Source organism: Castanea sativa, chromosome 3, assembly GCF_040712315.1.
Source record: "Castanea sativa cultivar Marrone di Chiusa Pesio chromosome 3, ASM4071231v1".
In the NCBI taxonomy this organism is placed as follows: domain Eukaryota; kingdom Viridiplantae; phylum Streptophyta; class Magnoliopsida; order Fagales; family Fagaceae; genus Castanea; species Castanea sativa.
Window position 1 is genome coordinate 21,007,973 of NC_134015.1, and position 72,089 is coordinate 21,080,061.

The following is a 72,089-nucleotide window of genomic DNA, read 5'->3' on the forward strand; positions in this document are numbered from 1 at the left end:
GAAACTCTAAAATCTAAACAACCCCTTATTTAGCTAAAATTGAAAACTTTTTACTGAAAGTACTATAGATAAAACTAAAAGGTAATTGAAATAGTACGGTAGAGCCTATAAATAGTACAAAAAAGTACAATGAGACTCATGAATAGTAGCAAAAATAAGTTAAATAAAAAAATAAAAAAACTGGCTTCTTAAGCCAATGGCAAATGCAACCATAGTATGTGAATATGTACAATATAAAATAAAAGGAAAGGGAAGGAAAAATGTCACCTTTTAGCAAATTTATCCTGCATTTTCTCATTCTCATGCACAACATAATGACCCAAAACATTAGTGCCAAAGGGAGGGGAAAATATGTCAAATTGATTGGTGTCTATTGGTTCAATGAAAATGAACCATAGACACAAACCTCAAAAGAATGCATTTCCAAAGATTCAAAATAGTGCAATTGTATGACAACCTTAAATTTTTACCTTTTGAAAGATGAGCAATTTGTTTTTATGAAAACACTTGAATTTTGGGAAAGTTTTATTTTGAAACTAAGATCCACACATTTTTTGGAAAAAGACCAAAAAAGGAGATTTTCTTGATTTTTTTTGAAAAGGGTTTTTCTTTGATGTAAAAATCATAAATAATGTGTTAATTTTAAGGAAAATGAATTTGGGAAGCAAAAGCTTGTTTTTTTTTTTTTTGGTGAAAGTGGGTTGTTTTTTAGAAAATGGATTCCATGGCTTTATTACAAACCAAGTTTTTCTTCATTTTTTTTATAGAAAGAACTTGATGAAAGGTTTAAACAATAAAAACCATGTTATTTTAAGAAAAGGGTTTCCATGATTTTATTGAAAACCATGGTTTTTATCCAACTTTCAAAAGAAACTTAACTTTGTACTTTTTTTGTTTATAAAAAGATGAGCAAAAAGTTTAAGTTAGAAAATCATTTGTAAAGAAGATTAAAGCAAAGGAAGCAGCAATTTGTTTGGAAAAAGGTTTTTGAAACCCTAATTGAAGCATGTGAAAATGATTGAGTTAAAGAAGATGGTTTCCGTGGGTTCTCTTTTGAAAAAGGGAGTTTTCGGTTTAAAAATCCATGGTTTTTAATCATTTTGAAGAAAATAATGCAAGAAGGTTGTTTAAGAAAAATCTTTTTAGGGAAATTTGTCTTAAATAAGTCTTAAACCTTATCACATCCAAGCTTAAGTATTCTTTTCCATGTTGGTAAATGGGAGTCTTGGAGACTTCTTCTATTTCCTGAAACATATTCATATTGTGCTTAGGGACAAGTTTAATATCTATTTAAAAGAAACTAAAAAAAAATGGGTTTCCATACTTTTGTGAAAGAAGATGCCAAAATCTTTTTTAGGTTTAAAATCATTTTGGAAGAAAGAGGGTTTTGAGAAAAAGGTTTGAAAAGTGACATTTTGGAAGGCTTTTATGGATTTAAAAGGAAACTTTCTTTTGAAAATATGGATTTTTAGAAAGGGGGTGGAAATTGGAACTATTTTTCATCTTTTGGTCAAAAAAAAAATTTAGAGGTTTTTTTATCCAAGATTTTCACTATATGCTAATGTAGGATTTATGGTGCTAGCTAGAAAGCTAGCACCCATAAACCATATTACACATGATAAAGGGGATGGAAGTATAAAACAAGCTTAAAGTGCATAAATTAAAAGAGCAAAATATTTAAAGAGTTGAATGTAAAGGAATTTTAAGAAAAAAGTAAAAGCTTGAATTTAGAGGAATTTAAAGACAAGATAATAATGTAAATGGGTTTATTTGAAATTCTTTTTAAAAAAATTTCTCCTAAAAAAGCTATTCTTGTCACATCTAAGCTTATGAGTTGTTTTCCATGTTGGGAAATGGGAGTCTTGGAGACTTCTACCAATTTTCAGAAACATACTCATATTTTGCTTAGGAACAAAATTTAGAACCCATTTAAGAGAAACCTACCTATGGTAAATAGTGTAGGGAAAGTTTTAAATATAGAGCATAAGCAATAAAAAAAAAAAAAAAAAAGAGATATAGAAAAATATGTAAAGAGCAAAAGAGTAGATGAACAATATAAAAAAGAAGAGCATTTCATATATAATGATATATTTACAAGGAAAGAGAGAGAGGATGGTGTAGCTATGAACAAAGCTACCCATCTCTAAATTCATGGCTTACCAAGTTTACCTAAGAGCTTTGGAGGTGTAAAAATGGTGGAAAAGAGGGCTACAGTTGTTGTTTGGAGAGGGGATTTCTAAATAAAAAGAGAGAAAAACTATTTTTGGACTATGTAGTTAACTAATTATATGCTTTAAGCATTTTATATCATTTAGGGATTTCAATGTATATGTGCTTAGGGATGTATATAGATATGCCATAACAACATTCATTAAGCACATATTCAACTTTTCTATAACTACCAAGTTAATTAAAAATCTAAATGTAGTTACATCCATTATAGGAGCATATATTTCTTCATGATCAATACTAGGTTTCTGCAAGAAACCTTATGTTATAAGTCATGCTTTGCACTTCATAATTTCAATTTGTTTTTGTACAAATAAAAATTTTGAATTTATTTGTCCTAGTCCAAATGAGAAAAATTAAGGTATTTTTTTCTCCATTCTATTTTATTTGAAATCAAGTCAAATTCATTTTTTGTCAAAAAAAAAAAAAGGTTTTTATTTTATTTTATTTTTTGCAAAAAATGCTATTTCAAAATCATACTTAGTTTATGGATAGTTTTACTTTATTTCATATTTCATGTGTAACATTTATAGAAAAGTTTTCCCCCTTCTTTTGTGAATTTATTAAACTAGTACACTATTAGAATCTTTTATGCGACTATAAATTTATAGATTTATATATTATTTAACTTTTATCCTTTAAGTGTTTTCTTTAAAAAAAAAAAATTCAAGAAAAGATGTTCCAAAGTATGTTACTTTCTTCATGACTTGTCAAAGAATAAGAGTCATTCCAAGTTGACCTAACTTGTCAAAGACCATATTAAAATCATGGAAATAACAAACTCTTTTAGTCCAATATATAAATTTTTGTCCCATACTTGACCGAATTTGTTGCCAAGCTTTCAGTTTCTATTTTACACTCTATCCCACGAGAAGGGGTGAATTATTAGCATCGTTGGTAGAATTCCTCTCTCGAGGTAGGACGCCGACACAATGCCCACCCCTCACGTGACTGTGGAGAGAGTTTTTATTTTATTATCTAACTTTCTTATTCCAACTATAATTGAAATCCACCCATAACTTAGACTTTATACATAATTGGAATCTAAATGTAAAATTTCATCTTTCTTTGAAAAGAAAAAAAAAAAAAAAAAAAAATTCCAAGATAGGTCCCATAGTCTATCGCCCCTTATCGCGTACTTGAAGTTGAGAAAACCTTGAGAGTGGGAATTTTGATTATCCACACAAAGAGTCATTCTTAATTGTCGGGCATACATGAAGTGATGTTCAGCATGGTCATAACATGTTAGTCCATTATTGGTTTTTATTATAAGCTTTTTAAATTTGAAGATTTAATTTGAAATTGTCTTAAACTATAATGGAATTGTGCCATTTATTTAATTATTTAATAAATGATAGCCACTTAAAGTAAAATGAGTGTAGGTGTAGCCACTTAAAGTAAGTTCTCAAAAAAAAGTACGTTATATTAATAGTCAGAATGTATTATAACTAATCACGTGACGTAATTTCATATGAGCTCATGAAGTAGCTGTTAGGTTTTTTTGCTTTTTGTTTTTGGATATATTGATAATTAAGGTGGAAAATTTGAACCATGTTTACTGAAAATACTATAAAATACTAACCAATTAAGTTATAAAGTCATGGGCTTTGTACGGACTAATTTCATAACTTCATTTTATGATGCTACTATGCTATATATATATATATATATATATATATATATATATATATATATATTTTTTTTTTTTTTTGGGACAAACTGGCCAATAGTGATAAAAAGAAGGAGTTAAGGACGATTTAACTTGAGAGTATACGGTTCCAAAAAAAAAAAAAAAAGAAGTGACAGCGGACGTGTTGACCAAGTCAAAACATACCTTTATTTTTTATTTTTAAGAAATAATATCCAGTCAGTTGAAGAGAGATTTTTTGAACACCCTTTCCAAATAACGTTACTGTGCTAATGATTTCGTTAGTTGGCCAGTTTTGAAAATATGTGGGAAACTAACATCTCGAGTTTTAGAAACTCGAGATTTAATTAAAACTCGAGTTTTTAAAACTCGAGTTGTCATGTTTGTTCTTCGATTACGTGGACAAAGTTTCCACCTGGAGGAATTTAGCCACGTAGAAATCAAGTTTATAAGACTCGAAATTTGCATTAAAAATCGAGATTTTAAAACTCGAGTTACCGGGTTTGTCACTTTCGTTACGTGGACAAATTTTCCACTGGAGGAATTTAGCCACGTAGAAATTGAGTTTATAAGACTCGAAATCTGCACAATATTCCCCCACTTTACCTTTCAAACGCCTAACTGAAACACTCTCAATCTCTCAACTCTCAGTCTCTCAAACGCTCTCTCTCAATCTATCAAACACTTTCAAACACCGAAACCAGTCACCCTCACCCTCTAACGCTCTCCTCTTTCAGAACCCTCTCTCTCTCGCTTCTTAGCTGCTGCTACACCGACTGCCGGTCCGCCGTAACACCGCCGTAACACCGCCGGTAAGCCTCTCTCTCTTCTCTAATTCCACGGGTGCTTACACCTTTTGGTCCTGTTACTCTGTTTTGATTGTAAATAAGAGAGAGGAGGGCTATGAAGAGTTGGGTTTGTTGTTTATGATATAGCCTTTCACAAAAATGGGTTTGGTGTCATTTGTTTGAACATGGCTTTTTCTGAAATGGGTTCTTCTAGATTAATTCACAGAGGCATGAATTTAGGAATTTAATTTTGTTTTGTTTTGTTTATATGATGTTACTGATATAGTAAGACCATTTTTTTTTTTTTTTTTGGTTTTAGAAATCGAGTTTTAGACTTATGAGATTCATTAGGTCATGCCGGGTCTGTTGCACCTTTATTATTTGGATGGAGAAATTGGTTTGGGAAGCACAGCTCGTATGTTTGGAATCTGGTGTCAGCTTGTTTGATGTGGATTGTATGAAAGGAGTGAAGTTGGCATATATTTGAGAATTTTGAGAGCTCTTTGGGTCAATCAATACCATTACTTGTTTGCACTCTTTTTCAATGGCCCCAGGTTTGGGGTTTATCATATTGTTCTTCCATTTTAGAGTACCAAGTTTCTCTTAGATTTTCCATTTGATATTTTTGTAATTTTTATGACTCTTTGTATTCATCATCAAGAATTCAAAGCATTTTTCATTAACAATAAAATTACACTACTTATAAAAATAAAAATAAAATTATCTAAGTGCAAAGCTAAAATATTTTAAAGGATGCATTAGGATCCCAAACAAGATCAAGAGATCAAGTACAGTCTCAATCCTACTACAATTTTATGATCCATAATACAAAATCAAATTGGAACCATATGGACACAGGTTCATAAAATTGGATGATAGAATTTTATGTTTATGACAAAATAAAATTGGATCCATAACAAATTAATGATTAATCAACTCATGGGATAATAGACACCCCTCTCCCTCGTCCCTTCTCTCCATTTCCTTTCATCTTTTTTTTCTTTGCTCCATCTTTATATTTAAATAGCCAAACTGAATATCCTTTAACATACATTTTTTTGAAAAACATTCAGCAACATTTTTGTTTTGATAACTCTTTTTGATTGATTGTTGAATTGTTGTATTGTTTGTGGATAATTGATGCAGCCAGCAACTATGATTTAAATTTCATGCTTAAAATGGCTCTTCAATATTTCTGGGTAGTTTACTATTTACTTTTGATTTAGGGGTCTGTTATGTTATTAAGTCTTTTATTTTAGGCTAAAATGCAAAATGCACCTTCTAAGTTTAACTGAAGTTCATTTCAATCTTCTAACTTTATTTTTGTTCAATTGAGTTCTCTAAATTTTTAACAAAATTGGATGAAAGGACTAAATTTGAAACTTAAAAGGATTCAATTGAACAAAAGTAAAGTTAGAAGACTAAAATGAATTTTAGTCAAACTTAGAGGGTGCAATTTGCATTTTAGCCTTTATTTTAAGTTTGTGCTGAATTTAAGTCAGTTGACAAGTCTGATCTCACTTTTGACTAGTTGGTATTATTGAGTTAGTTGTCTCTAGAGAATCTTTTTTTTTTGATAGATCTCTAGAGAATCTTGAAACTAGTAGGTATTTATTAGGAGAATATAGAACTATAAAAACCAAGTCTACAGCTAATGTAAGGCAGTCTATTGCTGATTAAGAATACTATATCCCATTTAGGGCTCATGTCATTTCAACCTGTTTTATCTTCTCATAATCTGTTTTAGATTGGTTCCAGCAACCCTTGGCTGCATTCATGGTTATGTAGAAGCTCAAGAATCTGAGCCTAGGAAAATTGGAGTTCAGTTACTATATTTCCTAGTTTCAGTAGGAAGAGTAAGAGCCTCCATTTTTTAGCTACATGCCCAAAATCTATAGGTGGAATGCAATCTAATGTGTTTAAATTGTTAGTTTTAGACTTGTTATGTACATACATACATATACACGTGTGTGTGTGCGCGCATACTTGAACTTTAATAGCCCTTTTAAGAAATTAAATAATTATGTATTTTAACAATTTCACTAGGCTTAATATAATTGTTTGTGGGCATTAGAGTTATTTATGAAGACTTAATTCTGTGGAATATTGTTGCACTCTTTGCAGTATGGAGCCTGGGATCGATGAGGAGCCGTAGATTGTGCGCCACGGTCCGAGAAGATCCTTCATTGTTGACGCGACAACGAAATCATCGATCAGAGGACATTTGGAATGGCGAGGTGAAATATCTAGTTTTAACAACTGCTTTAATTTTTACGTTGTCTTTGACTTTTAGCAAGTTCTTTGAAAGTTGTATATCTAATTCTAATGACCGCTATAATTTTTATCCATTTTACAGGACTCAGGCTCACTTACATGCCGTGGTCGCGCTAAGGAGATGGCAAAGATAATGATGCAAGATAATCGGGTGATTGATATTATCAAGTTGGTGGGGTTAGAAGGATTGTTTAGGGTCCCTTCCAGAGAGATAGATCATTGCCTAATATCGGCCCTAGTTGAGCGATGGCGGCCGGAGACTCATACGTTCCATCTTCCACATGGTGAGATGTCAATCACCCTAGAAGATGTGGAGGTCATTTTTGGACTTCCTATAGACGGTGAGGTCTTGGTTGGGCCGACTACTGTGGTGGATGGGAATTGGAGGCAACTGTGCGTGGAGTTGCTTGGTTTTGGCGTTCCAGAGAATGACAACAAAACTTTGGTGGGGCAAAGAATTCTCATTAGTCGCCTTGTTGAGCGCATTGTAGAGCCACTGCCTCATGATGCAACGGAGGAGCAAGTACATCAGTATGCCCGGTGCTATATTTTAGCACTACTAGGGGATAAGATTTTCATGGACAAGTCGGGAGATAGGGTGCATCTGATGTTCTTGGAGTTCCTGCGGAACCTTCATGATCCGCCAAAGTATAGTTGGGGTAGTGGTTGTCTGGCATGGTTGTATAGGGAGTTGTGCCGGGCAAGTGATAAAGAGGCATCGCAGATTGGTGGGGCGTTGCAATTGGTCTAGTATTGGGCATGGGCGAGGTTGCCATTCTTGTGCCCGAGGATAGAGCCTCCACCTGGATGCGATTATGGCCCATGGCCAAAAGCTCCACTTGCATTTAAGTAAGTATTATCCTGATATTTAGTGTGTTATGCAATGTACTATTCTTAGTAAGTAAGTGGTAATATCTTATGTTATTGGATCATAACTGTAGGTGGGTGCGGGTGCCAAGCCCGAAGAGTAGGCCATCTGGCACGACGTTGATCCATTATCGTGAGCAATTAGTTAGAATGCAGCCGGACCAGGTAATAATATACAAAATTTCTGTGGAAGTTATGTTAATTTTCCTTAAGAATATGTTGAAATCATTGCTTTAACATATCTTCTATTTTAATTTTTGTTTTTCCCTTTATCTATGTATTCTCCCTTGTTTCACATTTTAAGATGTTATGATAATTGTTTTTTGTTTCTATTGTAGATTATATGGCAGCCATATGAGGCAGACTTCGGCCACCTTCCTGACTTCTGCGTTGCAGGGAGGGATACGTGGACGGCAAGGGTGCCACTTATGTGTTTTTGCATAGTAGAGACACACCACCCAGATCGTGTCCTTCGACAGTTTGGGTTGGCGCAAGAGCGGCCCGACCAAGTTGTGTACGATGATAGACTACATAGAATAGACTTGCGTGGGAAGGTGGAAAATAATTGGAGGGAGGAGCATGGACCGTATATCCTTACATGGGATACGAGACAACAACGACTTTGCCATGCACCTCCTCAGAGTGGTGAGATGCCTCGCAATCATGATTATTACCGCTGGTACCATCCGGTCACTCGAAAGTATGTCGACCACAACAGCGCTAAATTAGATATAATGGTAATGTGTTCTAATTAGATTTTATTGCCTACTTTGTTTTTTCTTCAGTACATGTAGGAACGTAGAATCAATTGATTTCTTTTTTCAGCAAATCTAGTTTGATTTGACTGACCTCCAATTAAAATGACTTTCTCTTACATATAGTATTCTAGTAACACTTTTTGTTCTTAGTTAAGTATTTGAGTAGATCAAATCTGATTGCACTGGTTCTTTCTCCGTTTTAGATTGAAAGCCATTTAGCACTATTGGAGATGCTTCCTGTAGGCAGCCGAGCACACAACCATGTCCGACGTGTCCTAAATAATGTGGCTAGGCTTGATGGTGGTCTTGCAGCAAATGGGCAGGCAAACAATGGGCATGAGACTAAGTAAATAGCTACTGCAACCCCAAGCACAAACGCAGCATCCCGAAGTACATCGACCCGTGGTCAAGGTGCTACTGCAAGCCTAAGCACAAGTGCAGCTAGGGGCCATGGTCGGCCTGCTACAGCAAGCCCAAGCACAAGTGCAGGTAGGGGCCGTGGTCGGCGTGCAACAACCCCTCAGGTTGTAACTAGTCCCGAGGTACCTGCACCCATCCCACACGCATCTCCTCCACCTGAGGTTCCTCCACCCATCCCAGATGCATCTCCTCAGCTCGAGGTCCCTTCACCCACCCCACCTTCGCAGCCCAGTTTTGATCTTGGTTTTGATTTTCATATGACCCCTCCTACGCACCCTGAGACACCTTCATACCCACCCACTAGCTCTAATGCACCCACTTTGCCCATGACAATGATCCCCACTCCTAGCTATACAAAGCATCATTACCCACCTACCTCATCCTCATCCGACCCTTTAGGACCTCCGGTTGGGATTGATACTGATGTACCAGACGAGCATCCCCCTCAGCAGCCCTCACCCCCACGAGGTAGACCACAACGTACTAGAAGAGCACCCACTTGTGGGACTGGTGGACACAAAATAGGACACAAAGGCAGCTCTATGGTATGATAACATTACCAACAATGTAATGATATATATTGTGGTTCACTTTATTCTTATCATTACACCAAATATTGATTGTATGCATCTAATGTCTTTGCAGCACGATGATGAGCCTAAGGATGATGCCCTACAGCCTCCTCCCCCCGCGCCCAAACATTACATAAGGGTTAAAAAACGCAAAATTGGTGAATCTTGAAAAAGAAGCAGTACCTGAAATGTGGTGGATGTGGATGTGGATAATGTGAGGCAATGAGTTACAGTAAAATTAATTCCAAGCTTGGCTGCTTTTTAATTCATTTTTGCCACATGCTTTTTATTTTGTTCTAATTTTTGAATAATAACTTTAATAAATCCTTTTATTACGTCAATTTAGGTCACTAAAGAGTGGCTTGCTGCCTTATTTAGTAGTTGTGGCCAGGTAAGTTGCAATGCTCATTTGAACACTGATCAATCCATTGTTTTTTCAGTACTTTAATATATTTGAACCTAGGAGCTTCATTTTGATTCTTTGATAATATTTTAATTTACACTTAGAGAATTCTTTTCCGTTATAACTTTGAATTCATTTTAATTTTTAATTTTTTTATTTCATCCTAAAGAACTATGCCAATGGGCTCTAGCTCAGAAGGCATTTCCTTCTCCCATAAGAAAGATTGGAGGATAAGGTTATGGATTCAAAACCCACTGCGCGTGTGTGCAAACTTATCAAAAATATACAGAAGAATTAAATCATGTCAGGGGGACTTGTCACAATTTGGCTATGTGATCCCCTTAAGCTTTCACATTTTAAACCTTTTGTCAATTAGTTCATCACAAAATTTTTGTGGAACATATTTGGCAACTATATATGTTTTCTTGAGTCCATTGTTCCTTTGAATGCAATGAGAAAATTTACACGCTTGACCCATTGCAGTTGCTGCCTAGTGGCTACCCTTAGATGCCCCTTGATCCATTGGTAGCCCCAACATGAATATCATTATTAATACAGCAGTCTCTGATACTACTTCTGGCATGTAGCCATTGTAAGGGCCATTTCCTAGCATGCTACCTAGGCTTGCAGCTTCTAGCAGGCTGCTTGAAATGACACTCCCCCATTCTTTGAAACTATCTTCTATACTTTACTAAGCAAGTAAAATTTTTTACTCTACTGTTTGGCTGTTTTTATTTCACTTTTATTTCACACTCTTCTTAATATGAGATATGCTGACCCTAATTTTTTTGTAATAAGGCTTGGTTGTTGTTATTGTTATTTTCTTAACATAAACTATATGAATTTGTTAAGGGAGCTGGTGCCATGAGCCTTGTAGCTCAATTGACGCTTCTTGGTGTTTCCAACAGAGATGTCTAGGGTTCAAAGGTCCCCTTCCCCTTTGTAACTATAAAAAACTTGTTAAGGGAGCTGGTGGTTTTCGTTTTTTGGTAGTTGAATTCTTATGTGCATAATGTAGAAGTATTTGTGATTGTTATGATGAAGTATCTACCTGACTCTCAATATATGTACCTGGGCATGCACTAAATTGTAGTTTTTGAAGTATTAATTTATGTAATGGAACAAGTATATGTTAAAAAAAATCCATTAGAAGATGAATGGTAAAGCTGTCACTAGAAAAAGAAAATACTCTAGTTGTGATCATCACCTAGAAGTCTAGAATGGTTATCTGACTATGGAGTGTTGGGATCTGATGCATGGCAAAGATTGGTTCTCTCCATGCCCTTTTTGGGTCTAAGAATGATTCTTGGGGGTTTTATTTTTAATATGTAAAATCGGAAGTGGTCGTGTTGCTATTACTACCTCATTGATAGGGCCAATGTACTCTATCAATGGTCTAGCATTACTTGCAGTCTGAGCTGTGGCTGTCCACCGAATGATTAGTATGGGAGAAAAGATCTTTTGGTCACTTATCCAGGAGAGCATAACATTCATTTGCAAACAATTCAGGAGGATGAGCATCTCAAAAGTGAGGAGGAGCCACGACATGATTTAGTGGCAGTCCTCAGGCTTTGATGTTAGCTCTCTCTTTCTAGCTTTTAGACCTTAGCCGTAGGTCCATGGTGTTGCATTCTTGAGGTCACATTTTTATGCTCCTCCTTGAAATTTGTCTTTTGTTAACTTCAATTTTGTTTTTGTAATCTTCAATCAATTTGCTTTTTGTTTTTTTTTGGGAGATTAGGATGAACAATTACATGGGATTAATGAGATATGAAATATGCAGGACACCTGACTTGTCAGCAATGCATCATGACACATCCAGTGATCTGAAAGTGGTGGATACTAAATTGAAGAATATTTTAGAGGTATATATAACTCTTCATTGTTGCATGGAGTTTCAATTAGTTTTCAAACCTTGTGCTGTTACAAGTTTTTGTATTCTGATTTATTTACTTATATTTATATTTCAGATATCTAATACCTCCCTCGAAATGAGAAAAGTGGTCGTTCAGCTCGACATGTAGGTTAGCAGGCACAGCAGTTTCCAGGAAAGCCGGTGCTTCTACGTTGTCTCAACTGATGGTCGTAAAGAAGACTTTTCCTACCGCAAATGCTTGGATAGCTTCATCAAGGGAAAGTATCCAGATGTTGCTGAAACATTCATTGGTAAATATTTCAGAAAACCCCGTTCTGGTCCTCCTGGAGGCAACTGGGAGACACACACCAATCCAGAAGAAACTGGTTCTTGTGGAGGGAATCAGGAGAAGAACAATACTCCAAAGGAAACTGAGAATGAAAATAGGCTGGTATGCACATATATGCAAGAGCATCAGCTAAAGGGAAGCGTGTTCAGGTAAGCATCATTTCTACTTTGGCAGAGGGCATTCCATTCCTCTTATGAGTAAAGTGGTTTCTTTTATATGCATGCAACAGCTAAAGTTGAATTGAACTCGCAATTTTTTTTAACTATTATCTTCAGTCCAATATGGGGGCAAAAAATAATGCAATTGTCATGCCTGATGCAAATGAGGATGCTACTTTAAATGCTCTAGTTGCTTCTGGTTTTGGTGCTGCTGGACAAAGATGCATGGCACTCAGCACAGTTGTTAGGCTTGGAGGCTTAAAGTCATGGTAAAATGCTTTGTTTCCTGGTGCATTCTATTTCTTCATTTTTATGCCTTTAATATTAGTCTATCTTTTATACTCCTATCCTGGAAATCAAAGGTTCCATGTCATGTTTGTTATACTGAAGGTAGTGAATATAGAAGTTTTCTAAATCGAGTTTAACCTTCAATAAGTGCATGTACCTGTAAGAAATTGAAACGCTTCATCTACTCTCATCTTCTTAACTTAGCCAACAATTTCTCTACTTTTATCTTTAAACCATCCTTGATCAGTTTGCAAGGTTTCTTATCTCATTTTCTATTCTCACCTATTACCCATTCTAATTTTGGATTCTGTAATGTCCTTTTGCATTCTCCCATTTTACCCACTCCTATTCTGATAGCAGGCTATTATTATCTTTTTTACTACCCAGTTCTATGTTTCCTTGGTCTTATAATGGAGACTTCTTCTCTCCATTATTTTAGACACTCCCTGTCATAACATGTCCTCATCCTGCAGTGAATTAAGTTTTCTAAAGGAGTCCTAACAATTATAAAATTTCTCTGGAAGCTGGAGTTATCTTCCCTGAAAACAAAATCTTAATATCTAGACCTGGAGGGTCTTCACAAAATGTCCCCATTGAGGATAATGAAGTAAGATATTTGATTTTCTGATGTATGTGAATGTGACATTAATGTTCTTAATGTAAGGTTGAATATGTGTTAAATTTTCATGTGTATATAGCTTTCAAATTCATCTTACATCCGAAGGAGACAAAGATGAGTATGCTGTCAAAACTACCTGTTCGATTTCTTGTTTTCTGGAGAAGGATAATTGAATTTGCTATTATGCTAGGCATAACACCTATCTCATTTTTATGGCATCTATGTGATAGAAAAATAAATGAAAATTAACCTAATAAATATTCAATGAACTATGATTCTATTCCTCAACTTTTATAAACATGTGTCTCAGTATGTGACTTATAGCAAACCTGTCAGAGACAGATTTCATACCTGTAGAGATGTTGTCTTGAATAGGTATTCCACGCATTTCGACCTTCAATATAAAGCAGGTTCTTTCAGGACTTTAAGTCTGTTGATTTACATGGATATATTTTAGTCCAAACCTTCAAAAATAATTCATTTTAACCTTTTTAGGGAGAATAAACTAGTGGAACGCGCCAAAGCTCTTAAAGTAAATGCTGGAACAGAACCTAATGCAGATCTAGGTCCAGTAATTAGCAAACAGGTACGTACACAATTTCCAAATTTTTACCAACTTCAGAAAGCTTATTCTGGCAACAAGTGAAGCTGAAAACTTCCTTACTTTCCATTATTATTATTTTTTTTTGCATCATTTATGAAAACTTCTATTTAGCTGTATGAGTAGCAGTTTATTGGCACTTCTTGGTCTACGTTTGAATCAGTCTTCAGTGGGTTTCAGACTGGATTACCTTTAAATTTTACTTGTATTTACAGGCAAAGGAACGAATACACAAATTAATTCAAAGTGGTGTTGAAAGTGGTGCCAGACTGGTCCTTGATGGGAGAGATATAGTGGTACTTTTTGGTATCTTTAACATTCTACTGTCTTTCTGTTTGTCGTACCAGAATTTTTTGTAGCTTCTGTAATGAATAGTGGATGATATCTTGTGTTATGCAAGAAGCAACAGTATATGTACTTTGCATCATAGCTGGAAATATTAAGAAGTAGGAATTGTGGTGAACGAAAGAAGCAATTGGATGCATAAGATTTGATTTGGTAGGTGATAGAAGGAACTTTTATGCATAGGAAACACATTAAAACAGTACAAATAGTTGGTATCTTTTGATCCTGAACTGTGTACGTAATGCATACATGGGTTACTCTCTTTTTTAATGTTTGAATAAAACTTTTATTACTTATCAAAAAAAAAAAATTTGGTATCTATAAAAGCTTAACAACTTAAATATGACTTTGAGGAAGCCCCTCTACAATTCAGATTTGTTTAGCTTAATATCAATTTGAATTGCCTCTGACATTTAAGCACTCAATTAGACACGAATGTAAGTTTATGGGCCTCTATGAACTTGGGAAATTTCATTGCATATCTATCTGAGTAAGTTTAAGCATTAGATTTGTGTGGGTAATTTATTACATCTTTCACTCTCTTAAATTAATTTCTAAAAACATAAAAGTTGCAGCTGTTTTGGTCATATGAAACCAAAAAAAAAAACCCTGGTAGATGCATTTCTTTCTCAAGAGTGATAATTGGTGCTTGACAAGGTGGTGGTTCCCCATTTGTTTAATTTCAGCATTTCAGAAACTGGTCTACTAATCAATTTATTAATGATTGACAAATAGGTCCCCGGATATGAGCATGGGAATTTTATTGGCCCCACCATTTTATCAGATGTCACAGCCAACATGGAGTGCTACAAGGTATCCATTTTCTTTTAATCCTTTTCTTCCCATATGTCGTCAAAAGAACCATGTTTTTCCAATTGGATAAAAAGAGCTGAACCGTGACTTCAGAACAATGCTGACATTTTTCTACCTCTGCATTTGCAGGAGGAAATTTTTGGCCCAGTTCTTATTTGCATGGAGGTGTGTTCATTACTCCATTGTTTTTATCAATCAGGTTATTGATTGCCTAGTATGGAGATATTAACATACAATTTTTCTGTCCCTCTCAACATCAGGCTGACAGTTTCGAAGAGGCCATAAATATTGTTAATAGAAACAAGTATTTCCTTAAATTTTCTTCTCTTGTTGTATATATTACCATACTTTTTCTAATTCTCTTAAAGAAGTATTACATGTGATTTGTATGTGACTTGTACTTCTGGAACAGATATGGCAATGGGGCTTCTATATTTACTACATCTGGTGTAGCTGCAAGGAAATTTCAAACTGAAATTGAAGCTGGCCAGGTAAGAGTCACTTAATCAATTATTATGTCTTAGAGGTTCGTACAGATTAGTTTTCAATTGCATGGCAATTATTTATCAACTCTATGAACCACTTTTTCTCACCCTTTTCACCATATTTGTGTCATTATATATGATGGAAAGATTTAGAACTTTGCATGATTTGATAAAATTACTGAGTTGTATTGGTTTCTTAAACTATAGTTTTGCCACTGCCAGTGCTTTAAGTGGAATACATAATTCTCAACTTTTTTTGTTTTGACTCAGGTTGGCATCAATGTTCCTATCCCAGTTCCTTTGCCGTTCTTCTCATTTACTGGCTCTAAGGCATCTTTTGCAGGCGATCTCAATTTCTATGGTAAAATATCTTCCTTCCTTTGATCTGTAACTACATTTTTTTTTCTTTCACTGTAGTGGTTACTTGTATTTAATTGATTTTTTTATTATTTAATTTTTAGGCAAGGCTGGTGTTAATTTTTTCACCCAAATCAAAACAGTCACTCAGCAATGGAAGGATTTGCCAAGTGGCACTGGAGCTAATCTGGCAATGCCAACTTCTAAAGTGTAATAATTTATGTTAATACTTAAGAGTTTCTTTTCCAGAACTTATTGTGAACTATCCAATAAATTAATAACAAGATGGTCTTTCTTCTAAAGCTTGTGCTCAGTTGTGAAATCAGATAACTTTTTCAAGGGAGACCATGGTTGTATATTGATGTTAAAATTTTTGAAGTTAATCACTTGTCTGAATAATAATAAATTTTTGACAATTTAAGGTCTATTGACAAGGCAATAAAAATCAAAAGCAAATTTTAACCATCATGTTTGATTAGCAAACTTGACAGAAATAACAAGCCAAACCAAATTTATTTTTTTGTTCTTTTTCTCTTTTTTATTAAGAAATCACATTGCCTAATATTAGGATTTGTTCGTAATTGCAAGTTATCTCATATATTCGCTGCCAAACGACAAGAGAAATTTGACATGTACAATTTCAAGTTCTTGGAACTCGAAAATTATTGATGCAACTACAACTCTAAAGTGGTGGTTTTTAAAAGTTTTGTTAAGATCCATTTGCACAATTGATTACCTACATGACCAGAGTGTCCCATTCCATCTGCGGCCTATAATTCCAGTGCAATAATTTCTGGATTATGTTGTATTTTAGTGGACTATATTTAAGTTCAATCAAGACATCCTCTGCTTTAGCCAAGAGAGAGAAAGAGTCTCTATGATTGAATTCAGGAAAATAATTTCAATACAAGAGGTCTGTAATGCAAAGAAGCTTGTGTGTAAATTGCACACTTCCCTCAGTCCCTGTAGCAACCAGGCTACCCCCACAAAAATAAGAAAAAAACAATGTCCATATTTGCAGCCGTATGGGCTTCCTCTTCTGTAATACATAAACTGAAACTAGTTGGGCAGATTGAAAACTGAAGGCACCTATTGGATAATAGGACCATCCTTTTTAATTATTTTACTCTTTTTCCCAATTGATCCGTTTGATTTCCTTTCAGAACTGTTCTTTGTGAGAGAAGGTGCTTTTTCCAATATGGAGAGTTGACCATCTGAATCCTTCTAAGAAAGCAGCCCTGGTAAAGCTGATGGCATTTTTGAGACTATATTTATCTTCAGTGATTATACTTTATAGTACTTATGAAGTCCATCCATTAATACATGTCTTTTTTTACCCCCCATCTTGGTGTGGTTTAGCTTTGGACACTGCAACATACAATCCAAGCTTATTTTGATGGGCAAAATTTGGTAAATAGTACAATTTCAGGAAAGAATTCGGTGAATGGCATGCGCCTAAAAATCGATTTTGCTATACTTGAGGTCTAACCAACATGAATCTGACATGGAATTAAAAAAAAAAAAAAAATCACGTAGAACTCAAGTTTAGCAAACTCGAGTTCCAGTTGGATAATTTATTGGATAGTTCACAATAAGTTCTGGAATTAGATGTGTATATTATGTGATTTAGACCATAATTTTCATTCTATACGAACAAAGAACAACAAGGAAAAAATAAGCAACTGATTTCATATAAACTTAGCCACAAGCTGTGTGCAATTGTTTAATTGGATTTGCAACAAGTGAATATATGGTGACATGATTTGTCAGACATTAACAACAACATTTAAAAATTGCACACAATGTATAAACTTTAACAACAACGTCAAATGTTCGTAGGTAGAAATTTTTGGAAATCATCATTGCTTGAATCTGAGAAGTCTGAAATATCACTTTCATCATCTAATGCAGTAATTTCATTAATAGACTTCATGGCTCGCTCTTGCGCCTTCCCCTTTAGATGCTTCCTAGCTTTTTGGACTGCATGAAAACGGTCTAGCCGCCTTTGCATTTGATTGTTCTCTTGTTCAAGGCGAGCAAGTATGTTGGCAGGCTCATCTCTAGGTAACTCGGCTGAGCGTACCTTAGGAACTCGTAACCCGTGCCATCGACAATATACCTCCAACTCACACCTCTTCTCGTATAGGGTTGACCATGGTGGTTCTGCTACGGTGAACTCCATTGCGGTGGTATCTATACTTAGTTTTGTAGGTTTGCCGACCATGATGTGGCCAACGCTTCCAAGACTCTTGTACGTGTATATTGGCATATTAACGAAATCTCTCTTCTTTCCAACCCATTTCCCTCCATAGTGGTCTGTGTATGTTTGTAGTTGTTGATCTGCTGGAACTTGTGATAATTCATTTGTTGAAGTAGATTGAAACTTGTTTCTACGTGTACGAGATGATGTTGAGGCATTGCGACTCATAGCTTACTCAACCTACAAAGTTAGTGGTGTAGGAATAAGAAAAGAATTGTGGTACATTTATAACCTCATTCCACTGTGTATTCAATAATAAAATTTAACATATTTAGGCTTGTCATGTCAATACAGGCTGGAAAACCACTGCACGAATTTTTTGTTCAAATGTTCCCAATGTCACAGTGAGATTCTCTTATTCTGGGCAGTAGTTGCAGTGTACTGCCATGACTATTCAGCTGAACAGTATTCATGTGAAGAGTATTTAGCATGTGAAGAGTTTCATCTGACATGAACTTGACAAGACAATACCGAGTTGTATTAAATGCATCATAAACTTTTCAGGGGTCTTCTGCATCCTTGAAAACAATGCATTGCAAAAGGATGCAAATCTGTGTATTGATGTGAGTGTGAATGATATGACTAGATAGGGTTCAACAGTGTTGAGCTATTGAGCAGCACATGTAGCACTGCAAACATCAGTGTAGCAATGGTGGACAGCTGACCCCCAAACTCGAGAATTTGTTTTAATAAATTTAGATTTAGAATAAGGGCTCTCAACCTAAACCTGTTGTCTCCAATTATATATGTAAGTACACAAAGATGGATTGAAACTGACCAAAATGGAACAAAGTGGACTGAATGGACCAAATTAGACCAAATTAGACCAAATGGACCGATTTTATATTCCACTACAACTCGAGTATTAAAGAATCGAGATTGCCAAGGAACTCGAGTTTTAGAGACTCGAGTTCCACTGTGCAAATTTTTTTTTCCCCAATAGAAGCATGCTCTGTTTCAGGCAGAGAGGCATGCCCTGTTTCAAAAAAATTTGCCCAGTGGAACTCGAGTCTCTAAAACTCGATTTTTGCTGGGCAAATTTTTTTTTCCCAGCAGAAGCATGCTCTGCTTCAGGCAGAGAGTAATGCTCTGTTTTAGTGAATATAGCCCAGTAGAACTTGAGTCTCTAAAACTTGATTTTCACTAGGCAAATTTTTTTTCCCCAGCAGAAAATGCTCTGTTTCAGGCAGACAGCAATGCTGTGTTTCAGTGAATATAGCCCAGTAGAACTCGAGTTTCTAAAACTCGATTTTCACTGGGCAAATTTTTTTTTTCCAGCAGAAAATGCTTTGTTTCAGGCATAGTTTTACAATGTAAATGCACTCAAATCACAACAAAAGTCATTCTCAATATATCACCATTCTAAACATGTCCAACCACGCTTAATTTGCAATTCTAACCATACTATTCAAATCACAATCTTCATAGAGGTACATTGGATAGAGAATTACAAGTACATTCAACAACAATCAAAAAGTTCACATAGAGCCAATACAACGTAGTCACTTTTCCTAAGATCAGCGGTCCACATGACAAAAACGTCGTCCATGGAAGGATGCTTGAAAAAGGTAGAGTATTTACGTTAGGAGGCAAGATAGTAAACATTAGGTAAACATCGAATGAACAACAATTATTTAACCGATGCATAACTTTTTGCCAACCTACCTAGTGTGGAACATGGCCGCTTGTGGAAGCACCGCGAGACTGCGAACAATTTCTGCGGTTATGCCCGGAAGCATGACACAGTCCACATGTCTGCTTCGGTTGACTCTCTATCAAATCTGCGTCCTCCCTCCGCCATCCCGGTTCTTGATCCTTATTCCTTACTCCATCCATCTCATTCCTTATTCGTGACTTCACCGGTCGACCTTTGGCCCACAACAATGCCGGATTAGGCAACCACTTTGGCCCCATGGGATCCCTCCATAATGATTGTGACTTAGGAACCACAAATGCATGCTCATAAGTGTTAAGGGCATGGTTCAAACCATAACATGGGTGAATATACGTGGTTGAATCAATATGTAAATAGTCACATACTCTAATTGCATGTGAACACGGGATCCCTATATTTTGCCATTTCCCACAACTGCATGTTTTTTCCTGTAACCGAACTTCGTAACTGTGGTTTCCCCCTCCTGCGCTACACATGTTGAGTTGGGTAACTACTTGAAATATCAGCTCTTCATTGCTAAATGGCTTGAGATAGTGTTTCTCAGATTTACGCTTATTTCCATCCCACGTGGATAAGGCATATTCACTCCATTTCTTACCCTCTGACAACTCATAATGGTATTCTTTGTGCCGGTCGTGGAAATATTGAACAAGTTTGTTCCAAGTGAACTCAACCAACGCAGCAATAGGAAGGCCCCGTGCACCTTTCAGCACACCATTGAAACACTCTGATATATTGGTTGTCATTGCTCCAAAACGTCTCCCACCATCGTATGACTGGGTCCACATGTCCACATCCTCGCTCGTTAGGTATGTGTATGGAAGCTAATCTTGATTCTTTTCCTTACCATCCCTTCCTGTCACCTTCTTCTTCTTCCTAATGGCCTCAATTTCCACCTGCTTAATGGAGTCCATTATGGTAGCAAATTTAACTACCTGACTAGCATATCCCGCTTTCAACGCCGCTGACTTTAGAGTCGAGTTCTGAAAATGGGTGTTGAAGTTGCTAGCAACATGTCGAAGACAATATCTATGAAATACCCCTGCTTTTCCATCATCCCTTCTAGGCCAGTTTGCAATGGCGTTTTTGATACCGAGATGTCGGTCAGAAATTATGCAAATGCCGTCGTCAGGTATCAGGTGGCCAATCGTTTCTCTGAGGCATCGTAAAAACCACCTCTAACTGGACCCTGACTCACAATCCACAACAGCAAAGGTGAGAGGGAATACCTTGTTGCTAGCATCGGTTGCCATTGCGACCAACAACTTTCCCTGATATTTACCATACAGATGGGTCCCATCAATACTGATAACCGGCTTGCAGTATTTGAATCCTGATATGCATGGACCGAAAGACCAAAACACATAATGCAACAATACGGTGTGATCTTCATCGGTGGGTATGACACGATAGCAAAACTGGGCAGTCGGGTCCTGATCAATATACGCCATTAGCAACTTTTGCAGCCTTTGGTAAGATTCTTCCCAATCTCCAAACATAAGCGCAATCACCTTTTGTTTCGCATCCCATACATTGTAGTAAGAAGGCTTATGGCCATTATATTTCGCCTCTATCAGAGATCTGAGATGCTTAATTTGAGTAGTGTGATCCTCATGTAACTTGTTATGGATTTCTGCTGCAATAAAATTACAACTCATCATTCTACCATCATTTCGCACCCCAGTCGGTATACACGTGTGAGGACCCACATACACGGTGACCATCCATAGAGTTTGGAGCTCGGGCTTCATAACTGCGTAGACATACCACTTGCATGACTCATGCACGCATTTCGCACAAAAATTTTTCCTCGTCGACCTAGTGATCTTAAAGTGTTTGTTTTCCTTGAGGGCACAAATTGTTAATACGCGCTTCACCTCCACTTTACTGGCAAAAGTCAACCCTTTGCACAAATTCATCCCCTCTCTCCAAGTAGACACAAATGGCATCTCAATATGCGAAGGATCAACCATATTTTTCCAAGTATTTGCAGAGAATGACAACGCAGGAGGTGTGTAGGCAGGGATTGTGTTTGTAATGTTTTGGACACTAATAACATTGTCTGCATCAGGTTCACCACCGTCTAATGTCTCATCGTCATCAATGTCCCTCTCAAAGTCCTCAAAGTCCCGAAAGTCCCCTCTCTCAATCATGTCTTCATAGTCATCTTTATCGGCAAAATCTTCACCGTTAATGGCAAGATTCTCATCAACATAGTCGTCATCATCATCGTCATCATCATTGTTAACGACAGTAGTCTCATCAACATAGTCGTCGTCGTCATCATCATTTTCATCATCATTGTTAACAGTAGTAGTCTCATCAACATAGTCGTCATCATCATCATCATCATCATCTCCATCGGCATGAACATCATCATCCTCTACATGTGTAGAATACTCATATTTAGCATCCGGAATCGCAACTTGTAAGCTTGTGGTTGTTTGTTGGATATCCTCTTGCCATACTGCACGCGGCTCCAACTGTATGTACAACTCAATGTTACTTACTTCAGCTATACTCTCCAACTTGTCAAACATGATCTTCACATGTTTGTCTTTTTCTATCACCATATACTTGTAATTAATCCGGTGCTTCATGATTTCATTTGGCATACGATAAGTAATTTGCATGTTGTACGCATCAGGATTCTTACACAACTCTTCCATGACAAATATCTTCAATGCATCAAGGGTTTTCAACCTACGATCAACTTCGGCATAATAGGTCTTCATACCCGGCCCCTCAAATGGCAATCCCTTGTTCGCATTGGTATTCTTAAGCGGACCACCATGGTATATGATTATAACAATATCAGGCATTGTGAACCTGTTCAAGTCAAGTCCTATGTTAGTTAAATCACATAGTCATAAAGTGAGGGAAATAAGTAATGCAATCTTACCAATGAACATATTCAAGCCAGGTTATACAGTGCCCATTAATATCTAAAGGCCAAGACGTAAACCTTCTAATCCTAGTGGATGGAGAGACGGAATTATCTATTACTCCATTGTGTGGTGACCTATAATGCCTAAAAGGGTTCTGAAAGAACTAGGTGGGTAGAGGAGCATGATTACATACCCATTCACTACATTCATTCACTACCCATTTCATACCCAAACCAATGATAAATAAAGTCAAAAAAACTTGAAAGATCATGATAAAAATAAAAGCCTACAAATGATGAATAAAATTTTGATAATTACATACCCATTCCCATTCATTACATTCATTCACTACCCATTTCATACCCAAACCAATGATAAATAAAGTCAAAGAAATTTGTAAGATCATGATAAAAATAAAAACCTAGAAATGATGAATAAAATTTTGATAATTACATACCCATTCCCATTCATTACATTCATTCACTACCCATTTTATACCCAAACCAATGATAAATAAAGTCAAAGAAATTTGTAAGATCATGATAAAAATAAAATGATGAATAAAATTTTGATAACAAAAACTATACAAATAAATACTCAAAAAATTAACACTAACAAAACAAAGTTCTATAATTCACAATATTGATAAATTAACTAAGTTATGTTAACTATCTACAAAATAAATGGTAAAACTCTTTAACCCACACCCATAGACAACATACCCAACTACAATGACAATCAAATTATGCAAACCCTTACCTTAGATATGAATTTGCTGAGAGGGAAGAGCAGTGAGAGTGGACAATGTGGTTTTGTGAGAGTGGACAATGTGGTTTTGTGAGAGTGAGTGGTGTGAGAGAGTTATGGTGTGAGAGAGTTATGGGTGAGTGAGGGTGAGTGAGTGAAAGTTAGTGAGGCTGAAAGCTCTGTTTTAGGCTTTCTCTGTGAGTTAGTGAGGGTGAGTGAGTCTCTGTGAGAGTTAATGACACGGGCTGAGTTTTAAATAAACTGTCCAGAGGAAATCGAGTCTATAAGACTCGAGTTACTTTGATAAAACTCGAGTCTCTAAGACTCAAGTTCCATGCGTATAAAAAACATAATTTAAAATAAGATATAGTAAAACTCGAGTTTTAGAAACTCGAGTTTTATCCGAAGTAAAACGAGTTTTAGAAACTCGAGATCTAGGTGACATTTTGTCCACCTCAGCAAGCGCAAAGCGAGCATAAAGCGAGTTTTTAAGACTCGATTTATTATGTAAATCTCGAGTTTCAAAAACTCGAGTTGTTATTTTCCTTTATAGTTTCAAACAATGCCTAACTTACTATATTCATGCCATCCACACCGCTAATCTGCACATTCCCCCGAGATTTTTTTCTTCTTCATGGCTTCGAAATACGTACGACATCTATAAATATTTCATTCATTCCTAGGTCTTTCCATCCAGCTGACCTTCATTCAACCATGGCTCTCTTCCGCACACGTTCTAGCCTTCATCAAGCTCAAAAAATCCATTCTCTCCTTCTAAATCAGCTCTTCATCTTCTTTTTATTGTCACTTCCCCATGCCAAATCAATTCACTTCAACTTCTCTAGTTTCCAACCAAATGAAAGCAACTTAACCTTTCAAGGCGATGCATACGCTGACTCAGAAGGTCTCCAAATCACAAAGAATACACGCACCCGCTTAGTCAATTCTAGTGTTGGTCGTGTTTCATTCCATAATCAAGTGTGCCTTTGGGATAACAGCACGGGGAGGCTTACAGACTTCGTCACTCACTTCTCCTTTATCATTCAAGTAATTAATGGTACAGGAACAATCACAAACCAACAAATATGCTGTCTGGCGACGGACTCTCCTTCTTCATTGCACCATTTGAGTCCAACATCCCTAACAATTCAGCCGGGGGATACCTTGGACTGTTTAGTAATGAGTCCGCTCTCTACGACACTCAAAATAAAATTGTTGCAGTCGAGTTTGACACTTACAAAAACAGTGATTTTACTGATCTAAGTGATAATCATGTAGGAATCGATGTCAATTCAATTGTCTCAAAGACATATGTCTCATCCAGCAGAAGCTTTAACCGTGGCTCAACAGTGGATGCATGGGTAAGTTATAACTCAACAACCACAAATCTAAGCGTGTTCCTTACTTTTGCAGATAATCCAGTATACTCTAGTAGCCTTTCATATATTGTTGACTTGAAGGCTGTCTTGCCGGAATGGGTTAGAGTTGGTTTCTCCGCTGCAACAGGTGATTTGGTCGAGTCACATACAATACTTTCCTGGTCATTCAGTTCAAACTTGGAGCCTAAACATAGGTTTGCTCAGCCAAACAAGACGAAAAATGGTGGTACTACTCATCCAAACAAGACAGTAGATGGTAACCATAAAAAGAAACCAGGTTTGTGGATTGGTCTGGCAGTGGGTTTGGGTGTAGTGAGTTGTGCATTAGGTCTACTTTGGTTCATACATTGGAGAAAAAGGACTAGTCAGAACACAAAAGACCATTTGCGCGATGATGTATGTATGGATGATGAATTTGAAAAAGGTACTGGGCCAAGAAGTTTCACTTATCGTGAACTTATACGTGCTACAAACAACTTTACTAGAGGAAAGCTTGGAGAGGGAGGATTTGGAGGAGTTTACAAGGGTTTGTTAAGTGAATCTAATGTAGATGTTGCAGTTAAGAGGGTCTCAGAAGGATCAAAGCAAGGAAGAAAGGAGTATATATCAGAAGTGAAGATCATTAGCCGTCTGAGACATAGGAATTTGGTTCAACTCATTGGTTGGTGCCATGAGCATGACGAATTACTTCTTGTATATGAGTATATGCCAAATGGAAGCCTTGATTCTCATCTATATGGAGCAAAGACTACTCTAACATGGCCAGGAAGGTATAATGTAGTCCAGGGATTGACTTGTGCACTATTATACCTTCATGAAGAATGGGAACAATGTATTGTCCATAGAGATATAAAGCCCAGCAATATCATGCTGGATACAAATTTTAATGCCAAGCTTGGTGATTTTGGTCTCGCGAGACTTGTAGACCATGATTTGGGCTCAAAAACTACTGTTTTGGCAGGCACCATGGGCTACCTTGCCCCAGAGTGTGCCACATCTGGCAAAGCTTCTAAAGAATCTGATGTCTATAGTTTTGGGATGGTTTCCCTTGAGATTGTATGTGGACGAAAGCCAATTGATCCACAAACAGAACCAAACAAGGTAAATCTTGTAGAATGGGTGTGGGAGCTCTATGGAAAAGGCCAACTCCTTGAAGCAGTTGATCTTAAGTTAAATATGGAATTTGACAAGGAGCAAATCCAATGCTTGATGGTAGTTGGCTTATGGTGTTGCCATCCTGATCCCGGTAGTCGACCCTCTACAAGGAAAGTGTTAAGTGTTCTTAATTTTGAAGCTCCTTTGCCCAACCTTCCATCAAAGTTGCCAGTGTCAACGTTTGGGTCTCCAATGCACAAATATAAGTTCTCCAATACATCTTCTCTCATGGGGTCAAAAGATCAAACCCAATGTTCATGTGGTAGTAGCTCTACTAATTTGTCTACATCAGATGGCCCAAGCAAACCTCTTCCATGTTCAGGCAAAGTGGATGTGCAATTAGCTTCAATTGTGAATTGATACGTATGACTATTTAAACATTTTGGCAAAAAAAAAAATGGCATGCATGCATGCATCATAAATGTAAACTTTTGAAAAGGGTTTTAATTTCCTAATTAGTTTGAAAAGTGAGATAGTACTTTTACAAATAGTTGGTTATATGAAAATGGGTCGTGTGGTATGGATCATTATCAAACACACCGCATCTGCTACAAAATAATGCAATTTGAACCCGTCAATTATAAGACCTTTGTTATTCTTACTGGATAGAAAATGACCACATGGGCATCACATGAGCCAAAACAGGTACATGGGTGGTCTAATATATATATATATATATATATATACCGCCAGGTCAGGGGTTTCATTTGAACCCCTGGCCTTAAGGTAAAGCCGCTTCTGTATATGTTGAAGTGATCATTCTTCGTGCAAAACAATTGACGAAGGTTTAATATATAGAAGGCCAATTTTCTAGCTCAAGGGTGTGTTTGATAATGACCGATACCACATCCCTTTTCATAGTGCTGTTTATATATCGATCTCCGCCATTTGTATATAGTCTGATTCTGCAAATACCAATCACTATTTTTCATGTGGCTCTGCAATCAAACAAGCAGTTCCATTGCTGCATAATCATATTAGAATCTATAATCTATAGCATAAGTCTCAATTTTGATATGAATTAAGCAATAGTTCTTTATAAGATTTTATTTTGTGATAACGTATGAAGAGGATAAAAGTATGAGACGGATCTTTCTTTAAGAAGAACGACGGAGTGAGGTCGACGGATTGATACCGCAAGGATACATATAGGACGGATCTAACATTTGGTATCCGTCCAGTATGATTAGTTGTCATAAATTCTTGATTGTATGCTACACGATATGTTTGACGTGGCTTTGCTTGATCTCAACACAAGCGTGCACACCTGGAGTTCTTGTGCTACACATTTGACCATAATAAAAAGACTCCTATATGGAAAAGAGCTCAAGAAGGAATGAAGAGTAAAAAGAAGTATTATCCTAAAAGGAAAACGACTCTTGACCAAGGCAGGAATAATAACCCTACACCAATATAAATACCCCAGAAACCCTAGCATCAAGGTATGCATAATTAACTCGACTCTGGCATTCTAGGGTTGTGAAAAAAAGACTCTAACTTGACCTTCGGAGGGTTTTTGGCCGGCACCACACCGGTGCTCTTTGTTAGGTCTTCTCTTTTCTTTTTGCAGGTGTTGTTTCGATTCGGGAGTACTTGCAGCTTACTGGTGAATTTTTTCGGCATCATTAGTTGGCGCCGTCTGTGGGAACTTGATTATTTAGCCTTTGCTCTATTCCTGAGACAAAGAGTTGCATGGTACTCACTCGATCGATGGCAACAACCAACAATTAAGGCGATGAACCGCACGCCACAGCTTTAAAGAGGCAAGTCCAAACACTTGCAACGACGGTTGAGCGCCTCACCAAGCAGAATCACGATTTAGAAGAGCAACTGAGACAAATGAATGCCCACCAAAGCGCACCTGTGGAAGACCAGGAGGGTGCTAGTCCGAAAGGAAGGAACGTGGAAGGGCCTGAAGATAGCAACGCTCCTACTAAACCGGAGCGGCAGGAGACCAATCGACCATCTGTCTCGGATATCTTGCCGACTCACATAGCAGTTGAGATGCAGGAGATGAGGGAACGTATGGATGTAATGATGAACGCCCTTAGAGGGCGAGTCTCCAACGACTTGGACGACCTAGTCCATAGAACAGATTCGCCTTTCATAGCGCTCGTGAATTCATGCCCCCTTCCTCCCAAGTTTTGCATGCCTCACGTGGAGAATTATGACGGATCCAAGGACCCATTGGATCACTTGGAATTTTTCAGAACCCTAATGCATCTTCAGGGCGTACCAGACGAAATCATGTATAGGGCTTTTCTCACCACTTTGAAAGGGCTTGCGAGGGACTGGTACAGTAGGCTAACGCCTAATTCCATCAGCACTTTTAGGGAATTAGGCGCACAGTTTGTATCACACTTTATCGGGAGTCACCGGCATAAGAAGTCTACTACGTGTCTGTTGAATATCAAGCAACGAGAGGACGAGACATTAAGGTCGTACATAGCCCGCTTTAACAAGGAAGCCCTCTCGATAGACGAGGCAGACGACAAGATACTTGTGGCAACATTCACAAACGGGCTACGAAAGGGTAGAATGACCCAAAGACTATGTCCGATGTGTTTTACAGGGCGACGAAGTATATGAACGCAGAGGATGCCTTGCTAGCTCAAGAGGACAAGCCCAGAAAGAGGGAAAGACAAGAAGATACACAACCGGACAAAGGGCGAAAAATGGCAAGGACCAAAGAATGACCAGAAGATCGACGGCCCAAACCGCCAATGGGAAGATTTACGAACTTCACTCCCCTCACAGCCCCAATTGACCAAGTGTTAATGCAAATCAAAGATGAAGGAATCTTGACGTTTCCCGGCAAGCTGAAGGGAGATCCGAACAAGAGGCCAAGAGATAGATACTGCCGTTTTCATGGTGATCATGGCCACGATACGACAGACTGTTATGATTTGAAGCAACAAATTGAGGCACTCATCAGGCAAGGAAGGTTGCAGAGGTTCGTGAGGAAGGAAAGAATGGATCAACCCCAAGAATAGAATCCCCGACGGGAAAACGAGCGTCCCAGGCCACCTGTAGGAGACATACGGATGATTGTAGGGGGCAATACTTCTGCAGGGTCATCCAAAAAGGCCTGAAAAACTTACTTGCGGACGGTTCAAAGCGTCCAGTCGACAGGTACCTCACCAAAAGCGACACGACAAAATAGCCCCAGCATTGGGTTTTCGGAAGAAGATGCGCGACGCCTTCACCACCCACATGACGACGCGCTCGTGGTCAGCATACGGGCAGGGGACTACAACATGCATCGAGTTTTGGTGGACAACGGAAGCTCAGTAGATATCCTTTATTACCCCGCATTCTAGCAAATGAGGATTGCTAAAGAACGACTGGCCCCGACGAATGCACCCCTTGTTGGCTTCGGGGGAACAAGGCTCTATCCTTTAGGTGTTGTTACGTTGTCTGTGACGGTTGGAGACTACCCACAGCAGATAACCAAGGATGTTTCTTTTCTCGTGGTTGATTGCTCTTCAGTGTATAACGCCATCATTAGACGGCCCACTCTCAATGCATGGAAGGTTGTAACCTCTACCTATCATTTAATGATCAAATTTCCTATCGAATATGGAATTGGAGAACTGCGAGGCAATTAGGTGGCTGCACGGGAATGTTACATCGCAATGATGGAAATGGATGATCACCTACAAGCAATGAACATCGAGGAGTAGAGAACAGCGGCGGAACCGATGGAAGAGTTGGAAGAAGTACAACTGGATGATTCTAGGCCCAACCGAACGACCAGAATCAGCACCCTCACCGACCGAACAGTCTGACAAGCGCTCGTATTATTCCTCCAAGAAAATCAAGATGTTTTTGCATGGAGTCACGAGGACATGCCGGGAATAGATCCAGTAGTCATAGTTCACAGGTTGAACGTATCACCTTCATTCTCTCCAGTCCGACAGAAAAAGCGAGTGTTCGCCCTCGAAAGAGATTGAGCCATAGCGGAAGAGGTGCAGAAGCTACAAGAAGCAGACTTCATACGCGAGGCGTACTACCCTGATTGGTTGGCGAATGTAGTAATGGTCAAGAAGTCCAATGGGAAGTGGAGGATGTGCGTCGACTTCACAGATCTGAATAGAGCCTGCCCCAAGGACAGTTATCCACTCCCACACATTGACACCCTTGTAGACTCCATCGCAAGACATGAACTTTTGAGTTTCATGGATGCTTTCTCTGGTTACAATCAAATCAAATTGGATAAGACTGATCAGGAAAAAACCTCATTTGTAACAAGCCAGGGACTTTTTTGCTTCAAGGTAATGCCTTTCGGGCTTAAGAACGCGGGAGCCACGTATCAGAAACTGATGAACAAAATGTTCGCACACCAAATTGGCAAAAATGTGCAGGTTTACGTGGACGATATGTTGGTAAAAAGCGTAAAGGTGTCTGATCATCTGAAGGACCTCCAGGAGACTTTTAATACTCTTCGGACATACAAAATGATGCTGAATCCGAACAAATGCGCGTTCGGAGTAACCACAGGAAAATTCTTGGGATTTATGGTATCCTAGAGGGGCATTGAAGTCAACCCGGAGAAAGTAAAGGCGATTATGGAACTGTCTCCTCTAAGGACAGTAAAAGAAGTACAAAGCTTGACCGGGAAGATAGCAGCCTTAAACACGTTCGTATCTAGAGCAACGGACAAATGCCTCCCATTCTTCCGAACACTAAAGAGGTCTTTCAAGTGGACGAACGAGTGTCAAAAGGCATTTGAAGAGTTGAAGACATATCTCTCCGCTCCGCCATTGCTTAGCCCATCTATGTCGGGGGAAGAATTGTTCCTTTACCTCGCCGTCTCTGTTGTGAAATTTTAAAATACTCGCAAGTGTACGAATCGTACCGAAGTATAGTTTGACAAGAACGAGGTCGAACCCACAGGGACTTGAATGAACGTAGGAAAATTAATCAAATCTTAACCAAATTAATCCTAATCTAGTTTAATAAAAATTGGTTGTTTTGAAATCAAATAAATTAAGAAAATAGTTAAACTAAGCAAAAGATATAAAGCAATAAAAAGATGTAAACAATCAAGGGAAAGGAATTAAGGTTTTGGAATCCACCTTGTAAGTCATATCAACATATATTTATGATCATTAATTTTTCCCAACTCACTACATGATAATCTAGAAATCAATCTTGCTATCATGGAAAATATTCTCATTAAAATCCTTATTTTAAAAATCAAAAGCATGTTCTTCTTTGCTTCTTAAGTATAAAATCAAATCATCAACTGTATCTATAGCCAAACAAATCACAAGATATATCCAATTCTAAAAATCAAATCATAAATTGTATCCATTGACAGATAAATCACAAGCGATATCCAATTTTATAATCAAGAATTAATAAACCAAGCATTCAATTAATTAAGACAAATCCTAAATCATGAGAAAAACATGATTGAACTCATATCTAGAATCTTATCTTAGTCAATTGATTTGAAGCAAGAACAATTTAAATGATTAAAGAACAACTATTGTGGGAAAAATCAAATCACATAAATATTACTAATAATCTTTAACAAGGTTTCATCCTCAACCCTAATTATAAATTTAGCTACTCATAATAATTAAAATAAAACACAAGAATAAAATATTAAACATTAAACTAAACAAATAAAATAAAACTAACTGTCATGGAAGAAAGCCAAAGAAGTAGATGCATTGTCTATGTTCAGCCCTCAACCCTAGCACTGGCCTCCCACTTGAATTTTGCCCTAAAGAGCTTTTAAATAGGTCAAGGAATCCTATTACAAGTTGAATTCCCATTTGGGGAAAATTCCAGATTTTTAGGCTTCACTTAACCGACAATTTTGGCCCATTTAACGTCAGAATTCGGACTTTTGGTAAACTACAAAGTTGTAGCCCTTTAAGTAACTTTCCAGCCCAACTTGAATCATCTCGATTGGACATCTGAGCCGAAAGTTATGCTAAAAATATCAACTGATGTGCAGGCTGGAATCTTAATCCGAATTGAACTTGGATTTGATTCCCTACTCCAATTGGACTTAAATTCAATTGGGTTGGTCTTCTTTAGCTTCATCATGACCCTTGTAAAAGTAAAGTCCATTAGCTTTCTTCTTTGCACAAATCCACTTATTTAATTTCATTCTCCTACAAAAGATAAATTCACGCAATAAGATTCAATTAAGCACAAAATTGATTATTCACCATTATTCCAAAATCAAATATAAAATGCATGAATTACCTCAAAATAAGTATGATAATGCTTTCTAACAATGATATAAATATGTAAAATTAAACTATTATCAATGCACATCAAATACCCCCAAACCTACATTTTGCTAGTCCTCAAGCAAAACAAATAAAGAGTAAAACAAAACAAAGAAAAAGAAAATCCTAATTAATCCACTTTCGCTGGAAATTTTGATTGCATTTAGCGTATGCAACAAGCCTTTAAAGCCCTAGCTTACACTAGTGGACGAGTTGTTGTCTCGTGAGGGTTTGCAGGGAATATACCCACAAAATTCTAAGAATGAATACTAAAAAATAAAAATAAACATAACAAACAAAATCAAACAAAATTTTTTTTTTCATTAGCCTTGCGCAAAGAGGATTAGTTCAAATTCAAAAACACTACAAATGCTAAAGAAATTTCTCATGCCATCAAAACTCAATGTGAGTGAAAAGTGGTAGCCAACCCAAACATACTCTTAGTTTTAGAATAAACTTAACTCAAATCTCTATTTGAAAGTATGCTTCAACTCAAATCTTTCCGGTGTTATCACTCAACAAATGAAATCACTCTGAAATGGGGTGTAACACTCTCAACAACATATGTGAGTGGAATAATGTAAGCAAAATCAAATACCTCACATATAAATCACATGAAAAACGCTTAATCAAGAAAGAACAAGTAGTCTCATGAAAGGATACCAAAAAGAATTTATACCACACCTTTTTCTTCTCAGTCATATCAATATCTGAACTACACAATCTTCAAGATCAAATAAGGACTTTATTAGGACGTAATGTAGGGAAAAAGCAAAGGGAATAAAATAAAAATGGGTGAAGGTAAATATAAGAAGTGTTTTCAAGATAGTTGGAATGTCAACACTTTTTGGAATTTCCATTCAACATTTTTTTTTCAACTCTTCTTCTTCAAAGTAGTACTCCTTCCTTACATCTCGCTTCTCAAAATTTGATGAGAACCCTTTTTATTTTCTTCTTTTTGACACTTTTCCTCTTTTTTTCTTTTTTCCTTGTTCTTGAATTTTTTTTTTTCTTTCTTTGACTTCTTTTTTCTTCCTTCTTTGAATTCTCACACAAACCACCATATTGTAACAAACTGATCAAATTCTATCTTGAAACACTATGGATAAGGGTTTTAAGAAAGAAAAGCTAATTAAAAGGCTCAACGGGGTGACTAGCGATAATGTATCAAGAAAGAAAAAGAAAAACACATATATGGCTCAAAATACACAAAAATGGTCTAATCTCATCTCTCAAAGACTAATATAGTTTATTCAACATCAATGACTTCAAAAGATTCAAGTGTGGCATAAAATTAGATTTTTTTTTCTTGGCCAAAAGAAAGAAAAATGAGACTACAACAAGGAAAACATGTTATGCACTTCCAAATGAACTTTAAGATTAGAAACAATAAATAGCCCTCAAAAAATAATGATTGGCTCAAAACTCACAAGGGTTACAGTCTCCACATTGTTATCATCAAGATTTTCTAATCATTTTTATCCTTGAACAACAAGTTGTGTCTGAGTGGCTACGTGTATGTGCAATGAGTTGAGCATGAAAGCACTGAAATTCTTTAAGCAGGAGTAGTATAACAAACTCAAAACATAAACCTCAAGCTAGGCAAAATTTTTATTTTTTTATTTTTTATTTTTTATTTTTTATTTTTTTTAACACAACTAAACAAAACAAAACAAAAAGATAGAAATCTATATACATCCCCCCCAAACCTAAACCAAATATTGTCCTCAATGTTAAAAATGATACTCTCAAATATATGTCTTGAATGAAAAGAGAGCCAAAAAAAAATAATAATAATAATAATAATATGCAACATGAGAACCAAGTAGAAACAAGTAAGGTAAGGAGAAGGAGGAGACGCACCATGATCAAGCTGATTGTTATAAATTTTAATTTCTGTCAAATATCAGCTAAAAAAAAAAAAGAATAAAACTAAACAAGAAAATAAACAAAAATATTAATCTAAAAACAGAAAATAAACAAGAAAAAGATTTTTTTTTTTTTTGCGAAAAAAAATTCAACACAACTAGAGATCAATCCTGATAAACAGGACCATCCAACCCTCAACAACACCATGGAGATAAATAATGCATATTATGAATGGACTAGTCCAATGAGATTGTAACTTACCTAGATCAAAAACATGTTGGGAAGCTTTTGTAGTGTCTTCCAAGTGAATTATTTGCATAACCATAGAAGAACTAATACTCTTAATATCAGCAATTTTCCAACCTATAGCTTCCTTATGTTCTTGAGGTATACTTATCAAGTGGTGTTCCCAAAAGTTATCCAACTTTGGCGGTTCTACAATAGATAGGAGTGGGGATGAAGAAAGTGGAAAAGGGACCACTTTTGGCTGCCAGTTATCAGTACTTAAGAGAGGAACAGAATCCAACAATGCATTGACTTCCTCAATTGATTTTTCAATATCCGAATTGCAATCAAAAAGGGTTAAGCAATCCTTTAGGGGATCCTCACAGCTTGATTGTATAAGATTATCATGGACTAGGTTCCCAATCATGTTAACCTCACATATATTCTCATTATCTGGTACTTGCTAACTTATGTCAAAGATATTAAGCTCAACAGTCATATTTCCAAAAGAAATCTTCATCACACCACTTCGACAATTGATCAAAGCATTGGATGTGGCTAAGAAAGGGCGACCCAAAATGACATGGATTTGTGTATTGGCATTTAGAGCAGGCTCAGTGTCTAACACAACAAAATCAACAGGAAAATAGAATGCATCCACCATAATCAACACATCCTCAACAATACCTCTAGGGATTTTCACAGACCTATCAGCTAATTGAAGTGTCATGGTTGTTGGTTTTAACTCCCCCAAACCTAGCTGTAAATAAACTGAATATGGCATTAAGTTCACACTTGCCCCCAAATCTAGCAATGCTTGCTCAATGAGGCGATCCCCAATCTTGCATGAAATTGTAGGAGATCCTGGGTCCTTACATTTCACTGGATATTTATTCTGAATAATTGAACTGACTTGCTCTGTCAAAAATGCCTTTTTAGGGACATTTGTCTTTCTCTTCATTGTCACAAGATCTTTTAGAAACTTGGCATAAGCAGGAACTTGCTGAATTGCATCAAGAAATGGAATTTTTATTTGCACTTGCTTAAAAACCTCTAAAATGTCTCTAAATTGTGCACTTTTCTGAGGACTGATTAACCTTTGAGGAAATGGAGCTTTAGGAACAAACCTTTTATCAAGGGGGGAACTAAGATCCTGAATTGGAATGGAGGGTAGGTTGTCCTTCTTTTCTCCATGATCATCATGTGAACTATGAGTACCTTTTTCCTTTAACACAATATTTTCATCATCCTCCACTTCTGGCATTTTCACTTGATTATCAACTTGCTTACCAGACCTAAGGGTAGTAATAGACTAAACATGTTCTTGTCCATGAGTAGAACTAGAAGAACCATTGATGGCATACTGTCCTTTTGGGTTAGGTATAGGTTGACAAGGAAACTTTCCTTTTTCCCTCTCTCCAACTTGGGTTGCTAACTGGCCAACTTGATTTTCCAACTTTGAAATAGCTTGAGTATTCAAATGGGTGGAACTTTTCATCTCTTAAATGGCTTGACTAGTTGATTGCATGAAAGTTTTGAGAGACTCCTTCAATGATGATTGTTGTCTTGGTGGTACTACAAACTGAGGAGGTGATTGAGGAATGGGAGGATATGCTTGAGTAGGTGGACGAAATTGACTTTGTTGATGAACTTGTTGTCCACCTACATTTGTGGGAGGCTGATTTTGCCTCCATGAGAAATTAGGATGGTTCCTCCAATTTGGATTGTATGTCTCTGAAAATGGACTAGCAAATGGTTTTCCATAATTATTCAGTGAATTTGCTTGCTCAGTATAAAAATCAGGGTACCCAGCTATGGAAGGACACATTTGTGTTGTATGCATAGGACTTGCACAAATAGAACATGTTTCACTTTGAACTTGATTGACAGAATTCATCCCTCTACCTAAAGCTAAAGCCTCAACCTTTCGAGTGAGATTGTCCAACCTAGCTTTTATGTCTAAATCTTCACTAACTTCATACAATCCTCCTTTCTTCATTGCAGGGGCAGATCTCTCTTTACGGTTGGAAAAATCCCATTGCTGTGAACTTTCAGAAAAATTCTCAAGAAATTTGTATGCCTCATCATCTACAAGCCTCAAAAATCCACCACCATTCATGGACTCAATCATGTTACAATTTGCTTGAGTCAAACCATTATAAAAATATTGTACTAGTCTCCATGTTTCAAAACCATGATGGTGACACTTTAAGATCAAGTCCTTAAATCTCTCCCAACTCTCATAAAATTTATCTTGTTCATCCTGATAAAAATCTGCAATTTCTCTCCTCAAAGCATTGGTCTTGGCCATTGGGAAAAATTTAGAGAGGAATTTTGTGACCAATAATTCCCATGAAGTGATAGATCCAGGTGACAAAGAATTAAGCCATGCTTTTGCCTTATCCTTCAAGGAAAAAGGGAATAAACGCAAGCGAACAGACTCATCAGTGAAATTCTGGAACTTACAAGTAGCACAAATCTCAAGAAAATCATTCACATGCATATAAGGATCTTCTCTATCCAATCCATGAAAAGTAGGCAGAAGATGGATTATCTGTGGTTTTAACTCAAAATGTGCAGCAGTGGTTGCAGGTAATACTATGCAAGATGGAGGGTTGGTGGTTATGGGTGAGAACAACTCCCTAAGAGTTTTTGAATCATCTCCTGTTTCTCCCATTGTGGATGAATAATCAAAACTAACAAGACGATTATCTTTATCACGAATCCAAGTTCTCATACACCATGCACAAAGAAATATATATATATATATATTTTTTTTTTGGTTTTAAAAAAAATAAAATTTAACTACAACTAGTAGAAGAAAAAATTCAATTAAGACTTAATTTATTTTTCTAACCAAGTTCCCGGCAACGGCGCCAAAAACTTGTTGTGAAATTTGAAAATACTCGCAAGTGTACGAATCGTACCGAAGTATAGTTTGACAAGAACGAGGTCGAACCCATAGGGACTTGAATGAACGTAGGAAAATTAATCAAATCTTAACCAAATTAATCCTAATCTAGTTTAATAAAAATTGGTTGTTTTGAAATCAAATAAATTAAGAAAATAGTTAAACTAAGCAAAAGATATAAAACAATAAAAAGATGTAAACAATCAAGGGAAAGGAATTAAGGTTTTGGAATCCGCCTTGTAAGTCATATCAGCATATATTTATGATCATTAATTTTTTCCAACTCACTACATGATAATCTAGAAATCAATCTTGCTATCTGGAAAATATTCTCATTAAAATCCTTATTTTAAAAATCAAAAGCATATTCTTCTTCGCTTCTTAAGTATAAAATTAAATCATCAATTGTATCTATAGCCAAACAAATCACAAGATATATCCAATTCTAAAAATCAAATCATAAATTGTATCCATTGACAGATAAATCACAAGCGAAATCAAATTTTATAATCAAGAATTAATAAACCAAGCATTCAATTAATTAAGACAAATCCTAAATCATGAGAAAAACATGATTGAACTCATATCTAGAATCTCATCTTAGTCAATTGATATGAAGCAAGAACAATTTAAATCATTAAAGAACAACTATGGTGGAAAAAATCAAATCACATAAATATTACTAATAATCTTTAACAAGGTTTCATCCTCAACCCTAATTATAAATTTAGCTATTCATAATAATTAAAATAAAACACAAGAATAAAATACTAAACATTAAACTAGACAAATAAAATAAAACTAACTGTCATGGAAGAAAGCCAAAGAAGTAGACGCACTCTCTATGTTCAGCCCTCAACCCTGGCACTAGCCTCCCACTTGAATTTTGCCCTAAAAAGCCTTTAAATAGGTCAAGAAATCCTATTACAAGTTGAATTCTTGTTTGGGGAAAATTCCAGATTTTTAGGCTTCACTTAACCGACAATTTTGGCCCATTTAACATCAGAATTCGGACTTTTGGTAAACTATAAAGTTGTAGCCCTTTAAGTTAAATTTCCAGCCCAAATTGAATCATCTCGATTGGAAATCTGAGCCGAAAGTTATGCTAAAAATACCAACTAATGTGCAGGCTGGAATCCTAATCCGAATTGAACTTGGATTTGATGCAAATTTCCTTTGATTCCCTACTCCAATTGGACTTAAATTTAATTGGGTTGGTCTTCTTTAGCTTCATCATGGCCCTTGTAAAATTAAAGTCCATTAGCTTTCTTCTTTGCAAAAATCCACTTATTTAATTCCATTCTCCTACAAAAGATAAATTCACGCAATAAGATTCAATTAAGCACAAAATTGATTATTCACCATTATTCCAAAATTCAATATAAAATGCATGAATTACCTCAAAATAAGTATGATAATGCTTTCTAACAATGATATAAATATGCAAAATTATGCTATTATCAATGCACATCAGTCTCCTCACCTGTGATCAGTGCAACTCTTATCAGAGAAGAAGGAAAGGCACAAAAGCCCGTGTACTTTATAAGCCGGGCACTAAGAGGAGCAAAAGAAAGATACCCACTGATGGAAAAACTCGCATTTGCTCTTGTGACTGCGGCCCGGAAGCTCAAGCCATATTTTCAAGCACACACTATAAATGTCCTGACAGATAGACCTCTATGGAGAGCAATGAGCAATCCCGAAACGACTGGACGGATGGCTCTATGGGCAATCGAGCTAAGTGAGTTCGATATCCAATATCAGCCATGGACGGCAGTGAAAGGACAGATATTGGCAGACTTCGTTATCGAATTCACTACCGCACAGGAGCAGGGGGCAGAAGAGACGCCCACCTGGAGAATTCACACAGACGGATCTTGCAATAAGCACGCTGGGGGTGCTGGAGTCGTACTCCACACCCCGGAAGGAGACAAGATTGAATGCATGATCCGTCTGGACTTCACTACTACTAACAACGAAGCAGAATACGAGGCTCTGGTTGCGGGACTGGAACTCGCAATAGCGGCAGGAGCTAAGAAGGCGGTCGTCTACTCCGATTCACAAATCGTGGCTAGTCAAGTTAATGGGAAATATGATTGCAAGAATGAGAGGATGAAAAGGTACCTTGGGGAAGTGAAGGGTCGAATGAGTGACCTTTAATTCATGATGATTCAAATCCCAAGAGAGGAGAACCAAGAAGCGGACCGACTCGCAAAGGCAGCTTCTGCCGAACCAATGATCGTTCCGGAATAGGTATTGTCCTTCGTCCAGCTTTCATCATTATTAGATGACATTAGCATGCAGGAAGAAAGCAATGAGGATTGTTGGACGGCTCCAATTATGGTGTATCTCAAAGAAGGCAAGCTACCCGATAACAAAGAAGACGCAAGGAAGTTGAAGGTTAAAGTTGCCCGGTTCGTCTTGATTAAAAACGTCCTATACAAAAGAGGATTCTCCAGACCATATCTAAGATGCCTCGGCCGTGGAGAAGCAGACTACGTGATGAGGGAGGTCCATGAAGAGGTTTGTGGAAACTATTCTGGATCAAGGTCTCTAGTGCACAAGTTACTCCGAGCAGGATACTACTGGCCAATAATGCAAAAGGATGCCCATACATACGTTAGAGCTTGCGACAAGTGTCAACGATTTGGTAATCTCATTAGGCAACCGACGGAAGAACTTACCGCAATGACGGCTCCATGGTCGTTCGCACAATGGGGGTTAGACATCATGGGTCCATTCCCAACAGCAGTAAGGCAGCTGAAGTTCTTGGTGGTTGGTATTGACTACTTCACCAAATGGGTGGAAGCAGAAGCTCTGGCTATTATCACGGAGAAGAACATCCGTACCTTTGTGTGGAGAAGTATTATTTGCAGATATGGAATTCCGAGGGTGCTCGTTTCAGACAACGGGAAACAATTCGACAACGACACCTTCAAAGACTTTTGTTCTTAACTTGGAATAAAAAATCACTACTCGTTGCCCGCCCACCCGCAGGCCAACGGACAGGTTGAAGTCACGAACTGGTCCTTGTTGAAGATTATCAAGACCCGGCTCGAGGGGGCAAAGGGCATCTGGCCGGACGAACTACCAAGTGTTCTATGGGCATACAGGACAATGGCGAGGACACCGACAGGAGATACACCGTTTAGGTTGGTGTATGGTACTGAGGCCCTCATACCGGCAGAGGTAGGATTAGCAAGCTACTGTGTGGAAAGCTACGATGAGAGCAAGAATGATGAAGCTTTACGTTTACAACTCGACCTTGTAGACGAAGTCAGGGCAGCAGTTGCACAAAGACTAGGGCGATACCAAGACATGATGGCAAAAAATTACAATTCCAAGGTCAGGCACAGGGATTTTCGGGTGGGAGATCTGGTCTTACGCAAAGTACTCGGCGCTACAAAGGATGCCTCCCAAGGAAAACTGGGTCCTAACTGGGAAGGACCGTACAGAATCATTTCATGGCATAGGAAGGGAACGTGCTACTTGGAGATGTTAGACGGAAGAAAACTGAGCCATCCATGGAACACAGAGCACTTGAAGAAATACTACCAGTAGTTGAGGGGCGTAGACAACATCTACTACCTTTTCAGTTTATTTTTAAACAGTCATAGTTTTTATTTATTAGAGCCAAAGTTTTATTTATTTATTATTTTCCATGAACAATATAGTCTACCGGTATGTCATAATGAGAAGAGTTTTTTAACGTATGAAATGTACTGTGCTCAAAATCTACAAAGTCCACATACTGGACGGATTATCCAAAATGGATAAATATTTACTACAACCACATAGTGGACGGACCTCTACTAAGTCCATATAGTGGACGGATTATCCAAAATGGATAACAATCTACAAAGTCCACGTAGTGGACGGACCCCTATTAAGTCCATATAGTGGACGGGTTATCCAAAATAGGTAAAAAATCTAAGTCCACATAGTGGACGGACCCCTACTAAGTCCATATAATGGACGGGTAATCCAAAATGAATAAAAGTAAAATCGTCCACATAATGGACAGATCTCCATTAAAGGCCACATTGTGGATGGATCACCCAAATGGATAAAAATTGTCCACAGAGTGGACGGATCAATCTACAAGGATTGTTATCATATTATCACATAGAGTACGGTCCATAAAATGGACAGAATGACCTCTAAAGTGAGAAACATACCAATTGTGAGACGGACTGACATCATAAATGAAAGATGTCTTTATTACATTCAACTCACAATTGGACTGACCCCTGCGACATGATTAGACAATACATGCAACAATAAATTAAAAATACACGACGGATAAAAATCAAGCAAATAAGCTAATGAGATTTCATAAGATGAAATGTTCACAATTAAAAAAGAAGCAACGGTTCAACAAAGTAAATTACAAGGGTTAAAGTTTTGACCGTGATATACAAAAAAAAAAAAAAAAAAAAAAAAAAAAAAAAAAAAAAACTGCTACTGATGCTTTGGGGAAGTGTTTTCATTCCTTTGATCGTTTTCTGGTTGACTTGGAGGCAGAGTTTGACCTTCGTCAGCTGGAGTAGTGATGGCAAGCACATCGTCTGTACTCTCTGAACGGACGGATTGTGCAAGTGTTTGCCCTTGAGCGTCGATGGAGACATGAGACACGTCTAGATCGAGATACGAAGACTTGACCTGACGGATGGCGTCATCAAATCCGTCAGCAAAAGAGCTCCCCAGCTCTGCCAAAAGAAGGTCGGAGTCACGATACTCCTGGACCGCAACTTCTTTTGCATCACGGAGTTGAGTCTTCGTATCCGTCAACTCTTTTTCCTTGTCTTTCAAAATTTGACGTAACTGCTCATTCTCCTTCTCCAGCTCACCTCTAACCTGCTCCGAGCACTTAAGCTTCCTATCCATGTTGATCTTCCAGGTCTTTAGGTCGTGAAGCTCGTCCTCCATCGTCTTATTCTTCTTCCTAAGACGGTCCATAGTTGTCTCGTGATTGAGACAACGACCCACTAGCCCTTTCATCATTAGCATGGCCTGAAAGCAAAAATACAACACTATGTAAACGACGGATGAAAAGGAAGGTTACAAAAGCTAGATGACGGGTTAAAAAGTACCTGTGCAATAGTGAAGAGGCCTGTCTCTCCCATCACCTCTGTCGCGTGGTTGCCAAGGTCCTCATAATCGTCAGCCGTCATGATGGACGAGAGTTTTTCCAGGGCATAACTTGAGTCTTCCCGAAGTAGGACGGGTGGTTTCTCGCCGGTGGGGATTGGACCCTTCATTAAACCCTTACCCTTGCCATGCTTGACGGGTGGTTTCTCGGCCTCCAATGCTACGACGGGCTCTAGGGTGGTCTTCTGCTTCTTAGGCAGACAGTCCATCTTCTTCGGTTGATTCCGTTTTGATGGAACGGATGGAACCGTCCCCTTAGCTTGACCGACCTCTTGCTTCTTCTTCGCTGCTTGCTGCTTGATGAAGGCTCTTCTCTTGGCAGCGTCCATTTCTGCACATCAAAGACGGATGTGAAGTGTTAGAAAAGCACAAGTAAAAAGACGGAAAGAGTTTATGACAGCCTTACGTTTGCGAACTTTGCTGTCGTAGCGACGGGCGGCAGAAGCAGGTTTAGGACCATCACAATACCAATGGAGAGTGTCGAGGGTGACTAGTTGAGCCCATGTCCTCTCCTCGAGCTTCGTCTTGTTGAAATCCTCTCCAGGAAGCTCCACTCCTCTAAAGTAACTTGTGGACGATCCTGAGCTACAAAAAAGACGGTTAGACAACCTTCCAAACAAAATCAAATGTTTAAATGGACGGGAGCTAAAAGTAATTGCATACCCGATGGAGGCATTATGCCCCATGTTGTGTCGACGGACATATATGTGTCGTCCCCTAGACGACACATCCATTCGTCCCCTTCCAAGAAAAAATATCTACTCTTCTAGTCCCTATTGGAGTCGGGTGTCTCACAGACAAGCCTCAACAACGGGCTCCTAGCTACGAAGCTGTACATTCCTTTTGACTTAGTGATCTCCGTAGGACGGTAACAGTGGAAGAATTCTTCCACCGTCAACCTTCGCGCACCGTTGGACATGGCCCCGTACAAGACCTCCACGCCTATGAAAACTCTCCAGGCGTTTGGGGAGATCTGAGTGATGGATAGGCCAAGATATTGAAGCAGTCAACGGTGGAGAGAATTCAAGGGGAATCTGAGCCCTGCCTTAAGTGCTTGCTTATAGACCCCAACACCGTCGACCCTCTTGTAGTAACATTTCTCAGACTTGTGGGGAAGATGGAGACGGACACCGTCAGGAATTTGATACTTGGCCCTAAGTGTTTTGAAATGGAACTCTGTGATTGTGGACCTAAAATCGTTGACCATCCATAGCGGTAACATGACGAACTCTCTAAGACCATCTGGACCGATCACAGATTGAACGGGTGGATTGACACCATCTAAGTTATCACTTGACGACTTTGAACTATCAGTCTCCAAACCCTCGTCATCTAGGGAAGGAGAGGTAGAGGACGGATTCCTTTCTTCACTTGAAGTGTCAGGATCTCTTTGACCTGATGGGAATCCCTCATCGTAGCCCGCCTCGTCGTGGACAAACGATTGATTACTCGACGCACTAGACATTACCTACATATATGACGATACAACCTAAGACACTGACGGATCTATAGAAAGTGCATATATATAAAAAAGAAAAAAAGAAAGAAAGAAAAGAAGAAGGGTTCAAAGCACATACCGGATCGAGATCGAGTAGATATGAAGTGACGAATAGTCTAGCAGGACGACACGAGTGCACAATATAAATGATGGATGCGCTCTGATTGCAAATCTTTTATAGGAGGACGAGAATGAAGGAAGAAAAGGCAGACTTTTATAGAAAGAAGGGTACGGAATACGAAGGGTCACCTTGTTTCAGGAGAACAGCAAATCAATAAGGGCCACGTGTCCTTCGTCATAAATATTGGTCACATGTCCTTCGTCATAAATAAGATTAGACCGTCATGTCTCAATAGGATGCGTTAAGGACGACTGCCACTCCATGAATCCATTTGGTATTCAGCGACGGATTCAAGGAGTGAGGGGGCAACTGAAGAGGATAAAAGTATGAGACGGATCTTTCTTTAAGAAGAACGACGGAGTGAGGTCGACGGATTGATATCGCAAGGATACATATAGGATGGATCTAACATTTGGTATCCGCACAGTATGATTAGTTGTCATAAATTCTTGATTGTACGCTACACGATATGTTTGACGTGGTTTTGCTTGATCTCCACACAAGCGTGCACGCTTGGAGTTTTTGCGTTACACGTTTGACCATAATAAAACGACTCCTATATGGAAAAGAGCTCAAGAAGGAATGGAGAGTAAAAAGAAGTATTATCCTAAAAGGAAAAGGATTCCTGACCAAGGCAGGAATAATAACCCTACACCAATATAAATACCCCAGAAACCCTAGCATCAAGGTACGCATAATTAACTTGACTCTGGCATTCTAGGGTTGTGAAAAAAAGACTCTAACTTGACATTCGGAGGGTTTTTGGCCGGCACCGCACCGGTGCTCTCTGTTAGGTCTTCTCTTTTCTTTTTGCAGGTGTTGTTTCGATTCGGGAGTGCTTGCAGCTTACTGGTGAATTTTTTCGGCATCATCAACGTACATTCATTCATGTATCTAATCATTCTTGTTAGGGTAACTCGGTTCAAGGATAGGCGGTATAAACATTAATTATTGAAATGAACTTCGAAACAAGAGCGGATGCATGTGCATGACATGTGGGACATGCATCCCACATGGCCAATATTTACTGTAAACATAAAACAATCCAAACCCTGTGCAAAATTAAAGTAAAGAAAATGGTGGTTCCTGGTAGACCTCATTTTAACCCTCTTGCTTTGAAACTTCCACTCGTACAAAGTCACCCGAGTCAACTTAGACTCCTATTTAAGTCTCAGTGTTCATGTGGTCCATTTCTTCCATTTTCAAGTTTAAAAAATGTTCATTCATTCATTACAAATAATTAGTATGTGATTCAATGCCGTGTTGTCCACTTATTTTGTGTTTAAAACTATGACTCAAATTAACATATACCCTCTTTGATTAATAGTCTATGAAAAAACCATGAGGATGGAATCCACAAGAAATTATTTAGTACAAGAGTCCGTTTGTATACAGTTGAAAACTAAAAACTGAAAACACTGTAACAAAATAATTTTTAAATGTGTAAATAGTTCTGTGGGATCCATTTTTAATAAAAAAATTGCTGAAAAGTGAGGTTTGTGGGTCCTGTGAACAGTACACGGGACTCACTGATGTGCTGAAAAGTCAAATATTACGGCTACTGTTCATGTACAATGCATGAACAGTAGTCGTAATAGTGAAATTTGTCGTGCCCAAAAAAATAAAAAAAAGGAAACGTAAAACTCAAAACGCAGACACGCAATAAGCCCAATCCAAACAGGTACCAAATACAGGATGGTCATGTGATTCTCCCAGTCAAAATAATTAAACCATTTCTTATTAGGAATTAATTTCAGAGAGTTCGTGCATTGAAATCCAAGTTCTTGAAGCTCATTAATAAAAGTTAATGGAGATAACTTAATTGAATAATCTTAAAAATAAAACTAAAAAGACTGAAATGAATGAAAACAAAATTAGATAATTAAAATGAATTATAGTAAAACATAGAAAGCGAATTTTGCATTTTAGCCTAAATTTAATAAGATAATGCAATTAAAAAAAATTGGAAAATTACATTATGACTCTTTGAAGTTTTATGTGGTTGCACAAAGTTCACATATTTTTCGGGTAAATTAAAAATTCCACTATTTAATTTTACCTAAAATTCAATTTATTCCTGAAATTTGAATTTCATTTAGTCCTCTAAATTTTAACATTATTTAATTCATTTTCCCATTAATGTCAGTCATAATTGGGTTGTTAGTCAAGCTCCCAAATATGACATAACTTTGATATTTTTAAAACAAAAAATTAAAAATTAAAAATTAAATTACTAGGAAATTTACCATAAAAAATTAATTTGATTAGATTTTTTAAGAATACAAAGAATAGAACACAAAAGAGTTCAGTCCGATTTCACATGAAAGCGGACCAAACTGAACAACATTTTAATGATTCTCTTTACACAAGTTATTTCACACCGCTTTCATGTGAATATTACTTTTTTTGCCTTTTAAAAAATATAATCATTAACATATAAAATTATGAATATTATATTAAGGGTACATAAATTATAAAACAAATGTGAGAGAATATTTCCCTATAAAAATGGTTTCTAAATTTTTAATCTAAACAACCCATTCATATTTTGGAACTACAATAGAAATTATCAAACCGGCACTATTTTCAAAACATGTATTCCCATTCCTCCACTAGTACTTCTGCTGTTCTTGGACCATTAGTTTTGGATCACAACTTTTGTTAGAATTTTGCCAAACGTTAGAGTCATGGCACAGAAGTTGTGGATACAGATTATTTACCACACATTCATAGATCATAGTGCTCATATAAAGTTCGCTACATAGACACGGTAGTGGTGGTGCCTAGTTCCTAAAGCAATTCGCTACTAGCGGCATCCCACACTCTCTCTTTGCTTCTATCTGTTTTTACTAGCTTGGTCATGTTGAACTCTCTCTACTATTTGATTCGGGTCACATTGGATTCTCACTCTCCCTGATCAAATTTGAGTTGTCAATTCTAGATTTTTGTGGTTTTAAGCTCTCTCTATCCGACTTGATCTGGGATCTTACTATTCGATTGATGGCTTTGTGGTTGATTTCAAATTTAGTGTTCTTCCCTTAATTTTAAAAAAATTATATAATGGCTTAAAATCTTATACTAAATTTTAATATATATAGAGAGAGAGAGAGAGAGAGAGAGAGAGAGAGAGAGAGAGAGAGAGAGAGAGAGAGAGAGAGAGTAGGTTCAAGTTACATTTAGTGTAACCCTAAGTAGTGTTACACTACGTAAAAACTTGTTGTTGACTTCATATTTTGAAATTTTCATCATTAGATTACATATTCTATATGTTCTTAACACGAATACTAATTTTGAAACCAATCAGATATTATTTACTATTCGATCAATAAATTCATTGTTTATGCATTATTTTAAGTTACAAAAACTTGAATATAAAAAATTAACTGATGACATGGGTATTAATTTTTGATCACCTTGAAATTTTGTAAGTATGAAGAATATATGAAAATAATGTAATTCAATAGTAGTTTTGTCAAAATTCGAATTCAATTAAAAAATATATATATTGGGAGTTCTTTAAATAAAATTAAAAAATGAAGGGATTTCTTTATGATTAATGGTGCCGTGGAAGCCCCATCTTGATGACAACGAGCGAAGTACTTGGGCAAGGAACTGAGGCAGTAGAGCCTGCTAAAAGGAAAACTATATATCAATATTATGAACCAGAAAGCAAGCAAGCACGCCATGGGGCACCAGACTTCTTTGCTACAGATCATTGCCTTTTTAATTAGAACGTTCTCATTTCTCCATTTCACATTAGTCTTTCACCTTGATGATTATTTGACAATGTTAGGCACCCGTGCATAATTACTTCCGGACAAATTCTTGATAATATATATTCTAACCTTAACGTAATACCAACGCATTTACTGTGTGACAAATCCCATTAGTCTTTGTGCACCTTGTACTGTATTCTATCTGCTGATTACTTTCTAACACGTCAGGTTGTGAAATTGGAGGTTGTGACTTCTGAGTTGTGACCATTAAGTTTAAGAGAATTGTATGATACAGATGAACTATCTTTTCCTTTCAATATTATGCTAGAAGTAATTAGGACTATGAGTGTTTTACGCTCTCTGACACCTTGGCCTTTCTATGACTCTCTATATGCCGCAGAATTCTATCAAATTTTAGGACCATGGTACTGACATTATTAGAAACATATTCATGTGCTTCAAATATCCATATATATATATATATATATATATATATATATATATATATATATAACATATCCTCTAAATAAAAAATTTTAAATTAAAAATTATCAAAATTTTTAATTTTAGTTTGTTCATGCACGCATATCTCTTTTGTTTGGAAAATTAGTCCAAACAAAAGAGATCATAGTACAATTTAGGAGTGAAAACAAGCAAATAAAGCCCTAATACCAAACAATTACACTTTTAACATTCCAGTTCTCGGTAGGGTTAGGGTTGGCTTCGCCTCTCTGCCGCATCGTAGCATATAGTTTCCCTTCTTAGGGAGGACGTTGAGTCCCTATAGTAACTGGGTTACTAGTAGGGTTAGGGTTGTGGTCTCTGAACGTTTGTGTGAGTTGTTTTAGGGATGGAAGACCTTGCTAATAATTGGAAAAAACTGTTACTATCGGAGAAGGAGGGTGATGAGATTGATTTATCTGGAAACAGGAAAGCTACGAGTTTTGTTTTAGCGGCGAAGTTCTTCACTTGTCGTTCCTTGAACATTGAAGCGGTGGCTAAGATGTTCCAGCCGTTGTGGCGTACAAGGGATAATTTTGAAGTCAGCGATGCAAGAAATAATAACCTTCTATTCGCTTTTCAGTCTGAGGAAGACGTGGAGAAGGTGTTGATGGGGGAGCCGTGGTCATTCGATAGACATCTAGTGGTTTTTCAAAGGTATAAGACCTCTACGCCCATTGAGGAACTCAGCTTTGACAAAGTCTCTTTTTGGATCCAGATACACAATCTGCCTTACTTCCTATTATCCGCTGAGGTTGCTCGTAGTATTGGAGAGACGCTAGGGAAGGTTTCTATGCCTAAGGATATCTCGAAATTAAGGGGTGGTAATTTTCTGCGTATAAGGGTAACCATAGATGTTAATGAACTGCTTTGTCGAGGCAGGCGTGTCGGATTTGATAAGGATACTGAGGGTTGGGTGTCTTTTGCTTATAAGCGTCTGCCTAATCTTTGCTACTGGTGTGGCCAACTTAATCATGATGACAAAGACTATGCTATATGGCTTCGGAGCAGGGGTTCGCTATCAAGTCGGGATCAACAGTATGGGGCTTGGTTAAGAGTTGGACAGTTTAATCCGTCGAAGAAGATGGTTATCGAAGTACAAGGTTATAGTCAATCCATGCCATAGTCAAAGCATACGGAGTTGTGGAGTAAGAGATTTGACTTCCAGGAACAGCATACTTCGGAGGTAGCAGCAACGGTGGGGGTGGGCAGTGCAAAACCGGCGAGAGCAGTGGAAGCCGAGATTTCTGGACAGATTGTACATGCTAATTTTGAGGCGGTAATTCAGGGACTGGATGAGGCGATCCGTGGGGATAATGTTAATCAAAATTTGAGTGAAATGGGTGTGAGGATAATTGTTGGTGAACAAATGTTGGAAGCAGCGAATAATTTGGCTATAACAAAGGTGGCACATGAAGTCGATAGAAATGGTCTTATGGATGGTCAACAATACCATGCGCAGGTGGGTCCAGTTGATGTGGCTTTCAATCCGGGTTGGGTATCTAAAACAGTGGGTAAAAAGTCCATTAAGGGAGACGCGATGGGAGCTAAAAGTGGTGCACAATGTGATAAGCCCAAGACAGCCAACAATTCGGATGTAGCTGGGACTCAGAGACAAGGGACTTGGGTCAGAATGAATAGGCCCAACATTGTTTCAAACAATGGAGATCCTAGTGTGAAAGAAGGACCCAAACGGAAATCTCAGGTGGTGGCAAAGAGTGGTTGTGAAGGGGAGTTTGAGAATAAGGTCAAAATTGATGAGGAAGCTAGAAAAATGAGCTTGTTGATGGCATCAAAATTTAGAGTGGCGAAAGTTGCTGAGCAATCCCGCCGTGCCCAATAAATCTTTTAAGCTGGAACTAATGGGAGCTTAGGAACCATCGGATAGTTAACGCCTTGAAAGATGTGGTAAAAAGAGAAGATCTCAAAATGGTTTTCCTTATAGAGACTAAGTCTAATGAAGATTGGATGGTTATGGTTAGAGATAAATGTGGATTTAAACATGGAATTGTTGTTTTTAGTAATGGTTCTAGCGGTGGTTTGGCTGTGTTGTGGAAAGAAGAGGTTCAATTGCATGTTCAATCTTTTTCCTTATCACATATTGATGCTTTGGTGGATGGTGGGAATGAGATTAGGGTTGGCACTTAACGGGCTTTTATGGGAATCCTGGGATTTCTAGGAGGTCAAAATCATGGGCTAAACTAAAGCAGTTAAGGCACATGTCTACTTTGCCGTGGTTGGTAATAGGTGATTTTAATGAGATTATGGGGATGTCCAAGAAGGAAGGGGGAGTACATGCAAGACCAAGGCAACAAATGGACAGCTTCGTTAAAGTTATAAATTGGTGAGATTTAAGGGATATTGGTTTTATTGGGCCTAAGTTTACTTGGTTGTATGAGAGTAGGGATGGTCTTCAAATCCGAGAGAGGTTAGATAGAGAGCTAGCTACTGTGGATTAAGTAACTTGTTTCCCATGGCTCGCCTTTATCATCTTACCTCAACAACTTCAGATCACTCACCATTGGCTTAACATTTTGTTCAGAGAGCTAGGGAAAGAAGGAGAAAGCGATTGTTCAAATTTGAGTCGATGTGGTTGAAGGATCCAAAGTGTGAAGAGGTGGTTCCTGAAGCTTGGGAGGAAGGGATGGTGGTGTCAACTAATTGTCCTTTGACTTCATGTTTAGAGAGGTGCAAATTGCGTCTAGAAGCATGGAATAAAGTTGAGTTTGGTCATATGGGGAGGAAGATAGCAGAGTTACAGAAGCACCTAGAATGGTTGGAGTTACAGCCAGCCTCTCCAAGCAATATAGGGGAGATGAGGAAGATGAGGATTGAATTAAGTTGTTGGCATAAAAAATAAGATGCTATGTGGTACCAAAGGTCTAGAATAAACTGGTATCAATTTGGTGATAGGAATACTAGCTATTTCCATGCAAAGGCATTTGCAAGGCATAAGAAGAATCATATGGAGGGCTTAATGGATGACAATGGGTAGTGGTATATTGAGGAAGATAAAATGGGCGAGTTAGTCATAAATTACTATATAAATTTGTTTTCATCAAGTAACACAATGGATTTTGCTGACTTATTGTAGGCCGTGCAACCTGAGGTGACCACAGAGATGAATCACAAGTTGACAATGGATTTTATTGGTGAAGAAGTATGGATGGCTTTGAAACAAATGTACCCTCTCAAGGCTCTAGGTCCTGACGGTATGCCCCTTTTGTTCTATCAGTACTTCTGGCAAAAAATAGGTATTGTTGTTTCTCAAACTATATTAGATTTTCTTAATAATGGTGTCTCCATCTAATTTTAATGATACCCACATTGTTCTTATTCCTAAGGTAAAAGAGCCTAAGAGGGTGATAGATTTTAGACCTATTAGTTTATGTAATGTGGTGTACAAAGTTGCATAAAAAACTATAGCTAATAGGCTTAAAAGATTTTTACCTTCAATTATTAGTGACACTCAAAGTGCTTTTATGCATGGAAGATTGATCACTGACAATATTTTGGTAGCTTTTAAAGCGATGCAACGTATTAAACAGAAGAAAGGGGATAAATTGGGAGAGATGACTCTCAAATTGGATATGAGCAAGGCCTATGATAGAGTAGAGTGGGCGTGTTTAGAGAAAATTATGGAGAAATTGGGTTTTGAAGAGAAGTGGAGGAATCTTGTTATGAGGTGTGTGTCCACAGTGACATATTCCATAAGGATAAATTGGAATCCGAGTGGGCACATTGTTCCTATGAGAGGTATTAAATAGGGGGATCCTTTATCATCATATTTATTTTTGTTATGTGTTGAAGGTCTTTTATCATCCTTTATCACTCCATGCTTCCTAGCTCAACTCAGGTATCATCAATCTTCACCAATCTTCACTTGATCTGATTTTTTTATTTTTTTTTTAACTATGATGTTGTGAATTGATGTTGTGAACTATGATGTTGTGATTTGATTTTTTTAACTGTGATGTTGTGATGCTAGAACTGTGATGTTGTGATGTTAATAGTTAATAGTTATTATTAATTTTTTATATAAGTTGTAATGTTATGACTTGGGTTTGATTTATTATTAATTCATATAGTTATTATGAATTTGTGAACTGTGATATTAATAGTTAATAGTTATTATTAATTTTTTATATAAGTTGTAATGTTGTGACTTGGGTTTGATTTATTTTTCATTTATTTAGTTAATAGTTATTATTTGAAGGTTAAATTGAATCTATTGAATTTGCAAGGAATGAAGTTACTAACACAGAAACTCCACCTTCATCTAATCAAGAAGTGCCAAATGATGGAGCTCCTCTTTGGCAATATGTGAATAAAGTAGAAAAACCACTTGGTTCTACTATTAAATCAAGTGGAAATACACACTTTAAGTGCAACTATTGTGGTGGTGTTTTTTTGGGATCCTATTCTAGGGTTAAGGCTCATTTATTAAAAATTCCTAATAAAGGTATTAAAGCATGCCCTACGGTGACACCGAGCCATAGGTAGAAAATGCAGCAAATGCATGATCAAATTGAGAATGACAAGTTAGAGAGAGAACGGAGAAGTGAAATTCCCTTACCCCACCTCCCCCAGGTTGTGAGCCTATACCTATTCCCTCATTTCGGAGATAGGAAGGGAGTGATAGTACTAATTCGGTTGATGGTAAAAGGAGGAAGGTGGCTACGAATTCTACAATAGAGAGAGCATTCCAGAATAACGCTAGACATGAATTAGATAGTAGAATTGGTAGGATGTTTTACACTAGTGGGCTGCCGTTTAACTTTGCTAGGAACCCATATTATCGTAGTTCCTATTCATATGCTGCTACCCATAGCATTTCGGGTTATGTTCCTCCTAGATACAATGCCTTGAGAACAACACTATTGCAAAGAGAAAAAGCTCATGTTGAAAGACTTTTGAAACCAATTAAGGACTTTCAGCTTGAAAATGGTGTAAGTATAGTTTCTGATGGATAGTTAGATCCACAAAGGAGGCCTCTTATTAATATTATGGCTGTATCAAATGGGGGTCCAGTATTTATAAAGGCAATTGATGGGTCAAGTGAGTTCAAAGACAAACATTATATTGCTAGGATGTTAAAGGATGCTATAAAAGAGATTGGACATGAAAAAGTTGTCCAAGTCATCATTGATAATACTAGTGTGATGAAGTCTGCTGGAGCTCTTATTAAAGGTGAGTATCCTAAAATATTTTGGACACCCTGTGTTGTCCACACTCTCAATCTAGCTTTGAAGAATATTTGTGCAGCAAAAAACATTGAAAAGAATGAAGTTACATATGAGGAATGTAGTTGGATTGCATGTATTGCTGATGATACATCTTTCATACGTATTTTTATCATGAACCATTCCATGAGGTTGGCAATGTTTAATGAATTTTGTCCATTAAAATTTCTCCAAGTTGTTGATACTAGATTTGCTTCGGTTGTTGTAATACTAAAAAGGTTGAAGTTGATAAAAAGATGCCTTCAAGCCATGAATATTAGTGAGCAATAGGCTTCTTATAGGGAGGATGATGTTGGAAAAGCTCAAAAGGTGAAAGATATGATTCTAAGTGATCTTTGGTGGGATAGTGTTGATTATATCCTTGAATTCACAGCACCTATTTATGATATGCTACAAGTACTTGATACAGATAGGCCTTGTCTTCATCTTGTGCATAAGATGTGGGATTCAATAATAGAGAAGGTGAAGGTAGCAATATATCGGCACGAAGGCCTAGAAGATGATGAGTATAGCTCATTTTGGGGTGTGGTGTATGATATACTCATTAATTGATGGATTAAAAATTGTACACCACTACATTGCTTGGCTCATTCCTTAAATCCTAAGTAAGTACATTTATTTTCTATTTTACTTAGTTCCCCCTTCTAGTAAAACACACGTTTTATCTATATTTGTTTTTTTAATCTTTAACTAGGTATTACTCCATTGAATGGCTTTTGGAGAATCCAAAACGCATCCCTCCACATCAGGATCATGAAATTTCTATGGAAAGGAGCAAGTCTTTGGATCAATACTTTGAAGATGAGAATGAATTAAAGGTGGTGAAGTTTGAGTTTGCTGCATTTTCGGGAGGGGGTTTCCTTCACCAGATGCCTTGACAGATAGGTGGGCCTTACAACCTTTGGTTTGGTAGCAATACCATGGCTCCATATTTCCAACTCTTCAAATCCTTGCCCTTAAACTTCTTGGACAACCTTGTTCATCCTCATGTGCTGAGAGGAATTGGAGCACATACAAATTCATTCATTCCTTAAAAAGAAACAAAATGGCTCCTGCACGGGCTGAGGATTTGGTATATGTGCATTCTAATCTTCGACTCTTGTCAAGGCGCAATGAGGAGTACATAAATAGAGAAACAAAGATGAGGGATATTTTAGGAGACTCTTGGAATGAGAGCAACAAACATGGAGGAGCTGGAATTCTTGAGAATGCAGCCCTTACACTTAATGAGCTAGAGTTGGAGGCCATGGTTATTGGGAATGCTAGCACTAGTGTTACTACTTGTGAAAGTGAAGTTCGAAGTGAAACTATTGATCTTGATGACGATGATGATGGTGCTTGATTGTCTTGTTGATTATCTTTTATTTTGTTTTAGTTTCAAACTTGTGAGTTGTATTCTAATTTCCAAACATCATGGAATGTTTTAGTTTCAATCTTGTGGGTTGTATTTAATTTATGAATATCATGTTTTAGTTATTATCTACTATTGCTCTTAAATTTGGTATATGTTTATATAATGTGAAAAAGTATGCTTAGCAATATATTAAAAATATAAATAAAAATATTTTTAATAATTTTTTTATTGCCGCACCCCGCCACACCCGCACCCACACCCACACCCACACCCTACTTTTTCAACAATTGCCGAGTCTCGCACCCGCACTCGCACCCGCACCCGCACCCGAATCCCGAAACGCACCCATGCTTCATAGCTAATATGACTAGTAAGTTATAATATAGGTTAATTCCAAAGGACTAGGCATTGGCAATTGATGACAAAAATATTGAGTCTATTTGAGTTCTTAGTGTAAATTAATAAGTCCAAGACAAAAACTCAAGGTTTGCTAAAGAAAACTGAGTTTTTGTCAATGCAACTATTGGCTCGATACCTGGCTCGACCGATCGATATTAGTTCAACTCTAGTTTGATTGCTACTTCGACCAATCAAGAACTGCATATTCAAATTTTCAAATCTGACATGATTTATTAAGTTTGTTGTGTTGGAAAATTTAGACCCCAATTGATAGAATTAACAAATTTTAAACCCAAGTTGTTAATTAGATTCATTATGCATAAAACTTGTTAAAACAAATAAACATCAATATCATGTCAAAACTAAGTGCAACAGAAAAATAAATAAGACAAGATATGATGACCTAGGAAAACCAATAAAGCCAACCAGTTTCACAGTAAAAAACCTGGGGGAAAACCTTCCCGTTAAAGCAATTCACTATAGTAAAGAGAAGTTTTAGATCTAGTACAAAGCCTTTGTCCCTAGACTCTACAATCCTCGTAGATGAACTCACAGCAGAAACCTTCTACCACTTCAGAACCTCTGAACTCTTCAATATATGAATGCCACCCTTTGATGCATGGATCTTAATACGTGACTCATTCCTTTGCACGAATCCCAATACGTGACTCACTTACCAACTTGAGAAAGAAGAATGTTAGCTGCAAAGTTCTTCACTTCATCAACAATGAAGATCAAGAAGCACTTGGTTACAAAACCCTAAGATGCAAAGACGCAGTAGCTTCTTTTAGATAGAATAAGGCTTCGGTCACCTTTTGCATATGTTCTCCTTGTATTCTCTTATGTGACGGCCTCTAAAATATGCCTTATATATGTTTAGGGTTGTGAGAAAATAAACCCTACACAAATACAAACGTCTAGCCCAAAAATCAGATCTGAAAATTCTAATTTCCGTAACCTCAATAGATACCTCGATAGATAGTATCTGTCGAGCCTCATTAAACCTCGATAGATAGCTATCTATTGAAAAGCTGTCCAGCAGGTGTCCAGCAAGTGTCCAGCTTTAGTAAACACCTTTTCTTCACTTGTTTCTTGGTCCAATCTTCATGGCTTTAAGACTAGACTTGAACAACATGTTCTTTAAAGTATTAAACACATCCTAGATCAATTCAAATACAAGTAAAGTACGTTTTGTCAAAGGATTAGTCAACTACATAAAATATGTCCTTAACAATCTCCCCCTTTGGAAATCCGTGGCAAAACCACAACAAACAAATGAACATATGAGAAAAGTCATAAATCACTCAAGTCATACTCACTTGTTGAATACAATAAAATCTACTCTAACACAAACTCTTGAAAAACTTTGCAAGAAGAGAGTTCATTGCATGGAAGACTTTGACAACCTATATTTCTGAAACACTTTAAAAACTCATCAAGGTATCTTAGTGTGAAGCAGAAATAATAGATTGCATACAAATAAGAAACATGTGTATAAAGAAGGAAAAGAAACAACACATGTAGAGATAGGTGGAGAAACATACATCATCACATATAACAAAGATAAGCACAATGTATGTAAAAATGGTCACAAGACCTAAGGTACAAGAACAAGAAGCTAAAAGTAGCTCCTACAACAACAAGGAGGTAAATACTCCCTCTAACAAGATGAAACACATCTCCCCCTTACAAGGTCATGTATTTCTCCCCTTAACTTGTAGAATCTTAAAAAGAAACCCAAGTTCTCCAAGTTCTCCCCATTTTTGTCATGATTGACAGAGGGTACAAGAAGTTATAAAACTTTACCCGATAAACAAAAAGATGATCAAGGGGGCACAAAGAATCCATAAAAATGCATGAATGTAATGAAACAAGATGCTTTGGATGACAAGAGCAAATAAACATGCAAAACATGTGAAAAAAATGCAAGCAGAGGATCTCGATGGATCGAGAGGTGTCGAGAAGCTATCGAGCATACCTCGATGGATCGAACAACTATCAAGAAGCTATCGAGAGGGAATGAAGTTTCTCGATCGATCCACCTAGCTATCGAGAGGTGTCGAGATTGAGATAAAAAAAAATCACCTGAAGATCTCAACAGATAAGCCAAGTATCGAAAGGTGTCGAGAAGGTATCGAGATGGCTTAAAAACAGATTTTTTTAGAAGGGAAAAACATAGATATGAATGCAAACACGCATGCAACATAGCCAAAACTCCAACCAACATTTTAACCTCTTAAAAACATCTCTCAATCAACAAAGATATAAGCATTTAGCTCCCAAAAACACACACACATACTAAACAAGTCTAGCCAATTTTATGTTTTAAAAACAAGTTAAGACAGTTTAGTGAGCATACATCAACACATGTAAACCTTGTGATGGCCAAATCACATTGTATCTACACATGTATCAAAAGTAGTAAGAATATTGCGTGTTGTGTGTGAAAACATTGCAAGATTGCATATGTGTCTCAAAGTTATGACGATTTGAGATATGAGAAAATCACTTTAACTCACACACAATCATAACTGCTTGATGGGGACTATCACCTTTGAGGTACATCCTATAACTCCCACATCTCCTAGAAAACACGCTTGCAATCATATTTAAAGCATTTTTGTTCTTTTTGCTTTTTTTTTTTTTTGCATATTTTCTTTTATTAAGCAAATCATGCATGGGTATATAAAAGAGAGAAAAGAAATACCTAATGATGTTAAGCTTTTTGATATTGTACTTTTACTATGCCGAAGCATACAGATGTCATATCATGATTGGCGGGCAACAGTGGTGAGATGGTTATTTATGCCTTTCTCTTAGGATTTTCTAGTCTTACCCATCAAAAAGAGTGATACGAGTGTTAAGTACAAGAGATCACTTAACCTTACTCATCACAAACCAAGAGCCACAAAGCTCACTTGCTTAGTTGTGCATAAGGATGCTCATCTAAGCTACAAGAGATACAAAGTTTAGAAAACTTTGTTTCAAAGGCCATATTAAAGTTCATAAGAACCGATGTACACAAACACACACTGTTTTTGTATTTTTCTGATTTTTTCATTTTTTTTAAACAAAATAAAATAAAAACTAAACAACCAAATAAAAACAGAAAAACAGCATGAGAGCTTAAAAGAAAGATGCAGATGTATGAAAGCATGATAGAAAAATGCAGATAAGAAATCAAGCAAAGAGAATCCTACTTTAGATAGAAAGAATTAAAGCAGAGGACAAATAGAAAAGATAATTAAGTTTTAGGCTCCTTTCTCACCCATATAGCACGAGCCTTTGGCCATGAAGATGAAAAGGCATGTGTCCTAGTATGTCTACTAAAGGACATAGAAGAATTAAAATTCTTCTAAAATTGAGTTAAAAAGCTCAAGACTTTTAATAACTCTCCAAACAAAAGTGTAGGTCCTTGAGAGGAAACCTGTGACCGTTTGGACACTTGCTTTTAAGGATACAACTTAAAGCAATTAGGACAAATGTGTCCAGAAACACCACAATGGTGACAAACATGAGGTCTAACAAAGGATTTAAAATTAGCCAAAATAGTTTTGGATTTCATACCTTTATTACCTTTCCCAGATTGAGGCATAATGACAGTCCTTGATCCAGAAGCCGTGGAAGAGAAGGGTCATTGTAAAAAACTAAAGGTTAATTTTTTTTTTTAATTCAACAGTTGAGATTAAAAGTATTTTTATAACTTTTGATCTAAACCATTGATTTGCTATTGCAAGGTGCAATAGCTAGGGTTATTGCAAGGTGCAATTGCCCACTAGATCTCAATCCCAAAACTTCTATCTCACTTTTGTGTTCTATTTTACGCTCCACCATTCAAGATATGTCACGTATTTGATTTTTTTTCCTTTTTAAACTTTGGTTATTTTATAAAGAAAGTGAAACAAATATATGACAAGTTAGGATTGATAGAGTATAAAGTGGAAACAAAAAATGGAATAGAAAATTTTGAAGTCATGACAACAAGGGTAAATTCGAGATTGGGTTGGTAAGAAGTGGAGGGCAATGGTTTTAGAGATTTTAGATCCTCTCTAATTTCATTTCCACGTGAAATGGTGAGGTCCATATATTTCAGGGATCATAATTTAAGGTGGGGTAAATCTAAACTCTAACTTGTATCAACTTACTTAAAAACTTATAACTTTGGTTTAGTTTAACCATAATTAATTTTAACCACATACAATTTTAAACGAGTTGACACAATCTAAACACTAGATTTACTCAAATTTAATGAAAAGGATGTGCCGTATGTAATTGGTATAGAAGGAGTCAGCGGGTTTGATTGTACAATTGCATTTGGATGAAAGCTGGTATGGCAAATTACAACTTATCCACCTATGGTTTGGTCAAAATTTAAGTTGCCTACTTGTGATTTGAAATTTAACACTTTACTTACTTGAGGTTAGTTCAGTTAGATTTCCTTAATCCATCTCTATTAAAAGCATGGCTAAATATGTGATTTTTCTTCACTTTTATGTTTCTCTCCTCCAAAAACACAAAAACCATATACAAGATCAAATAAGATCAAAAAGAATTCAACGAAGCACTTGCATCATGGGATTTCAAAACACAAGTAGGCAACTTAAATTTCGGTCAAACTTCAGGTGAGCAAAGTGTAAAATTTTAAACCACAAGTAAGTAACTTAAATTTCAACCAAATCACAGGTGGGTAAGTTATAACTTGCCCAAACTGATATTGATAGTAGACTTTTGGAAATTATAAGGTACAAATACTGCCAAGATACTACCAGACCCATAAGTCCATGGGTGAGATTTGGGTCTAATGCCCAGTTGCACTGGACTCTTTAAGATATTGACACGTGTCACCATCTCAATAGATCTAGTGCATCCAATGCACTAGACCTAAGCCTCACCCTTAATCCATATGGTACCTCCTAGTAGGGTACTTTTTAGTATTTATATATTACTAAAACAATTCCAAAAAAAAAAAAAAACAGTGGTATCAGCCTATCAGCATATTTGGCTTGTGTGTTTGCTTCTTTTTTGTTCGGTAGCAATGTCTGAATTCAAATCACACAAGCACTAATATCTCTTCACAAATGGCAATAATTTTGCAAATTGATTGGAACTTTTGGTGTTCCCTAATGAAGACACCCAAGATCAAATGCCATCTCCCTTAAGTATTGAATTATGAAATATATATATATATATATATGAAAATTCTCTTGACAATCATATGAAAATCCCCCTTCTTAGTCTCTTACATGCACTCCCCCCCCCCCCCCCTTCCCCTTCTTAGTATCTTTTCCCCATCTCCTAAAAACAAATCGAAAAAGACTCTCCTTTCAATTAATCTATTTTACATTCTCTACGTCTCCATTTCACTCTTTTTCTCTCCACGCCTCAGTCTCTCTTTTGCAAAAAAATAGATTCAGAAAACAAAAGATGGTCTAGGCTTTCAGGAAAGATGAATGAGAATGACCACTTTCAACTTCCAACTAACAACATTTTGCTTTCACAATGAACTAGGTCGATTTTTAGCCATTTTGTAGCAAAATATTGTGGGGAAGAAATTGACAAACCCGCTAAATGAAGCGGTTTGGCCACGATTCAAGTAGTTCCCAACAAAAATAGAAATTTCCAATTTTGTGTGTTTTAAAAAATAGATTGGTGGTCAGTTCTCAGTTAACCTAGTTGTGGGGAGTAAAAGGACCCAAGAGGGTGTATGGGCCTTTGGGCTATGGCAAGGAAGGCCGACCTGCCCTTGGGTTGGGAATTTATTAGTACTGCGGGTCAGCCCATACGCCGAGGGTCCAAGGATACATCCGAGGGTGATTTTCTCCTCGGACAGACCTAGGAGAACTTAGGACTTCATTATAAAGGTCAAGGCACAACCCCGTGAAGACTAATGGTTAAAAAGGGGGAACCCTTGAATGTCCTAGATAGACCGATATCTGAGAAACACCAAAAGAAAAGGCTGCCACCTCCACATTAAAGACTCTGCACCTACCTCCCTGGCCGCATTAATGGGGAAGTGACCCCTGAACAGTGGGATGGAAACTTCTGATCACTATTCAAAGGCACTAAGAGAAGAAATATCTAGGGGGGAGGGTGTTGGAGCAACGCGTGGACAACGTATCAGAAAAAGAAGTATTTAAGGGGGGACCTAGAACAAAGAAGAGGGAGATCTTTTGTAATCTTGAGAAGAAGAAGGAGAATTAATACATAAAGAGTCCTCGGCTTACGTCCGAGGAGGTTTACTGGTAATAGTTGTTTGTTGTTTATAAGTGTTTTGTAGCTCTTAGCTTGTTATAAAAACCCTCGGTACTTCTAACCTAGATTTCAAGCCCACACTCTACAAATTTTATTGTTTAAGACTCATTGGGCCTGAGCCTGTAGCTGTCTTTGGGTCCAAGCGCAATTGTGCGCTTACAATTGGCGCCCACCGTGGGGCATCTAGTCTAGAAGGCGTAGGGATACTATGGCAGGCTTAGGTTCTCACCATGCAAATCACAGGGATCACAGCCGGAGGATCATTTCGAACGTCTTGAACGTTGAAGGGATCGTGAGGGAAGTGTCCATACAGAATACCCCGGGGCTAGCCATACTCATGGTAGGGGCAGCACCACCCACGAGGATGGTTCTAAAGCCATGCAGAAGGAGATCAATCGTTTAAAGAGAAAGCTACGCCGCGCCAGGCGTAGGTCTTCACCGTCCTCATCTAATCCTTCCTCGGAGGAGGTTAGGGGAGGTGGCTACAGCTCAAGGTCGTGCTCACCCCCCAGTGCAATGTCCTCTGATGAGGAGGACGACCAGCCAGCTCGTAGACGCAAGAAGCTTCCTTCTAGGGGCTTAGGCAACGATACTATGAGTCGGGCGTTGCACCAACTCTCCAAATCTCCGTTTTCACGGAGGATTGAGAAAGGGAGGCTTCCCAGGAGGTTTACCCAGCCCACCTTTACCATCTACAACGGCCGGACTGATCCGGTGGAGCACGTGAGTCACTTTAACCAGAGGATGGTGGTGCACTCTCACAACGAGACCTTGATGTGTAAAGTTTTCCCCTCTAGCTTGGTACCTGTGGCTATGAGGTGGTTCAATGGCCTTAAATCGGGGTTTGTAGGTTCGTTTGGGGAGCTAACTAAGGCATTCGCTTCACGGTTCATTACGTGTAGCAGAGTCCCTCGGCCATTGGACTCGCTGCTATCCATGACCATGAAGGAAGGGGAAACGCTGAAAGTGTACTCCGACCGGTACTGGGAGATGTTTAATGAAATAGATGGTGACTTTGATGAGATGGCGCTTAATACCTTTAAGGTAGGTCTTCCTACTGACCACGACTTGAGAAAGTCTTTGACCAAAAAGCCCGTCCGCAGCGTACGTCGCCTTATGGATCGTATTGATGAATACAAAAGGGTAAAGGAAGACCAGCAGCAAGGAAAGGGAAAGGAGAAGGTTATCCCGCAAGAGAGAAGGGATTTCAGGTAAGACAGATACCACAACAACAAGCCGAGGAGAGATTATTTCGGGCAGTCCGGCTCGGCAGCACCTCAGGCCGTAAACACTGTGTTCTGAGAACCAGTGCATCAACTACTGGAGAAAGTTCGTAAGGAGACCTTCTTCAGGTGGCCTAGTAAGATGGCAGGGGACTCTGCAAAGAGGAATCAGAACCTCTTTTGTCAGTACCATCAGGATGTGGGCCACACTACCGAGAACTGTCGAACCCTTTGGAACCACTTGGAGCATCTTGTCAGTGAAGGAAAATTGAAGCAGCACTTGTGTTAACCTACTGGGCAGGGCAGTCGGGTTGGCTCAAATAACCAGAGGAACAATTCATCTCGGCCGGCATTGGGAACAATTAATGTTATCTTTGCTGCACCTGGTAGGACCGGCTCAGGTCCCACTAGGGTGATGGCGGTTTCCCATTCTCAGACCGAGGAGGCAGGCTGCAGGCCGAAGAGGTTGAAAATAACTTTGCCCGTCTTGGGATTCTCCGAGGAGGATAAGGCTGGTACCATTCAACCCCATGACGACGCTCTTGTGGTCACTCTTAGGATAGGGAATTATGACGTGAAGAGGGTGATGATTGATCAGGGCAGCGGTGCAGATATCATGTACCCTGATTTATTCAAGGGGCTAAGGTTGAAGCTGGAGGATCTCACTCCTTATGATTCGCCGCTTATAAGCTTTGAAGGAAAAGCCGTTCTGCCAAAGGGACAGATTCGTTTGCCCGTGCAATCTGGTTCAGAAACTGTTGAGGTGGATTTTATTGTGGTTGACGCGTATTCCCCATATACAGCCATCCTCGCCAGGCCATGGCTGCATGCTCTGGGAGCTGTCTCCTCTACCTTGCATGTTAAGGTTAAGTTCCCCTCGGGGGAATATGTGGAAGAGATCATCGGCAGTCAATCGGTGGCAAGGTAATGCATATCGGCTGCAGTGCTGCACCAGACAGAGGCCGAGTCTTCGGCTGTGAACGTCAAAGACTTATAGCAATTAGCAGCCCCTGGTGCACCTGGAGTGGTGATAGGAGAGGAGACACATTGTGAGGAGTTAGAGAAGTTTCTGGTAGCCGATGACCCAGAGAGGTTCTTCCAAGTCGGCATACTTTTGCCGCACCAAGAGAAGATGGAGTTGTTGAAATTTTTGAAAAACAACATCGATGTTTTCGCGTGGGATCCTTATGAGGCTCCAGGCGTAGATCCGAGCTTCATTTGTCATCGCTTAAATGTCAACCCGGCCATTGTTCCGAGAAGGCAGCCACCTCAGCGTTCTTCTAAAGAACACTCCGAGGCTGTGAAGGAAGAGGTGCTCAAACTCAAGAAGGCAGGGGCTATCAAAGAAGTTTTCTACCCCGAGTGGTTGGCGCATACGGTTGTGGTTAAAAAGAAGAATGGAACGTGGAGAGTATGTGTGGACTTCACTGATTTAACAAGGCCTGTCCCAAGGATTCGTTCCTAATGCCGCGTATTGATCAACTGGTGGATGCCACTGTCGGACATCCTCGGATGAGTTTTTTGGACGCCTTCCAGGGTTACCATCAGATTCCCTTGGCGTCGGAGGATCAAGAGAAGACTGCTTTCATTACTCCAACGGGGAATTGCCACTATAAGGTCATGCCATTTGGGTTGAAGAATGCTGGGGCTACCTACCAAATGATGATGACCAGAATGTTCGAACAGCAACTGGGGAAGACCATTGAAGTATATGTGGATGATATGGTGGTGAAGAGCAAAATAATACCCTCACACGTGAAAGACCTGGCCGACACCTTTCAAGTGCTGAGAAAGTACAAGCTACGCCTTAACGCCTCAAAGTGCTCTTTTAGCGTGGGGTCTGGAAACTTCTTGGGATACATGATTACTCATAGAGGCATAGAGGTAAACCCAGTGCAGGTTAAGGCTATTTAGGACTTGCAGCCTCCTCGGAACCCAAAAGAAATCCAAAAATTAACCGGAATGATTGCCGCATTGAACAGATTCATATCTCGGTCAGCTAACCGGTGTCGTCCTTTCTTCCAGTTGTTGAACAAGTGGAAAGGATTTCAATGGACCGAGGACTGCGTGTTAGCTTTCCAACAGCTTAAGCAATATCTTTCTTGGCCACTCATTCTGTCTCGCCCAGAGGCGGACGAGATTTTTTTTGCTTATTTGGCAGTGGCCGTCCATGCGGTTAGCCTTGTCCTCATAAGGGATGATAACGGGGTGCAAAGACCGGTATACTACGTTAGTAAGTCTTTAAATGATGTCGAGGTGCGTTATCTACTCTTGGAGAAAGCACTTCTAGCCATAGTTCATGCCACGCGGAAGCTTCCTCATTATTTCCAGTCCCACACTGTGGTGGTTCTGACCCAATTGCCCCTCAAGGCAGTGCTACGTAGCGCCGACTACTCAGGTAGGGTGGCAAAGTGGGGGACCGTCCTGGGGGCTTTTGACGTTAAATACAAGCCTCGCACCTCGGTGAAAGGCCAGGTCCTCGCTGACTTAGTGGCAGAGTTTGCCGAACCATTGCTAGAAGAAACTCTGAAAGAGGCACGCACGAATGAAAAATCAGTTGGTATGATCACAGCTGCAGTACCTCCGACTTGGAAAGTGTATGTGGATGGGGCAGCTAATCAGAAAGGGTCAGGTGTTGGGCTTGTCCTGACGTCCCCTGAGGGAATTGTCTTCGAAAAATCTTTGAGATTGGCATTCTCGGCTACTAACAATGAGGCCGAGTATGAAGCAGTCTTGGTGGGCATGAAAATGGTACGTAGGATGGGTGGAAAAGAAATCCATGTGTTCTTGGACTCTTAGTTGGTGGTCGGCCAAGTCACGGGGACCATAGAGGCTAGAAATCCCAGGATGCAAGAATATTTGGCCCAGGTCAAGCGTCAGCAAACTGAATTTGACTCCTTCGTCTTAGCTCACATCTCTCGGAGTGGAAACACCCATGCAGACTCCTTAGCCACACTGGCAACGTCTTCGGCTCAGGGCTTGCCCAGGGTTATCCTCGTCGAGGATTTGCTAGAACCCACTCTTACCGTGGTCAACGCAGCTCGCATTCATCTGATAAGGCCTGGACCTAGTTGGATGGACCCGGTCGTATTTTTTCTTAAGAATGACATCCTTCCCGAGGACAAATCTGAAGCAGATAAGATACGTCGAAAGGCGCCACGCTTCTGGTTGTCCGAGGATCAGAAACTGTATAAACGATCCTTTTCAGGGCCGTACTTATTGTGTGTGCACCCTGACTCAACGGAAGGGCTTCTGAAGAACTGCATGAAGGGATTTGTGGCAGCCACACCGGGGGAAGATCCCTAGCCCACAGAGCTCTGACTCAGGGTTATTGGTGGCCCAATATGCAAAAGGAGGCTCAAGACTATGCCAGGAAATGTGATCAATGCCAGAGGTTCGCCCCTAATATTCATCAACCTGGAGGGGTTCTTAACCCCCTCTCCAGTCCTTGGCCTTTCGCACAATGGGGATTGGACATAGTTGGGCCATTTCCGAAGGCAACAGTAATAAAAGATGGCTGCTCGTGGGGACGGATTACTTTACTAAATGGGTCGAGGCTGAGCCCTTAGCAAACATCAGAGACGTTGATTCCAAGAAGTTTGTTTGGAAGAACATCGTCACTAGATTCGGAATACCACATACCCTTATATCAGACAATGGCGTTCAATTTGACAGCAAGGCTTTTAGGAAGTATTGCGGTGATATGGGCATCATAAATAGATACTCCACCCCAGCTTATCCTCAGGGAAATGGACAAGCCGAGGCCGTTAACAAGGTCATAGTCAGTGGGCTGAAGAAGAGGTTAGACGATGCGAAAGGCAGATGGGTGGAAGAACTCCCACATTCTGTGGACGTATCGAACTACACCGCGCAGGTCCACAGGAGAAACACCATTCTCTATGACTTATGGAGCCGAGGTGGTGATACCTTTGGAGTCTGGCTTTCCCACCCTAAAAACGAGTTCTTTTAGCCCGGAGAATAACGATGGACTCCTGGAGAAAAGTCTTGATTTACTCGAGGAACGGCGCGAGGAAGCCATGGTTCAAATGGCTTATTATCAACAAAAGCTTAAATGAGGATATGATGCCCACATGAAGCTAAGGCCACTCGCACCTGAGGATCTTGTACTAAGAAAGGTTGTGGGCACTTCTAGGAACCCAGCTTGGGGAAAGCTAGGACCAAACTGGGAAGGCCCCTATCGCATTGTCTCAGTAGCAGGCATAGGGTCGTATCGGCTAGCTGATCTAGATGAAAGAATTGTACCACGCCCATGGAATGTAAATAACCTGCGAAGGTATTATTATTAATAAAGTATGTTTTTTTTGTATTTATTTCAAAGTTATAAATACCTCAGGAGTTTCGAATTACTATCCTTAAGAATCAAACAGAAACTTGGTTAAGTGTAGTCCTCGGACCACAAACCTTGTGGAAATTGATATTTTGTCATTTGTTAAACAGAACCTTAGTTATGCCGGGTCCTCAGACCTCCTACTTTGGGGAAATAAACATTTGAAGTTACTATACTTAAGAATCAAACAGAAACTTGGTTAAGTGTAGTCCTCGGACCACAAACCTTGTGGAAATTGATATCTTGTCATTTGTTAAACAGAACCTTAGTTATGCCGGGTCCTCGGACCTCCTACTTTGGGAAAATTAACATTTGAAGTTACTATACTTAAGAATCAAACAGAAACTAGGTTAAGTGTAGTCCTCGGACCACAAACCTTGTGGAAATTGATATCTTGTCATTTGTTAAACAGAACCTTAGTTATGCCGGGTCATCGGACCTCCTACTTTGGGGAAATTAAAATTTGAAGTTACTATACTTAAGAATCAAACAGAAACTTGGTTAAGTGTAGTCCTCGGACCACAAACCTTGTGGAAATTGATATCTTGTCATTTGTTAAACAGAACCTTAGTTATGTCGGGTCCTCGGACCTCCTACTTTGGGGAAATTAACATTTGAAGTTACTATCCTTAAGAATCAAACGGAAACTTGGTTAAGTGTAGTCCTCGGACCACAAACCTTGTAGAAATTGATATCTTGTCATTTGTTAAACAGAACCTTAGTTATGCCGGGTCCTCGGACCTCCTACTTTGGGGAAATTAACATTTGAAGTTACTATCCTTAAGAATCAAACAGAAACTTGGTTAAGTGTAGTCCTCGGACCACAAACCTTGTGGAAATTGATATCTTGTCATTTGTTAAACAGAACCTTAGTTATGCCGGGTCCTCGGACCTCCTACTTTGGGGAAATTAGCATTTGAAGTTACTATACTTAAGAATCAAACAGAAACTTGGTTAAGTGTAGTCCTCGGACCACAAACCTTGTGGAAATTGATATCTTGTCATTTGTTAAACAAAACCTTAGTTATGTCGGGTCCTCGGACCTCCTACTTTGGGGAAATTAACAGTTGAACTTACTATTCTTAATATCTTGTCACTGTTCTTATTCTTATCACTTGTTTTGTGGAAATTAGTATCTTACCATTCATTGATTTAGATCTCAATTTCCACATCTTTAAGTGTTATATAAGTTTTTGTAAGGAAATGGTCTTCAGACCTTGCATCCAACTGAAAGCAATAAGCTAGATTACAAAGATTTAACCATCATGTGAGTTGCCTAACTACGGCATGGTTTAATACCTAAACTAAGTTATATGGCTGTTTTGAAGTCATAGTTGTTTGATTGCTGGAGTTAGACTTATTTATGGTGCTCTTCCTTTAACTAGTTGTTAGTGAAAACGTTCATGGCAAGTTAAAAAATAATAAAGTAAAATAAAGTTAACACAAATAAAAGTTGAATAAACTGTTCTTCATTAATTATGTACAAAAAAAAGGAGGAGTACAAAAAGTTCTATCCTAGGCCTTAAGCTTGTGCTGGGGGGTCTTAGAGGGAGCTGCTGCCAGCCTCGGTACTCTTCAGTTCCAGTTCAAAGGTGGACAAAACTTGCTTCCCTTTGTCTGTTGAAGGGACGAGGGGCTCCATGTCTTGAACTTGCTCCTTCTCGGCGCCATCACACTTGTCCTTTTCTTTATAGGAACCTTCAGGTTCTGTAGGATCAGGAACAAGTTCTTGCACCACAGGAGGAAGGGCAGGAAAGACAGCGACAGGAGGGTCTTCAATTTCCTGTATGTCTAGGGGGAGCCAAATTTTCTCGGGCTTCCTCAGCTCGAAAGCATGAGAAACCCTAGCCGCATTCATGGCCTCTCCCTAGACTTGTTGACAGTACTCTCGGCACAAGGCCGCAAAAGCCTCTGTCAGCTGTTCCTGCGTTCTGGTCACCCCCTCCTGATAGCTGGCCTTCTTTGCGGCCTCCAGTGTGTGCTTGTGGGCGCGAGACTCCTCCTTCGCCCGTGTAAGCTCCTTTTCCAAGTCAGAGCGTGCCTGTTGGACCTGGGCGAGCTCGTTATCCTTTTGGCGGAGAAGCTTACGCTGCCCCTCCACTTGGCTCTCCATCGTCTTCAGGCTGGCCTTGTCACCATCTCTCTCTCTTTTCAAGTCGGCCAGCTGTGATGTGATCTTTCCGTTCTCTACTAAGGCCTGGCTTAGGGACCTTTCTGCCTCTTGCCTTAGCTCTTGCTCCATCCGAGCGCGTTTCCGAGAATCCTCCACGAACTTCTCGGCTGCGAAAACTTCTTGGATGGACTGTAAAAATGTTAGGAGTTTAAATACGGTAAAGTATTTACAAATAAATATAAAGTACGATAGCGAGGTGGAACTTACCAGAGCTAAACCCCTTTTTAAAGAGAGGAACAGCTGCGGCTGGCCCATCTTCTCCAAGGATTCCATATCCTTGGGCAACAGAAGAGGACGCTCCAACACCTCGGCTAAGTGGTGGGCGTGGCCTTGCTGGACTGCCCTAATGCTGGAGTAGCAGGGGATTGGTGCGCCGTCCAGCCTCAAGTCGGGCGACCAGTTGGCAGGTGCTTGGCGAACCTCGGCCATGTCCCTGATCTCCCCGCTTTCGATGGAGCGGGCGCGCCCTTTGCCCTTGTCCAACTTTTGCTGCTAGGCCGGCGTGGGCTGCCTCATTTTCTTCTACTTTTCGCCACCAGCCCCCTCGGCCTCGGCCTTCCTTTTCTTTTTTGGGTCTTCGGCTGGAGGCTTGGGGTCGACCGAAGGAGGAGGAGGTGGTGGCAAAGTTGGGGGAATCTGGGACCCCCTTGTTCCCTTCTTCGCCACGCGTGCACCCCTCGCGATCATGAGGTCCTTTAGCTCGTCCATCTCTTCTTCAATTGAGCTGTCGTTTGGACGCGCTATCACTAGACCTTCAATCCCAGAGGCTTCAGCTTCCTCTTCTTCCTCGTCGGAGAGAATAACGAATGGGTTTTTGCGAGGTCGTGGGGAGTCCTCGAGCTGGAACTGTTCTATCTCCTCGTCCAACGTGTGCGAAGAAGACACTTGCTCCTCTGGGATAGCAATGGCCTGAGAGTGCACAGCGAGGGGGATTGCCGCTATGGGCTATATGTATAAAACGGTATGAAGGGTGTCAGGGAGGTCGTGGTCGGCCAAAAAGTGGGGTCTAGCTATGTTAATCCTCCTACGCCTTCGGTCACCTGCGATTATTGCGTTCTCTATCTCCTGGAAGTCCGAGGAGATGGGATCGTACCCCAGAATCAGGTGAGCCGCCCTAAGTTGTAAGTTTCCGCTGACAAACACCTCGGAGCGTAGTACTCGATTTAAATCTGCAACGTTGCAGTGGCTTAAGCGTGGGCGCACGTGTTGCTTATCTGCAAAGAAAGACCTCAAAGTAAACAAACATGGTCAGATTCATAGAACATGTAATAAATTCAAGTAAATGTAAATACACATTTTTGTAGATGTTAGAGGAAGTTATGTGGTGGGGAGATTAATCCTAGGGTGTCGCACCTGGATCCCCCCACTCAACTGGGCAGTGGGGGCCGTCGTGCCAGTTCCTAGAGACAATGAGGTAGTCATCCTTCATGCCTTTGTTGGATTTGGGCAGACAAGAGATTAGTCTAACGACGCTGGAAAGGGATTTGATGTAGTAACCTACCTTGGTAAGTTTATGGCACTCGTACATGAATACAACATCATGCCAAGTAAGGTTGAGACCCATTTGCTCGTTTAGAGCGTCGACGCTACCTAAAACTCTAAAAACGTTTGGGGCGTATTGATCGGGACACAACCGGTGGTTGCAGAGGTATTCCCTGGTTACGGGTCTCATTGGAAGGGTCATCCCACCTTCTACGAAGGCTACCATTGGGATGATAACCTCTCCAGTTTTCCTAGAATCGGCCACGGCTTCCGCCGGGCAGTATTCTAAACCTACGTCGTCGGGAATGCGATACTTGGCTCTAAAGCATTCCATCCCAACGGCGGTATCAACTAGACACTTAAACTTTCCCATCAGAGAGGAACGAAAGACTAAGTTCTAAGAGGGAGAATGGTTACAAGGACAGCCGAGGACAAGATCCGAGGAGAAAGGGTTAAGAAAAGAAGGAGCAAGAACTTACAAATTTCAAGTTGTGTGAATTTCCACGGATTTCTGCAGACAAAGTGTGATTACTGATGTTTTGATGGGATTAGCCTCTGGAGAAATAAATGAAGGCGCAGATTCCCGAAGCGTCACGACGTGCGGAAAGCGGCCTCGAAATTATATTTGTCCCGCCCAAATTTTCATGGAGTAACAAGGACCGTTGGATGCTCATCTCACCGTTGAACGTGGGGGACAAGGTGTAACTTACGGTAATATATGCGCGCGTTTTTGAAAATAAAACCGCCAAGTGGCATCTTCTGGAAAGCGAAACGGTTTCCATACGTGCAATCATTCACAAAGTGTGTGGAATAAGTTCTCGTTGGATCAAAATCCTATTTTTCTCCTCGGATGTTGAAAAAATAGAGTTTTGAGGGGCTATTGTGGGGAGTAAAAGAACCCAGGAGGGTATATGGGCCTTTGGGCTATGGCAAGGAGGGCCGACCTGCTCTTGGGCTAGGAATTTGTTAGTACTGCGGGTCGGCCCATACGCCGAGGGTCCGAGGATACATCCGAGGGTGATTTTCTCCTCGGACAGACCCAGAAGAACTTGAGACTTCATTATAAAGGTCAAAGCACAACTCCGTGAAGACAAACAGTTAAAAAGGGGGAACCCTTGAATGTCCTAGAGACACCGATATTTGAGAAATACCAAAAGAAAAGGCTGTCATCTCCACATTAAAGACTCTACACCTACCTCCCTGGCCGCATTAATGGGAAAATGACCCCTGAACAGTGGGACAGAAACTTCTGGTTACTATTCAAAGGCACTAAGAGAAGAAATATCAAAGGGGGGAGGGTGTGGGAGCAACACGTGGACTAAGTATCAGAAAGAGAAGTATTTAAGGGGGGACCTAAAACAAAGAGAGGGAGAGATCTTTTGTAATCTTTAGAAGAGGAAGGAGAAATAATATAAAAAGAGTCATCGGCATACGTCCGA

At 38.7% G+C, this 72,089-nt stretch overlaps 3 protein-coding genes, 1 non-coding gene and 1 pseudogene across 4 annotated transcripts; 3 read left to right on the forward strand and 2 right to left on the reverse strand.

The window, feature by feature from the left end:
• Positions 1-11,755: 11,755 nt before the first annotated feature.
• On the forward strand, positions 11,756-16,285 carry LOC142629776 (methylmalonate-semialdehyde dehydrogenase [acylating], mitochondrial-like). Its single transcript, XM_075803812.1, has 11 exons — positions 11,756-11,824; positions 11,930-12,312; positions 12,439-12,590; positions 13,724-13,814; positions 14,045-14,125; positions 14,910-14,987; positions 15,117-15,152; positions 15,248-15,291; positions 15,400-15,478; positions 15,743-15,833; positions 15,934-16,285. Exons 2-11 carry the CDS (start codon positions 12,268-12,270, stop codon positions 16,041-16,043), a joined length of 807 nt encoding a protein of 268 aa, XP_075659927.1. The 5' UTR covers positions 11,756-11,824; positions 11,930-12,267; the 3' UTR covers positions 16,044-16,285.
• A 7,828-nt stretch (positions 16,286-24,113) lies between these two features.
• On the forward strand, positions 24,114-26,293 carry LOC142628661 (L-type lectin-domain containing receptor kinase IX.1-like; annotated as a pseudogene).
• Positions 26,294-34,741: 8,448 nt separating this feature from the next.
• Positions 34,742-35,542, reverse strand: LOC142628662 (uncharacterized). The gene has a single exon (XM_075802710.1). The coding sequence runs from the start codon at positions 35,540-35,542 to the stop codon at positions 34,742-34,744; it is 801 nt and encodes a 266-aa protein (XP_075658825.1).
• Positions 35,543-35,779: 237 nt separating this feature from the next.
• Positions 35,780-36,955, reverse strand: LOC142628663 (uncharacterized). Its single transcript, XM_075802711.1, has one exon. The coding sequence runs from the start codon at positions 36,953-36,955 to the stop codon at positions 35,780-35,782; it is 1,176 nt and encodes a 391-aa protein (XP_075658826.1).
• On the forward strand, positions 36,468-36,576 carry LOC142630130 (small nucleolar RNA R71). The gene has a single exon (XR_012843242.1). It is a non-coding gene; the product is annotated as a small nucleolar RNA R71 (small nucleolar RNA).
• Positions 36,956-72,089: the final 35,134 nt, after the last annotated feature.

Coding starts and splice junctions, on each gene's coding strand:
- LOC142629776 (XM_075803812.1), top strand. CDS start 12,268: ATGCACATATATGCAAGAGCATCAGCTAAAGGGAAGCGTGTTCAG. Junction 14,126..14,909: donor TTGATGGGAGAGATATAGTG/GTACTTTTTGGT, acceptor ATTGACAAATAG/GTCCCCGGATATGAGCATGG. Junction 14,988..15,116: donor CCAACATGGAGTGCTACAAG/GTATCCATTTTC, acceptor CTGCATTTGCAG/GAGGAAATTTTTGGCCCAGT.
- LOC142628662 (XM_075802710.1), bottom strand. CDS start 35,542: ATGCCAGAAGTGGAGGATGATGAAAATATTGTGTTAAAGGAAAAAGGT.
- LOC142628663 (XM_075802711.1), bottom strand. CDS start 36,955: ATGGGAGAAACAGGAGATGATTCAAAAACTCTTAGGGAGTTGTTCTCA.